Below are 71,401 nucleotides of genomic sequence, written 5' to 3' on the forward strand. Positions count from 1 at the left end.
AGATCAAAGAATTTAAGAATTTTTTTTTTGCTGCCGCGGGGGGCGGGGTGGGGGTTAAAAACGTTGTGTTGTATTGTTTAGGGCTAGGCGTGGTCTTAGACTAAGAAGATTTTTGTAAGTGGTTTTGAGTTATTGAGGGAAGGTTTATTGGGATGAATTGAGCTGCAAATATTTTGGTAATGCGAAGTTTGCAACAGGAGAAATGTTTGTTGAGTGGTTACTTTAATGTTTATTACCTTTGCATAGATAGATGAATGATCTGAATTTTATGAATGGACTTCAAACAATTGCTCAAATATGTGCTAGTTCGCATCCATTGGTCTCAAAAGCAAAGGAATAGATGTTTTATTATTAGACATCCATCTTTCACATCTAAATGCTAATGCATGCTTATTAAATTATTTATTTATAAAATAAAATAAAATATAACATATATGTTTATCCAGCATATCTATAAGGTTGAATTTGATAAATAATTGAAGACTGTTGGGGAGATGTCACCTTGAGGAGCCTCTTTGAGTAGTTAATGTAACATATAGGGACACCACCTAATTCCCAACAAAGACAATTGTTAGAGAAGGAAAAGAGAAACTACTTTGAAATCTGGTGATGGTTATGTGCTTTATGAGCTTTTTGATCCTTGATCCTTCTATTAAAATATGCCATCCTAGAACCCAGTGGCTATCATCCAGTTTCTTGTTGAAAACACTATAAAGCTACTCTGAATATTATAATAATTTCTCTTTTCACTTGACCATAAAAATTATACAGTTTACGGAACTAATTTGGCTTTAATCATTACTATATGAGGGTTCTTTATGACTTGTACCAAACTCTATGTAATTAGATAGAACTCACCACTTTTTCACTTTGAGGCTTAAAAAAGGATGAAGAACTTAGTAATAAATTATCAACCTTAGAAACTAACAACATTTAAGGGCTAGAAAATATCCACCTGCAGATGAGAATTAGATGTCTTTGTGGTAATGTCATTCTTGCATCTAAAATGCTGCCTTACATATCAGAGCTTGCTTTAAGTTCCTTGAGTTCTATTTCAGGCTTTATCCCTCCACCGAGTACCCATTCTACTGCCCTGAAGAAAAAAAAGAAAAGGATCATTGGGTTAATTTCCTGATGTTAAAAAATCTGTAGAACTTGACTAAGTAAACAGCATGGTCATCAAGCCCTACCAATCCCTTCAATTGTGAACTCTAGTCAAAGATGTCCTTGTTGTTCTTAAGGAACCGTTATACATACTATTTTATTCATCTATGGTGTGTGTTAGCACCTGCGTGTGTGCTTGGAGGAAGGAAGGTAACTGCGTGCTGTCATGGGAGTTTTTTTTTTTTTGGGGGGGGGGGGGGCGGGGGTAGGGGTTGTGCTACAGAATTTTGGAGGCTATTCCGTTGTCTCATGTGGGCCATTAGAAGAGAGCGAGATCATCACGTTTTTTAGAAGAAGGAACCTTCCATACTGGACTTGAAATGTTTTATCTTGTGTTCTTTCTTTGTATGATTGGATGTCTATGATGAATACTTTTTTATTTTCCTCGTTAGTAGAATTTTGGATTTGTGTTCTGTTGATTTATAGGCCTATAGCAGTAGACTACTTGTGTAGTCAAAGGTAGCTTGTATTTTTTTTTAATAATAAAGTTCATCTTTACACATAAAAATAAAACTAATGGTGCGTGATTATGGCATATGACCTGACTAATAAGAATTTGAAGGTGGCATTACTAGCCTAAACTCATAATATCAGTCCCTTGATTTTATCACCTTATTACTGCATCACTCCCTCTCTCTATGTATCATTTCTTCCATGAGTTATTGTAGGACGAAAATGTTTGAATCACCCAAAAAACATTACTACAATAATTAAAGGGGCAAGATAATTAAGAAACCCACGGATAGAGATAGAAATAGAGAAAGATCTGTGAAAATCTTGAACAGATTAGTGTTTTGTGACAAAGAAGATGAATGCTGTGAAAATAAATTGCCATAAAGTGTTTTAGAATTTTTATTTAGAACAATTACCATTTGTTGTCTTAAAGATTTCAACTCATTGTATGAGTGATTTGTTTCTCTTCTTTTTTCCTTGAAATTGCAGGTGGAGGTGGAACAATAGAAAGATAATAAATATAGGATTAATGTCATAGCTACCAGTGATTTTAACTATGACTTCTGAACATCATACAACAAATACATCTCCACAGTCTTCTCCAGATGTTGGGCTACCTTCTCTATATGATGCCTTAACTCTGCAGCAGTATTATTTTGAACAGTCACTAGCAAGTGAGAAGCTGAGGTTCAAGAAGCTGGTTGACGAACAAGAAGCAAGCATAAAAGCAGCTGTCAAAGAAACCGCAGCTCGTGCAACAAAAGTTGGCAAAATTTTGATTGGGGAAAAAGATGCTGCACCAAAAGAGAAAGTTGAAGAATTTGATTCTCAGTGGTAAAATCCATAAACTTAGATCCTATCATTCACTTCAACTCTATTTAATGTCAGTTCTATTGCATCTATTTTTTGTTGTTGGATTTTTCTATGGTGGAGCATATTATTCCATTCTCCCAAGAAGAAAAAAAAAAAATATATATATATATATATATAGGTTATAGAAAATTCTCAAAATTCATTTAGTAGTTTTAACTTGAATATTTGCATCATTGTTGAATGGATTTCCACCAAAGAGCAACAATGTAAGTAATAAAATCATAAACTAAGACTTCATACCTGCATGCTTATTATGATAAAGAAGCCACAAGTAGTTCAACATACGTAATACTAAGATCTGATGAAAAGTTTGTTAATACATCATTTATATACACTTGTCAGCCTTGTCATAAGAGGGATCTAGAAATTTGTTAAATGCAAGCTGCCAATACTTGAATGTATTGAGTGATGACATTGAACTTACAGAAATTTGAAGAAAGTGTACCTCCCCAAGATAAAAATCATATAATATCTCATTAGTACTCTTTACCAACTTTGTGTCAAGACTTGAGAGATAGAACTATTGGGAAACTAGTTCCATTTGATTTTGGTGTAGAAGCGTACTCTGACTGAGCTATTCATGAGAATTGAAATGATGTCATATATTATATAGTGTGCTCTGTAAATTATTATGTTAAGAAATCATTTATGAAGCTCTAAGTATGTGTACCTTCAGTTGGTTGTATTTGTAACCAATACAAATATATTAAGAAACAAACAAAATTGCCTATTTTGTCACAACTTTTTAGCTCAAATTCCATGAAAACGTACCTGGCTCCATGTTATAGTTGTGACATTCTTTTTTATCTAATTAAATTTTTTGTTAATCACTAACATATTTTGTGCTAATTATGATCTTTAATACATGATTTGTCTTGTCCTTTGAATACTCAGCATGTCTAGGGGTGTTAAAGAGTTGCAATCTTGTTCACAGTCTCCATCTTCGCAATTTCTAAGGTCGAAATCCAGATCTCCTACTAGATACAAGAAAGAATATAAGGAGCACAAGGACCATTCATCAAAAGATACCACCAGTCATGGCCATCATAGACGTTCCAGTGACCATGACTGTTGGGATGATCACAAGCACCATTACAAGTCTAGTCACAGACGTAATAGATACTTTTCTGGTGGCAAATATGATTCAAACTCCCACCAGAATAAAAGCAGGCACACGACAAGGAGAAGATCTCGATCTAGATCACCTACTTGGAGACATCGTCCTGTTGACTCTAGTTCCCCAGGTTCTGGGTATTTTAGATCCGAGTTGCATGATTCTAGATGCTACAAACCTTCAAGAGTTACAGGTAGTCACAGCATGTCAAGAAGTCCTATCAGTGATTATAGCATTAGGAATAGAACTCAGCAGAGCGAGGACATCAACACGAGTATACCTAAAGTTCCAAGAAGGTCGCCCTCTATAGGGAACTTTTTGAGTAACAGAAGTGCAGGTCTTCAGGTGGATGACAGTGGTTACTATGCGAATCAAAATGTTAATGCAAGTAAGCAGCTGGAGAGAAAGGGAACCCCTATGAGAGAGCTGTTACTTAATTCTGAATCTTCATCAAGATCAATATGTTCTCTTGATTATTTTGGTGAAAGGACCACTGAAGCAATAAATGTTAGAAAAGATCTCTGGTCTGCACCTGGTGGTGGAAAACATCCAGCTGACGTGAATGCTGATGGAAGATTATTACCTGTAACCTCAGGTTGCAATTTTATGGATTCACCAGTATCTTCTCTTCCAAAATTTACTGGCTCCATGGACTATTCGACGCAGACAGACCGCCTGTCACGTATAGAGGATGTTGGCAATGGACATGATAGGATAGTGAAGAGTGAACATGAACTGTTGAATGTGACTGTGAAGGAGGTTGATGTAGATGACAGTAACCTTCCTACTCAGCAAGAGGTCTTTAATCATGAGGTGGATGTTATGCATGTAAGTGATCCTGCTAATTTAGCTTCCATCTCTTCTTTACTAGCAGATCCAAGTCCAAACAAATATAAATATTCAAAAGAGATTTGAAGCATCAGATGAGGTCAAAGAAGAGAGCAAAACATGAGAAACATCACCATGGTAGGCATCTAGAAGCACCTGAAGATGTTGACAAAGAACTGTAAGGCATAAGATGAAGGAACAAGAAGTTTGACATGACAAATACAAGGAAGAAACACTCTTGCTTAACTTTTGGTTGATATCCCTTCCTCTTAATCCTCTATTAGTTTGTTTGATGATGAGCTTCTGTGAATAGATCAAGTGGTTCCAGGAAGAAGAGAAGACTCTAGCTAGCTAGCTAGCTATCACTGTAGTACAGGCTAGTAGCAGAAACATTTATAGTTTTGCTGATGACGTTTCTTTTGTTTTGTTGATCATATATGTATATACCCCCTGTTCTGTTAAGCAATTGACCTTCTCTCTCATCTCTTTTACTATAATCTCCGGTGGCTTCACCTTATTAGGAAGGTAAAATGCCCATATTCCCACCGGGTTCTTGTTCTATGCAGATGTTCCCCACCTCGAAGAAAAGATGAGGTGAGAATTGAGCACTCATAATTCAGTCCTACCCCAATATTAGTCTGTTACCATGCCTGATAAGAACTGTCTTTACTCAACAATTGTACCTGTTTTTGGAGCACTAGATTGTTACTGTTGTTAAATGCCTAGGTGCATAGAGTGATGACTTACAAAACACATTAAGATAATTAGCCCCTAAAAGCCCAACCAAACGGGCACTTATACGCTTTTGCCCCTTTAGTCATTCCCTTGCATAATTATTATTCTTATTATTTGCTGAGTAAGAAAAATTCATTAAAACAATCACAGAAATTACAAGTTGGGGATTAACCCATCTCCATCCTGTTCCAAAAGGCAAAAATTAAGAATGGATGGGATGGGGATGTTTTCATCTTGCACAATCGTAGAGACCACCTAAAACTCTTCTCCGATTTAAGTTGACAGAAGACTATTTCAAAAATCCAATGCACTTGGAAATTTTGTGTCCAAATTTCTAGTTTAACTTCCATAGAAGATGTGATTTCACAAGCTCAAGCCCCTATAAAACTCACTATTACTCTTCACATTAATATCATAAGCATTGTTGTCATCGTCACACTACCATCGCAGTACCATAGACAACATCACTACCATGCAACATAGCTACCTTCCCCTTCAGGTACACTACTACTATTACAAATTTACAATATCCAAAAATCTTACCACCATCGTCACTGATGCCGCCACCCTCACAATAGTTTATAGCTACCAACACCATATTACTAACATTATCGCCAAATACATTATCAAGAACCTTGTAGCTCAACTGACACTTTATAATGTTTTTAGTAGGGTTATTCAAAGTTCAAATTATCACCCTCCCGTTATAACTATCGAACTTATAATTTTTTTTTTTTTTTTTAAAAGCCAAGTGCAATGTTAAGATTAAAAAAAAAAAAAAAAAGTGAAAGGATTTGAAACTTACAACATTTATTCATTCTATAATAATAATTTTTTTTTTAATCATCAAGATAGTTTCTTTTTTCAGTAAATCAGATTTAATTAATTCTTTTGGGGTAAAAAGGAAAGATTAGATTAACTAAAATGTAAATAGTAGAAAGTCTAAAGTATCCAACACCCCAAGCATCATCTAAAAGCTGGTACAAAATAGAGGAAAGAGGATTAAAATACAACGCAATATAATCACTAATTGAGTTTCCTTCACGGTGAACGTTACTAATGTGAGCTTCATCAAAAAAGCTAGAGGAGGGACTTGGAGCCAGAAATTAGAGCACTACAAGGGTGAAAGTCATCAATCAAGGTACAGTGAGATATGAGCTCTATATGTAGCTTGGGAATTTAAATGTTGTTTGCAAGGGTAAGTCCATCTCGGAGTCCCCATAATTCTACTGCCAAGGAGTGTGTGAAACCAATGCTTCTGGAGAAGCGCCCAATCCATGCCCTTTTCTATTACTCACTATTACTCTTCACATTAATATCATCAGCATTGTTGTCATCGTCACAATACCATCGCAGTACCATAGACAACATCACTAACATGCAACATAGCTACCTTCCCCTTCAGGTACACTACTACTATTACAAATATATAACATCCAAAAACCTTGCCACCATCGTCACTGTTGCCGCCACCCTCACAATAGTTTATAGCTATCAACACCATATTACTAACATTATCGCCAAATACGTTATCAAGAATCTTGTAGCTCAACTGACACTTCATAATATTTTTAGCAGGGTTATTCAAAGTTCAAATTATCACTCTTTCATTGTAACTATCGAACTTATAATTTTTTTATTTTATATATATTAAAAGCCAAGTGCAATGTTAATATTTAAATATATATTTTTATAGAAAAATAGAAGTGATAGGATTTGAAACTTACAACATTTATTCATTCTATAATAATTTAAAAAAAAAAATACAAATCATCAAGATAGTTTCTTTTTTAAGTAAATTAGATTTAATTGATTAACTAAAATGTAAATAGAACAAAGTCTAAAGTGTCCAACACCCCAAGCATCATCTAAAAGCTGGTACAAAATACAGGAAAGAGGATTAAAATACATCTCAATATAATCACTAATTAAGTTTCCTTCGCGGTGATCGTTACTAATGTGAGCTTCATCAAAAAAGCTGAAGGAGGAACTTGTAGCCAGAAATTAGAGCACTACAAGGGTGAGAGTCATCAATCAAGGTACAGTGAGATATGAGCTCTATATTTAGCTTGTGAATTTGATGTTGTTTGCAAGGGTAAGTCCATCTCGGAGTCTCCATAATTCTGCTGCCAAGGAGCGTGTGAAACCAATGCTTCTAGAGAAGCGCCCAATCCATGCCCTTGTCTATATGGTCTCTAATATATAAGTCCGCCAGTAGCGGCTTTGCTAAGGTTACTACAAGCGAATCCATTAGTGTTAAGTTTGAAGAAATCTAGAGGAGGTGGTTTCCATCTAATGAGGTTGCTATTTTTTGTTTGGTCACCTTTGTTTTATATGGCAGGGAGAAGAAAATTTTAGTTGCGGGGGATCTGATTCTTTTGAGAATTGAATGGCGTTCAAAAGGTTGGCATTCTATGGCAGTTTTGTTCGAGTTGTCCAGATGGTCCAAGTGCGATGGGAAATGTGATGTTCCCCGAGATATCAGGGGCTTGAAGGGTAGAACTGCACTTTCCTATTAAATATTCTTCCTGGGGATGACAATGGAATTCCTAGGAGAGTTGGGGGTGACTCAAATGGTTGACCCAGAGGGGTAGTTTCTTAGGATTTGGAGGGTTGATTATAGGTAGGGGTGACAATTCGTGTTCTTAGGTCAGGATGGTGTTGTGTCGAGTTATAAGTATTCGGCTATATGGGTCAACCCGAACCCGACCTGTTTAGTAAATGTGTCAAAACTCCTCAACTCAAACACGACCTGTTTATTAAACAGGTCGACCCAACCCGACACGTTTAACTCGTTTAATTAACAAGTCATGTAAAGGTCAATACAAATGACCCATTTAATAATCTATTTAATTAATAGGTCATACAAAACCTATATAATTTTTATCAATTCTCATATATCTAAAATTAAAATACAATTACAACTATAAATATAATAATAAACATATAAAAACAACTATTAATTAAGCAATAATATCAAAATAATTAATAATTTTATAAGTTAAGCTGGTCAAATGGGTTAAACAGGTTTACATGTTGAATACGAACACGATTCATTTATTAAATGGGTTAACCATGTCAACCCAAATATGACTCGAACTCGTTTAGCCTTAACACATGACCTGTTTATAAATAAGTTAGTTGTATTAGATTCGCGGGTCGTGTCAGATTTTGCCACCCTAATTATAGGTAATTATAGAGAGGACAGACATTAAGGAATCTTTCATCCATATTGGTTTCACAGAGGAGTCTCCACTCGGTCCAATTATCATGCCAGGAGTTAATGGAGACTTTGTTTCTAATAAGCAAACCAGTCCCTCTTATCACAAATGTCCTGGGCTTTGCAAAGATTGAACCAAGTGGAGGATTTTCTCTTTGAGGATCTAAGATTATGGGGATTCTTTTTCGTAAGCATCTGCATATCCACCCAGTGTTCAGAAGAATTCGTATAGATAGCCCACACTCCCTTGGCAGGGAGCCTGGGAGGGCTTTGTTACGACATAGGCTTCTCTTGTTACCAAGACCACCTAGGTATTTGGACTTTGTGATTGTTTCCTAGTTTAGAAGATAGTTTTCTTTTTGGTCGCAGTCTCCCCAAAGGAAGCTACGATTTCGTTTGTCCATTGCTTTGCAGATTCTTGTGGAGAGTAAGGTACACTGCAAAGTTTAAACCGGATTTAATCTCACGTCCTTTATTCAAGGATAAAAATTTTACCATGGAACCATACTTATAATAACATTCCTTATAAATTAAATCTTCATTTTTTGAAGGAATACATTAATCAGAAAATTAAAAAGATTTAGCATTATAAGAGGTTTTACTAAAAGAAGATTGGAATTACTAGAACTCTGGGCCCTACAGGATGTCTTGAGTTGGACTCTTCAAACCAGCTGTCAGGTGGATGATGATCAGCTTGCACGGGGCTGAAATTGATATTCATTCTAATTGCAAAATAAGTGTCGGTTTGGAAAAAAACTTATTTTTGCCAAATTATTTTATTAGTTTATTTTTGGTACTATTTATAGGTCTCATTATACTTTTTAGTACTATTCATGAGTCTGACTATACTATTTTAGCTAATTTTTAACTACTATTTATGGGTCTCACTACATTTTTTAGTACTATTCATGAGTTTCATGTACTATTTCAACCAATTTTTAACTTTATCTACAGTACTTTCAACAAAAAAAATCTTAATTTCAGCAAAACAAGTGAATTTCAAATTTTTACTACTATTTATGAGTTTCACTACAATTTTTGGTACTATTCATGAATGTCACTGTACTATTTCAGCTAACTTTTAACTACTATTTATGAGTCACACTACACTTTTTGGTACTATCACGAGTTTCATGTACTATTTTAACTAACTTTTAACTTTATCAACAATACTTTCAACAAAAAAAATCTTAATTTCAGCAAAACAAGCGAAATTTCAAATGAACCCTTATAGTTAAATCTCATTTATAATCCTTTTTACTCGGATGTATTGTAAATAAGCTTGGATGATATCAATTTCAATGGTCAGAGACCAAATGACTTTTGGACAAATGCTTATACCATTTGGAAATAGTTCCACAAATCAATTTGAAACAATTTATAAAACTCTCCTTTAATTTATTAGATGATGCCTCATTTAAAAATCGTGACTATACTAAAATTAAATATAAATAGCCTCTTCATTTACCACATAATACCAAATTGTAAAGAAAGATGGTTCTAAATTAATTTAGAGCTACACTTTTTCCTGGTATCCTTTCCATTCGTGACAAAAACATTCCGAAACGATTCTGTGCATACAGTCCGAAACGATTCTATGCATACAAAACGATCCATATCTGTTAACTTTGGATCATGCATCCAAATCGAGGAGAACTTCTATTTTTTTTTTCTAAAAAAAAACAACTAAAAATAGGATAAATCTAAATTTTCTTACTTGTAATTATTATTATTTTTCCCGGGTAGTTCTCATTATTTCAGTGAATTCAGATTCTCTGGTTGCCAAAGTGCCAACAGGCGAATGAACATGGAGGAAATTACAGCCCTCAACAAACAAAAACTACTAATATCCTTATAAAAGAGGGCAAGTTCAAGGCAGACATGAATTCTAGACGTCTATTCTACGTTAGAATCAAGGTCTGCAGAGACATTGGTAAAAGAGAACACAGAGTTCAGGTCAGAAATGAATCCGACTAAGTTTGAATCAAAGACTGCAGGCAGACTAGGTAAAAGAGAACACATGAATACAACGGCGTGTATACAAGGTTAGGCTAATATGGTCATAATCATAATTTAAATTTTAAACCATCAATTTACAAGGCCACAAGTAGAGAGCATCCATTGATAGAAAGCTGACACCAACGTCTTGATCTCAAACGAAATTCCGAACACATAACAGCAGCCAAAAAACACATACTAACACAACTACCCGGTAAGTACATATTCCGAAGTATTAACAGTAATTTGGTTCAGTTAAGAAAAGAAGCATATTTATGGACAAGATTTCACATGAGTAAGCCAAGGTTTCAAGAAGCATCACTCGTCCGGCTGCTGCTCCTTAGATACACTCTTAATCCCTCCTTTTCTTCTTCTTCTCACCCTTCTCAATGGAATTCTTCAACTGCACAACAAATAGAGCCATGTAAGTTCCACATAAATATATATAGGCAGCAAACAAGAGTGGTTACTAATACTGCCAAGGTTCACAATAGGAAGAGACTGTTTCATCACATTGTAGCTTGACTCACCATGATAACAAGAATTCGGACAAAAACAGCAACAAAATCAGTGAAAAGAAGCATCGCGTGATTCACATAGTCCATATCACCCAAATGAGCTTTCTCAATAATATCCTGGGTGTCCACAACGATGAAGCCGATAAACAACAGTAGCCCAAAGTACAACTGCAAATGCGATCAAGAAAAATTGAGTTAGATAACTGCCACCATCTATTTCAATAAGCAAAAATGGAAAATCTAATCACTACAATAAAAATAAAAAAAAAGTAAAAAGATTTGTAGTTATTAATCTCCTCACCTCAAACTTGAAGATGGCTGTAGAGCCCCCAAAGATTGCAGAAGCAAAATGTAGCCACAGGAGGACGCTAAGGCCAGAAGATAGCAAGCCACCAAGGTAGAGGTATTCTCTGCGCCTTGCTAACATAGCTGCTGCTGAGAAACAGCCAAATGCTAGTGCAGTCCCAACAAAAGCAGTAACCAAAATACTGGAAGAGACAAAAGAATTTCATGCTTTAGCATGTTCTAATTCTATTCCAACATCACTTTAAGGAGTAAAAGTAGAGATAGATGAAATTTCAATCAACATATCAAGAGGCAAATAAAACAAAAACATAAATATTACTGATGAAAACATTTTATCAACTTCAGTCCACAAAAAAAATCCCTCAATTTATTCGCTACATTGTTGGTCCTAGAGTTTATCCCATGAGCGATTTTATTACCTGAAGTTTAAAGTCATTGCTTTCACGTCAAGGAACTAAAAGCGAGCACTAAAATCGCTCTTGGGCTAAACTTAAGGGACCAACAATATATTTAAGCTTACAAAATATTTATGGAATGTTGTTAGCATAGGTAAATAGAACAGGTAACAATGGCAACACTTTGATTAATGGGCCCTACATACCTTGGGTCAACCGTGTTGGCTAAATCAAACAGAGGACCAAGTGAAGCCCCCTCAAATGTGGCAGCTGCCATCAACAGAGAAAACTTCTTTTTCTGCTTACCAAGAAAACGCCACACAAAAAAACTAGAGTAAAAACCAGAAACACGAGACATAAACAGATAAGAAAGCAACAAAAATCAACAGTGAATACCTCTTGATAAGCAGGGGTGGAGAATAGCCACAGAATGCTTCCAAAGCAAGCAATCGTGGTCAACATGCCACCTATGTTCCAGAGGGAATGCAGGTAAGCCCCGGCAGCGGAAGCGACCAAAGTAAAGCATAGTGTCACGTACACCTGCAACATTTCATTTTATGAAATTAGATAGGTAACCAAAACGGTCAACAAAATTTTCATGGCACATTCTCTTTATGCCTCAAAGTTCAAATGTCTCCTAAATATCATAACACAATTCACTGAAACTCACTTTCAAAACCCAACATGAACCATGACTAGTTAAAACCTAAAATCATTTATAGAAATTCAACCAGATTGTTAAGTCTTGAAAATTCAATAGTCACAACAATACAATTATATTTTCATATACTTCCTTTACTTACCTGAGTTCTCTCAGCAACTCTAAAGAATAAAATACGATCAGAAATTTTTTAAGAAAACTAGGGTTTTTCAATTTTCTAGGCAATCCAACGAAGAAAATTGCCCCGTTATTATGGAAACCGTACAATTAAGATCCAAAGCCTTTTCTCCTTGACTGTTCTTTTCTTTTCTGCCAGTTTTCTCAGAAACCAAACAAAGTAAAATTCGGTCTAAAAATATGAAAACATTTATTTTATTTTAAAAAAAAAAATCAATCATCAAGCATCCAAATCATACTCTCATTTCTTTTCCAAATCCTCTACTGCGACTAGGAAATTTGTCCTAAAAATTAATTTTCTTTGATTTCTTCCACATTTTCGGTCAAACTTTCACGGTAAACAAACAAAACCTAAATTCTCCGAGAAAATGTCAAATAAATAGAAAAATTACAAAAATTAAACATCTCCACAACATAAGATCGGGCTTCTCCTATCTCTTTCATTCATTTTTTTCCAAGAATTTTCAGCGAAGCGAAACAAATACTAAAAGATAGAGAGAATTTTAGCGAGAAAAATCAGTACCTTCTTAAGATGAGCCTGGACTTGGGGAGAGATCTGGCGGAAATTCTTGAGGGAATCGTAGCTCCAGCGGTTCTGTGTAGAACCGTAGGTATTGTAGAACGACGAGAATGCGTCCATTGATTCTTGATTGGAGCGAGAGAAAATGAGCGAGAAAGTACGCTATGATAGAGAAATCTCAGAAGTGGTTGAAGTTTTGGTATTCTTTATCCTTATATAGGGGTTTAGGTGGGTTATTTCGGCGAAACTTCCAGGCTTCGTCGAAGTACCGTAATGCCCCTTTTCTTTGTACTTATTTACGGATATACCTTATGGTGTTTCAGATCCGTGAACGATGGGATAGTTTCATTTTTAGGGAAGCCATTAGGTCCGTTGGTTGTCATAGTATACTGTTTAAGTATTATGGGAATATGTGTGAGTAAAAAAGTGTTGTTAAACATGCTATTAATTTGTTTGGCAAGGGTATTTAAACATAATTTTTTGTTTTTGTTTTGTATTGTAATTTATAAAATAGTAGGTCCTACATTTAAAATTATTGTTTGGTTAATATTTTCTAAATATATATATTTTTTCTTTTAAAAAACTGTATCATTTTTTCTTCTTAACAAGATTTTGAAAACGGTGGATATTTTCAAGATACAAAAAATATTTTTAATGATATAATAGTAAACAAATTGAAAACAGTGAATCACACATATTTGTCTAAACTCTTTTATCTCTAAAATTAAAAAAAAAAATACATGATGAGCTATATTTCCTTATCATTATCCACATAAAAAAATGGATTTTATCATTTGAGGTTTGGTGCTGTTTGGTATTTTGGATCATGATGAGCTTTTTTTTTAAAAAAATTTTTGAAAGCTTCTTATTCTTTTTTTAAAATTTATTTTTTAAAGAAAATAAATCAATAGAAATAAATGTATCCAGGGCCAAACTTAATTTACACGTAAAAGGAAAGAACAAGAACTTACTTTTCTTTTTTGTAGACTTTCTTTTGGCTTTATAAAAAAGTCACCTCAATTTACTTTAATACTAAGATGATGATAAATAGACCTTTAATAATAGTTTAAGAGACTCTAGAATATTTAAGGTAATTCCAGCATAAAATTATTAAAATTTTATTAATCCATTTAAAAAAAATTTATTGATGTTTGAAGTTAGTTAGAAAAAAAAATTTAAGGGAAAAGTTAGGTAGGAAATTAATTAAGAAATTTAATCCAATTTTATAAGGACCACAAAGGAGCATAGTGAGGTTGTGTTTACCGGGCATTGGGACAGAAATTGGAAGGAAGTTGGAGTGGGACACGGTTTATAACTGCAGGGGTAAAAAGGTAAATCAAGAGGTCGTTCAGGAAAAGTCCAGGCTTTAAAAAGACCAGTAGTTGTTGACTAGACTCATCGATGACGATGATTTCGAAGAGGTTATTTTGAAACGTAAAGACAGCAGCAACCCCTGTGCCAAGCAAAATAGGAAAAGTCTAGTGCCACAAAAACATCTGGACATGTAAGCAAAAATTAAAAAATCTAATAAAATAAAAAGTCTACAAAGTTCGTTTTATAATTATGTCTTTAAATATTTAATTTTTTTTTCTCCTAAACTATTTGAAAAAGCTTTTTGCAAAATTTGTTTGGGGGGGGGGGGGAGGGGGAATTATTATTAAAAAAAGTTAGACTTCAGTTCACGTCTATATTTTATTGATTAATTTTTTGATTTGATGATTAAAAAAAAATTAAAATTTGGGGCCAAGGAAAAAAATTTATATTATATAATAAATCAGAGGCGGAATTAAGAATAGATCAAGGGTGGCTCCTCTTGAATTTTAAATCATTTCTTCTTCTTTTTTTTGAGAAAGGAATTTTAAAACATTTCTAATAGTGTATATTAATAGATAGGTTTAAAATTTTTAATTCAAAACTTCATAGACGGCCCTCACAATTGAATATCATTCCCAAAAGTTATAATGGCTATCTAGCCCATATTTATGGCCGGTGGCTCCCTTCCAAAACAAAAGCAATTTTTTTACTAACAAAATAACAACAAATCCAATACCCAAAAAGAATCTGCTCATAGAAAAAATATATATATATATATATATATATATATATATATATATATATATATATATATATATATATATATATATATATATATATATGTTTTTTGGCCATGTATTTTAGTATGATACTTTGATTGTCTGCTTTTTTGAGACCCAAATTAATAATTTGAGACTTAAGATTTGGGTAAAGAATTGTTTGGGTGTTTTGTTTTTTTGTCATCAACAAGATGACTTTACTTTTAAGCATTATTATAGAGTGTATGTAATGAAGTTGTTTATTCTTAGCTTAGCTCTAGATCCTCAAGGGACACGTGAATCTTTTTAAAACTAATAATATTTATTTTTCGGTAAATAAATTTTATTAGCAAGATCAATAACCTATCAATTTGTTTATAAAATAGTTCTTATACTTATTCTTCCTTTTTTATTAATTACAATTATGAGACAAACATTTTTAACTATGAACATTATCGAAATGAGGTTCCACAATAAAAATGGTAGCTAATACTCTAACGGGTTCTTTGATTTTTTTTTAATAAAAAATTGCTGTGAAATTTAGTAAGAAATCACTAATTAATTTATTTTGAGATTTATAAGATCATCATGATAAATTTTGATAGAGTACAGATGATTGAGATGAAATCAAACTTTGTATGGTATAAATTGATAACAAATATTTTCTCTACTTCAGTAGAAGATTCTATACTTCCATTATGAGTTCAAATCAAACTTTGTATTGTACAAATTGTTAACAAAAATTTTCTCTACTTCAGTAGAAGATTCTAGATAGGGCATTTATTTCCTCCGTATGTACATTGATACATGCAACTATACATTTTTTTGAGGTAGGCCCCACCCTCCCCCCTCCCCCCAAAAAAAAACTCCTCTTTCTCTACCAATTATTTATGGAAACAAGCTAGTAGGCAAATACTTAACAAGTATCGTGCTATATTTGTTAAGGTTAAAATAATGTAAGTTTTATTTAATAAAAAAAATTGAATAAATGTGAAAAATTATATAAAATTGACCTTAAAACTTATAAAACTGGCAAAATACTGACATAAAGACAATAATTTTGATACAAAATACAAAAATTCTGACACAAAGTTTGGTGTTAGTGGTTAATTGTGATGCCGTCAAGGTCTTCGTTAACACAGCCTCCCATATATATATATATATATATATATATATGAATGAGAACATTTCATTAACACGCAACAACAAAGTATATAGAAAGAAAGAATATTTCATTAAAACACTAGAACGAAGTAGCAAGTGGCCGCACAAGTCAAATCAAAATAAGCTCAACAAAGGATGTGTTAAAAAATCAGTACGATTTGGCCCCGTAAATTAAAACCAACAAAACAAAAACAAAACCGTGTGCCTCTACCTGTTTCCAGGTTCATACTTACAGAGATCTGTATGGGTGACAAGAAATATGAACTTCAAACACATCCAAGAGAGGAATCAAAATACAAATGCAATCAACATACATATAATGAATTTATTTAGAGATCGAGAGAGCAATTAAAGGTTTAAGAATCAGCTTAAGTAATTAACCTATTTTTTGAAAGCTTCATTTAGATTGTTTAATATAGGATTAGGATCTATCGGTAAAGTCAATGTTTTGGGTATAATAATAGCAAAAGAAAATAAGTTATAGCTTTTTTATATTTCCCAAGTTTTGACGTCCGACTCAGGAATAATATTTAATAATCCTATGCCGAATTCTCTATTTGGCACCTTGTCTGCAACTGGCCTCTTTTTATTTTGAACTTTGGATGCATGGCACTATCTTACTTTTTTCATTACTCACTTAGTCCTGCTATTAAACTAGAAGATCCTATGATGATCAATATCATAAATTGCATGAACTTCTGCACAATCTGAAGCTGACCAGAGAATTAATGATTATCTGCTTTAGTTTTCCTTCATTCTGATGGTCACTGCTTCCAGATCCAAAAGGTAACACAGAATGCACAAAAATTATCAGATGAAAATGTTGCAATAGTTCAAGGCTTTCAAAATTTGAGACTTTCAAGTTTCCTCTAGATAACGCTACCTTGGGCTGAATTGGCTGATTATGCTCTTTTGGTAGCATTGCCTGGCAGATCAACTGTTCAAACATTACAATTGTTCCAAAATCATCTCTTCAATAATCTATCATCAAAGTGGAAGTCAGCCAGTAGCTTCGAAAATAATTTGATTTGCAAAGGAGACCTACCATTATTTGGATCACTTTCAAAGATAGAGGTCGGTCAAAAGCATTTATGAATATAATAAGTCTAGAGGATAATTCAGTGATATAACAATAGGGGGAAGTGGCAGCATACATAACATCTAAATGCATCTTACAGGGAGTAACAATTTGCATAGCTGCTCCTTTTGGAATTTGGATCAAACATATCTTTGCAGCTCTCCATACCATTTTAAATCATAATCATATCATTGAAAAAGTTACAACACTATAAGAAGAAACTATACAAGGTATAAAAAGAATTGAAATGGAACAGACAGCTGATATTGTACAAAATTACAATAAAAATTGCTATGACAAGCCTAAAGACTGAAAGCTAACCTACATTTTTTTATCGGTAAGTTACACATACATCGGCTGGATCTTGAACCCAAGACCTTGTCATGCACCTTGCTCTTACAAGGAGAGGATGTGATTTGCTAGAGCTCATTGGTGCACTAAGAACTAACATACAAGCAGGTTTAGAACACAAAGAGCCTCCACAAAGCTGATCAAGCTTGCTCTCCAGAATTCTTCACAGGTTTGATACTCTGATTTGTCCATGTCAAGAATGGCTAGTTCTAGAGTCCAGGCTGAAACCCTGCCTGCAAAGCCTCTCCTTTCTCAGAGCTTCATGGCATGGAGCAAAGAACTCATGCTTGAGAGCTTCCTCAGCATTAATCCTCAATCTAGGGTTTACTGTTAAACACTTGTCCACAAGATCAAAGAGAGATCTTGGGATTACCTCAAGAAATTCTGGTCTCTTTGTGTTTGTTTCACACCAATCCCTCAGCTTTGTAGATGGCAACGATTGCGTATCATAGAGTTCCTGTGACAACAAAAATGACATTCTTCAATACAAGGTGTCTTCTAATTTATATATCATTGAACAGATTGTAATATGAATGATAAATACCACTGGGAATGAGGATTCACGGTCATGTAGCTTGGCAACTTCCCATAAATCTTCACTGCCCCTAAACTTTGATATTTCCTTTATGTTCCTGACAACAGCAGTAGTATGGTTGGCCAAATGGAGTACGGAGATGAAAAACCAAGAGTGCATAAAACCAATAAAAAAGAAGAAGAAAACAATGATTCTTACTGTTCGGGATCTCCGAAAAAAGGCATTCTTCCAATCATCAGGTATAGTAAGGTGACCCCAGCAGACCAGATGTCAACCTTCGGGCCTTGATGTGGAGATTTGAACAGGACCTGCACTAATCACTCAAAACATGAGCTTCTCTAATCCTATTTGAAAACAAAAATCAAGCACAATTCTATTGATAAATGAGCTTGCAGTTCTCTCTGCTAGAATCTTAATTTTAAGACCAGGCAGCATGATTCTGCAACAGTTCCAGAGTGTCAGGGTAGGAAAAATTTGAAAAAAATTCAGATCAAAAGTTGATTATATTTTTCACCTCAGGAGCCCGAAAGCCTTTGGTTCCAACACAAGGACCTTCCCTCTTGTGCTTTCCATCCCCTAACAACAAATTAAACGGGATCAATAGGAAAAATACCGTTTACTTCCGTCCAAAATTGTGTCAATGCTATAAGAAACACACCTCTTTTCTTTATTAAGCCAGCACCAGCAACACCAATGACAGATGAATGCAGGGGCATGGGAGTAATATAGCCAAGCTTGCTATCCACTTTTCCAGGAGTGGCAGCAACTCTCTTTCTCATGGGGGCCGGAACACTTGATGCTTCATGATTTGGACTCTGCATTGTTTCCTGTAACAGGCTGATGAGCTCCTTCCTACCTTGGCATGGCATAGGTTCCCTCCGCCTTTCTGCTGAAGGAGTCCTAGTGCTTGTCACATCCTTCACAGAGGTTATGCCTGAGCCATCTGCACCTTGACTTTTGATTACATTCCAACTACCCAAGTCATTGTGGCCCTTTCCTTGCCCTGAAGCCTTTTTTTTAAGGTTCTTAGGATCTAAAGTTGACTTGGAGACTTTTGTTGTCTCCTGATTAACTGCTTGCAAAGTTTTAGCAGCCGGGAACTTCCCACCTTTGGTTGGAGGTGTAGATTTGGCATTCTGAACCATAACACGATTTATGCTTGAATCGTAGCCCATCCTTGATTTGCCTGTAAATGTATACAAATGAGCAGCAACAGCTTTAGTTTGATTCTGTGAAAGTAGAGCAGAACACATTAGACAACAAAGACACCCCCTTTTTCTCACATTAAGAAGGGGGGCGGGGGGGTGTTGGTTTAGAAAGCGACACCTTAGTTTCATTCTTTGTTTTTTTTCCCCCTCATTAAGTCTTACCAAATAAGGATTAATACAATGAAAATTGGAGGTGTACACAGTCGAATGTTACTTAGACTAAAACCAGTCCATCAGTAGATTAAAACACAAAACTTAAGAGGAACCAAGACTTACAAGTGTTTCCATACTTTTGATGCAAATCCTGTCAAACATATAAAGAAACACAATAGTAACCCAACAGGTTATAATCTGTGAGGGAAAAATTCAGCGGAAATAAACTAGATACAAGCATTAGAATAACAAGAGAAGTGTAACTAACCATGGCAAGGTTAAAATCGATGAGATAACCTTTATGGGCCTTACGAGAGAAAAGGAAATTGCCAGGTTTAACGTCTCTATGAACTATTCCCTGCTAATGCAAAACAGAAATTCTAAGAATCCCTAGCCATGCAAAAAGTACATGAATTCAAATAAAACATATAGGGAAACTATATTTACCTGCTTATGGAGACTCAAAAGTGCTCTGAACATGCAATAGCCATACCATCGGAGCTGAAGCACATCAATTTCTTTCTTTAGTACCTGAGAGTTATTGCAAAGTCAACATCCATGTTCAGACAAGAAAAAAAAGAAATGAGTATTGATTAATTACCTCAGGCCTGTCATGCTCAACATGCTCTAGAACAAAGCAATCGGAATTTCCATTCGTGAAACATCCTTCATATTTAATAATAAAGTTTTTACCCCTGAATTAAAACAATAACTTGCATATTAAATCACAACTTGTTGACTGCAAAACGCAATGCAGTTCATATAAATGAACTTCCATGAAATCCTTACCCAAACCGTTCCAACATCTTCTGTTCATTGCTAACATGGCGCCTATGAGCATTAGGGTGTGGGCCTGCAGAGCCATTAAAATACCTGAGATCAGGGAGTAATCTCGTACTCTAATAATTTTCTTGTTCTTTTGACAAGTTTCTCATACTTCTAGTATGTCACTATTCCTACAGAAGACAAACAGTGGTGGCATTCTTTATGATAATATTGGCTACACTAAGTTGTGAGCATCAATGTCAGGAATGACAAGTTGGCGAGTTTGATAAATCTCAGATTCTCCCATACCTAAATCCAGGTCATACCATGTCCAACACAAGTGTTTCACATTTTTAGACTCATGAAAATTGAAAAAAATCTACTTTAAAAGTGATTCCGTCATGAAAGATTATCTATGAGGGGGTGCAATAAGCAGAAACTCCAAATGGTTGTTGTAAGAACACAAAGAATATGCTAATATGCTTAGTATGCAATCAATACCCTTAGTATGAAACCATACAGCCCCTATAATATAAATTAGTCTAGGTTGACTACATAGGATTACTAGATCAAATGAACATAGCCTTCCTTCTCAGACAACCAGAAGAGAAAACTACAAGAAAGAGCAAGATGTAGAGAACAAAATCAAATAAATCCTAATAACGTTTCTAGATAGGAACATCATCTTTGATTAAAATAAATAAAATAAAATAAAATAAAAAGACGGCTTGGTTTACAATGTTACAGAATCACAAATGGGAAATATACAAATCCTAGACAATTTTTCTATTGATGAGACAACCTAACCCCCTCCCCCCCCCCCTCAATTGTAATGGCAGTTTAAGCCCCACTGCACTCCAGTTTTAGATTTAATCGTAGTTCACATTGAAGTAAGAAATGTCAAAAGAAGTCAAATTAAGTCCAAGATTGCAGGCACTTTAGTGATAATGTGCAGCTAAACAGATTCCAGGACTAAAACAGTCAATGGCATGACATATAATGTTGCCTCACTTACATTTAATTGCAACAGTGACTCCATCACTTCTTCTCTTTGCCCTGTAAACAGTGCCATAACCACCTGCAAGTTTGGGATTAGACAAATCAATCAATGACCTGCATAACAATCAATGGATTGCCAGAGATGTGGGTAAGATACCAGGAGGTAATCAAAGCTTTTGATACCTGAACCTTCTTCTTCTACTACTATATAAGATTCAAAGTCTGGAAGTACTTTTGGCTCCTGTTGATCCTACAAAGTAAGCATCTATAGTCAGTAACAACTAAAACTCAGCAGATAAGTTCATTTATTCCCTTTTCAGCCAGAAAATTAGCTCAAATTAAGACCAGGCAGCTGGACATAGATGTTGACCACTAAGTACAATATAAGATATGGATATTTCAGATTGGAGCTACCTTGGGATAAACAGAAGTTGAGCTTCCCCTTCTTTCCTTAATATGCATGTCATCATAATTACGCTTTAATTTTTGCGCCATGTTGACTGATGTTTGATCCCTTCTATGCTGCTGCTTCTTTTTGGGTGAACCAACAGCTTTACTATGCCCTAAAGACTTTGAGAGAGCATGCAGTCTTAGAGCCATCCCATCCTTGTGAATTGCCTTTGTTTTGGCAGAGGGTTTTGACAACTGCTTCTGAGCAACAGAGAGATCAGCTTCTGGAGAGACAGCTCGGGTTTCCAAATGTGTAGGCTTTTGCTCTTTGTTTAAAGAAGACGGCATATCAATAGAATTCACATTCTTCATCGTTCTAAAATCATTTTCAGGCGAAAGGTCCAGAAGAAAAGTATTAAACGGGCGTAAAGGATTTTCTGTTTCCCCTTTAAGACTTACAGAATCCACAAATTCTTCTTCCTCCTCCTGACCTTCCATAATGCTTTCATTTTCAAACGCTATAACTTGTGTAGCTTTAGAAGCATCATTAACATTCCTAGCCTCTAGTGGGCAACGTCTGGCATCAAGATTTGCTATACTTCCGAGATCTAAATCATTTATTTTAGCATCTTCACACAGAACTGGATGGTCCAAAATGGTATCTGGAAGAATGGCTCCCGGATCAGGCTCACATGCCGTTATTGATTTAGTCACCGTCCTTTGCAGAAATATGCTTGAATTAATGTCACCCTCTACATATTCCAGGTTCTTCAGTTTACAAGTTAGTTGACCAGCACTGGATTTGGCAAACATGGAGGGTGTGAGCATCAACTTATTCACCATTACTGACATGTTACTTGGCTGCATGTTTATGCTCCTACAAATATTGTCAGCCATTTGAAGCTGCACCTGAATGAATGATATGATTCATAAGCTATCTGGAAGAGTAATTTGCTAGCTTGCACCTCATTAAATAGAACATGTATTTTCTTGAAATAACATAAACAATAAGGCCCAACAAAATTTTGCTTCAAACAAAATAGAAAATAATAGGGGAAAAAAAGAAGAAAACACACAATTTCATGAAAACCACACTTGTTATTCTAGAGAGAGAGAGAGCGAGGTGTCACCCAAACAAAGTCAGTATTGAAGGCCATTTTAATATATAGTAGAAGACTAGTGTCATGCACTGACAATAAAATGTGCAAATCACCTGCATTTGGACATTTCACACTGATTAGGATTAGCCAACACGGTCTCATAAGATAATTCTAGCAACTGTACGTCTGTTACACTAATGAGGCAGGTATCTTATTTTTATTTATTTTATTTTATGAATAAGTTAAGGCCAAAATACACCATTTGTCTCTAAAAGTTAACCCGTGAACAATTTTAGTTCCTGAAGTTTAAAGTGATCGCTTTTAGCCCTTAACAAACTTATAGTGGCCGATTTTAGTGCCTATGGAGTGATGATGTGTCATCTAAGGGAAGAAGTAGAGAACATACATGCAAATACAATCAGTCCTCAACACAAGCAACATGAAGCCGCGGAGTCCTTCGTCAAAACTCACACAAACAAGAATTACAAAAGGAGCTCTAAACCAATTGCACAGCATCTTATTAGAAACATCAACACAAAACTATCCTCTTGAATTTCACATAACCACAACAGATGTAATAAATGCAAATCTAGCATAGTCTCATATTGGAAAAGCAAATTACTTCAACAATTTGAATTGCAATTCAAGTTAAATTCAACCAAAACCAAAAATAATAAAATCAAAGAGATACCTTTGGATAAACATACTGAATTGATTTCCGCGAACACGACGACGCGTTTTCCTCTACTTCTGCTGTAATTAATCATGAAAATTCAGTGTGTTTTCACAAAATTTGAATTTTTTTTTTTGAAAAGAACAAAAAAATTTCTCCTTACCAACTGTGTAATTCAAAATCGCTCTTCTTTTCGGCACTGGCGAAAGTTCACAATCCGAAAACGAAATCAGTTTGCGCTTCCGAGAGCACGTTGTGACAAAATCGATCTGATTCAACAGCCAATAGGCTTGGGGAACTCCGATTCGGATCCGCGACGGCGAGAAGAGGTGAATCAAGCTGGAATTTGCGGCGAACTGAGCGAGAGAAGTTAGGACGAGCGGGGAGAGAGTGACGTGGAGATCGGCGGTTAAGAAGAGCGGCGAGTTAGGGATGGAGCAGAGCGACTCGACGAGGTCTGAAGTGGCGCGGAACAAGGCGCATCGGGAAGCGAGCTCGGCTGGGCGAGCCGGCCGGCCTAGAGATAGGAGGATCGCGAGGAAGTGCCACGCTTTCTCCGACTCTGTGGCGGCGGTGGTGGTGGCGAGGCTGAGTTCGGAAGCCGAGTCGGCGAGACGAGTTTCCATAGAGCTTCAGATCTGAGAGAGAAATTGGGGGGGTTTAAACTTAAGAGTTAAGACAGTGAATAATGGAAGATTTTGCAGAAATGTTAAGAGAGAGAATGACAGGCGGGAAATTGGCACGAGTAGGGTTTGAGAATTGGCACGTGCACATTTCCCGCCATTTCTCTCTCTTTTTTTTTTTGGTATGGACAAAATGACGGGAGTACCCTTTTGATTTTTGGATAGTTTGCTGTTTTTGGCAAATTTTGAAATGGCATTGCTGGGGGTGGGGGCCACGTGTTTGAGCTTGTCTGAAAGAAAGCAACGCAATCCAATTTTAAAAAATTTGTTCCACGCTCCCATGATATGAGATTAGCAGAGAATTAGTTAGACCAGAAGAATTCACCCATTCCAATTGAGCAAGATTTTGATCAAATTTTATCAAACTAGCACGTCTTCTCTCTTGTAATTGTAAATAAAGGCCCCATCAAAAAAAAAAAAATTGTAAATAAAGGCACTCTTTGTTATTTTACTTTTATAGCTTTTATTTCCCAAAAATGTGTCTAGTTTTTATCTTAAAAAAAAATCTCATATCTCATGTCAAATAATTCATCCAAAATCCAAAGGTAAAAAATAAAGAAGTGCATTTTTCTTGTTTTATATAACTTTGAAAGTGATTCAAAAAGTCAATAATGGTTCTCATAAACGATAGAAAATCAAAGACCAAATAATAGCAACAAAGACCAAAGAAATCAATAAGACAATTAATGACAATGGAGACCAAAGGGAAAGCTAAAAGAAATAAACTTCTATAAGAAGAGTATTTCTCCAAGAAATAAGAAACCATTGTTTTTCTTACTTACAGCTCTTTTGGTATTCTTTTTTCCTTATCTCATTTCTCCTTGTATCCATAAATTCCCAATCCTCCAATTCCCACTTACATCTAGGATCTAGCTTTATCCTAAGTGTTCTGAATTTCAATATCAATATCTACAATTCTTCAATTCCCACTTACATCTAGCTTTATCCTAAGTGTTCTGAATTTCAATATCAATACCTACAATTCAAGATTCATTATCGTAGTCTATTCTAGTATATTTTAAGCTTCGCTTGTTTTAGATGTTTTTATTTCTATTGTTATTATTCTCTAGTGCATATGTATGAATGTATTGCAACTTAAGTTTCTTATGTGCGTTTACTAAATTCAATAACACTGTTTATAGTTTATTGATCAATGTAACCATGTGTTTGATTTAATTTAAAAAACCTCATGTGTTAGATTTAATTAAAAAACCTAATATACTGGGTATTGCTAACTGAATTTGAGCAATATCTAAATTAAAATTCTTTTGGGATGACACATTATCCTCCATCTGATCATACTGGGCTCCCTCGGAATGTTAATTCTCAAAGGTTAAAGGGGCAGTGCTTTCAAGGTGGCACTCAGCCTTCATCAGCTGGCAAGCAGCCCCATAAGAATGCCAGAAATGTCAAATGAAGTTGGCAATATTAACATTTGGGATTAAACGAATAATATTCACTGCCACATTGGGAGTGATGGAATGGAAACATGTTCTCTAAAACAGCCGATCACAACAGATTTACCATGATCAATATACAAAAGAAAAGAAAATAAGTGAACTTTCCATCAAACTGAGTGTGAGAATTATACATTGAAATTAACAAGTGAAAATAATATCTCCTGATGTTCTGCTGAGAGTTATCAATTCATTCTGTAGACGGTGAGGACAATGAGAGATTCAAGAGGAAGCCAACCATGATGCCAATAAGTGCCACGAAGATAGCAAAGGTGAATGAGAAGCCACGATCACTTTTTCGAAGTCTGCGTCTCTTCAGCATCTCCTATTGGAGAGAAAACAGATAGATTAGCTAGTAGTCACAAATGTCAGCAGCTTTATATTTCATAAAGAGTAAATTATAGAGAGAAACTCTATTATCTTGTGCAGCATATCTACACATAAAAATGAAGATGATATTAACTTTAACTGATCATTCTGAGCTCCCATCAACAGGTGAAAGAGACAATTAAACAACCAAACTGATCCAGAGGATTTCAATATGATACTAATATGCTGATCAGAATATCATGGAATGGGCTATACAAATGTGGTGTTGTTTTTTAATTTTATTGTTTATGATGGGAAACCTCCTCAAGATAGGGCCATTTGGACCCACCCCTGTAGAGTAAGCCTCGGATGCATGACCCTGCCCACAAGAACCGTGCATCGGGTAATCCTGGACTTGATCCCAGTACCTTGAGGGAGCACACCCTAAGGCCTACCAATCGAGCTAAACCGGGGCAGGCTATACGACTGTGTTGTTTTCAAACCATTTTACTCTACAGAGAATTGTCAATAATTCCAACAGTCAAGCTGGTAAGTCCAAGGTAACTGACTCAATAACAAGTTTTCAGTTGACTTTTAAAAGTGATTTATGTCATCAAAGTTTCAGGGGGGTATCGTTTAATGCACTCATGTACATTTAAAAATATACCATCTTCACTTGCAGAACCTGAGAGATTAACATTATCATCATCAAACTAATAAATAAGACTGAAAACAGATAGATCAGGGAAAAACATAATACATACCAGTTCCTGTTGCAGTTGCTTTGTTTGTCGAGCAGCTGCATCTCTTTCATCCTTCAGTCGCTGCAAAGCCTGGTTCTGCATGCAAAAGAAAATTTTGGACGAAAAGAGGGGGAAAAAGGAATTAGAAGTAGATTGAAAAATGTACAGCACACTGTAAACATCTCAATGAGCATGTTAAGAAGTTGGACTTAAGTAGTGGCTTCAATGTATACTTTGTTGTAGATAACAAGAAATCAATAACTGGACAGAAGTATGACAGAATTTTCCTCCAAACCAGGAAAAATCCTCACACCTATCACATGGCAATTTAAATGACTATGACGTTTACTTTTAATTGCATGACCTATTTTAATAATTATGCAATCTGCTTAAATGACTTCATGAGCATAATGCCTCATGCACAGTTCATGAGGCTGTTTTCAACACATAACTCATCTAACTTGCAAAAAGGAATATTCTCAGATTTTCTACGAATAGTATGGCACACATTTAAAGCCCTGATTTCATTCTTAGGCTTGTCTGTGATAAGATATCTAGGTGCTAATTTCATACAAGGCAATGAAGTAGTGCTTCTACGTACTTCCTTGAAAGTCATTTTAAAATGATGAAACATGTAAGTGCAGTTAACTGTGCCCCTAACAAACTAAAATAATATATCAAATGCATGCACAAACATGCATACATATCCCACATATTCTACCAAGCCAGACTTATTAATAAAAAAACTGAACCACAAAAACATAAAAACTTCTAGAAAACTTACAAGGTGAGTACTATCAGAACTTAGTTGGGAGTCTTCTGTTGAGTTTGCTTGAGCTGAGGAAGGGGAAATATACATAACCCTAAGCTTGCACTCCTCTATAGCCTTTCCACTGTCCTTATTAAACTGGATTCAATAGTAAACATCAACTGTACAACATCAGCATTATTTCAACAGAATATGATCAAGCTAGTCAAACAAAGGCACGACTCTCAAAATCAACGTTCTTACACAATCTTGTGGAAGATCATCAACATCAATATTTGGAGGCACTATTGTACTCTGCAAAAGAAATTTATCTTTGCATTGCATATCTGGAGGATATTCTCGCTGGGCTTGGAGGGTGACTGCAAATCAAGAAGTTTGTTAAAGGCAGCAATAAAAATAAGAAAATCTTCAGGGATTATTGGAGAATAATTTAAGAACAAATATTGTGATGGTTCACAGTGTGCGACCAAGTGGCATATGCTCAGTTAGTGCCAGCTAATAAACTTCTCAAATCAAAAGCGAACCATCACCCAACAGGTATTCATTGATTGACCAATCACTACTTTGCTCATGTCTATATGTTGGGCAGTTTCTCCTAAAGATATGTTCAATAGATTATCAAAAGGTCATTACTTGCAGGGGGAAAAAAAGATCTACCAAAAGATTTTTGCAGGGTATTAAAAAGCACCTCTTATGATGCATGAGTCCCAAGGATCTACAACTCCAGTATTGGGCCGCACGAAGTACTTTTTAGGTGAAGTGGTTTTAACCTAGCAAAAAAAGAAGGGGGGACATTCAAGTAATACGTAACTGATATGAAATTAGAATGGCTTGCTAAGTACATATCCAGAAACAAATAAAAATGTTTATATCTGTATAGTAATAGAGATAGTACCTTAAAAGCAACATGATTTTCTGTGTTGTTCACAACTTTAAGATCACAGTAGCTTTGCTTTTCCAGCTCAACTGATTACATGAACCCCAAGATATCCATAAGAAATTTCTTGAATAAAATTCTTAAAAAACAAACATAACCAAAAAGTACAAACTCATAGGCATACGAAGGAACCAAATAGATGTATGGAAGCAGGCATATATCTAAGTCAAGTTGTACTTAATTTTTTCAAATTCAATTTCATGCTTTTGGTCAGGTTTTTTTCCCCATATATTTAATGAACCAACCGAGGTGAACCTATCATTATCTCTCTTTCTTCTTTTCTATTTGTATTCCCCACATCCAACATGATTTTTGACTCATTTATTTAAATTGCGGAACTCTTCCAAAATAAACATACCCTATTTTAGTACATTTCAACCACTTTCCCCTCTCCTCTCATCTCCATTTGTTCCAACTGTAACCTTATTCTTATTCTAAAATCCCCCTTCCCCCAGGTTGCTCTGTTTTTTCCCCATTTCCTTTCATATGTTTCCTTTCAAAGCAAGGAATCTGCAAACATTAGTTAGGAAACTCAGATTTTGATAGCATCTCACACAAAGACAATCTCCTTGATCTTCTGAATAATCATAGGTTGTCATAAATCCTGTTTAAATTTCCAGTAACTATAGAGTGAAAAGCACATAATTTTCTCCATAACTTTGGATATATCCACAAGGTTAAACAAATTTCTAGCTGATTTTCCTTAGCTTAGAGAACATCGACATTCAATCAAATCTGGAAAAACCAAATGTTTCTGAATCAAGAGCATACGTAGTTCCGAACAAGAGAAGTGGACAAGAACAGATGAAGAAATGACCCACTTCTTCAATCCATTTTTCCCAATTGCCTTTTAATTTTCTTGTATGTAATTATCTCTTATCATATCATTCCTTCTTTTGGAACCTATCCACCATCCCAACATCCCCATATAAGCCTTACTCTTTTTTTTTTTGATAAGTCCATATATCCATGCCACCATCTTTTACATGAAATCCTCAAGGTACAAAAAAAAGTGTATTGGCACACATCCACAACCCAAAATCTTCATCTCTGCCACAACCAATCCCAATCCTTGATGTTTTCACTTGAAGATCATCACTTTTCCATGCTCCTTTGAAAATCCATGTAGCCATACAATCAAACCTGTGCATCCAATATTTTTAGCACATATATATTTCTTGACTGGTATCATCATCATCATCGTTCATAAATAACAAAAATCAGCAACACTGTATCATTTTTTTCTTCCTCCAAGAGCTTGTAGCTCAATTGGCACCTCAAAGATGTCCAAAATTCAAATCCCCTCTTCCCCAACTATCAAAAATATACATATTGATTGGTATCAATATCATCCTTCGTAAATAAAATCAGCAACACTGTATGGTTTCTCTCTTCATGCAACTCCCCCAATACCATTGAGAAACGATTGCTCTAGCATGGCCATGTGCATAGATGTTGTATGTTCCAAATTTTATGATTTTATGTAGCAGAAAACTTAGATTAGTTTCTTATTATAGAATATCAAATGAACCATTATCCCATAGCTCTCAAATAATTTTTACATTCACCTAAAAAAAATTAATTATATAAATAACATTTGAGAAGCTTTACCTTAGTCCTGCCTAATGAATAGAAACAAATAAATCACAGCTAAGAAATTGACACTTTCAATAAAAATGGGTAATTCCAATTGAGACACATGCAATGCAAAAACAACGTAACTGATTATAGATAAACAAAAGATGCCTAGAAAAATTAAGAGTAAAAGGAGAGAGAAGAGAGGGAAAATACATGTAAACTTGAGCTCATCAGGTTTAATAGAGACCAATTGATTGGTGGCAGCACCAGCAGCACCAACGGCACTCATGATGGTCGGTCAGGTCAGTGGCACAACAAAAATATCAAAGAATCAGTGAATCAAAACCTGTATGAGACTCGCCCATTCATTCACAGAATCCTTACATTCAACCCCACACACACACACACACAAACACAGATAGAAGCAAAAGAAAAGAATATGTTTGCGTGTGTGTGTGTTTGTGTGTGTGCGTTAGAGAGAGAATTATGTGTTGCTTGTGTCCGTTAGAGAGAGAATAATGTTTGTTAGAGAGAGAGAGAGAGAGAGAGATTGGTGTTGGTCTGTGATGGATGGGTGTAATGATCACAGAACAGAGCAGCAATCTGAGAGAAAGGGAAGGGAGGGAGGGTGGGTTGGAGATATCACACGTGTCAACCAGTGACGACAGCGACGCCCGCTTCAAATGTAAGAGAAAGAGAGAGGGAGAGAGTTGGTTTGGTTTTTTTTTGTTTCTTGTTTTGTTCTGTTTGTTTGAGGATTACCAGTCTGGATTTGGGTCCCACCACTAACGTATATCTACTTTCATTTTCATATCTACTGACTACTGCGTCTACGTATCTTCTCTCTCTGTTTTTTTTATTGGGTTTTATTAAGTGTGCGTATACGGACCAATTTTAAGAAATTTTTTATAGAAAAATAAAAAAATGATAAATTTAGCTTATTTTTAATACTTTTTTTTGCTGAAATGACAAGTAATAATGAGTTTTAATTTTCACATTTTATTTAGTTAATGTGTATTTTGTAAAAATTAAAAAGTCAGCTTATTTTACTATTCAACTTATTTTTGCTACTATTTATGGGTCTCACTGCACTTTTTGGTACTATTCATAAATCTCATTGTACTATTTCAGTTAACTTTTACCTTTATCTACCATACTTTTAGTAAAAAAAATTTCAGTTTCAACCACTGGCGGAGCCAGAGGGGGCGAGGGGGGCACTTGCCCCCCTGCTCCTAATTTTTTTTTTTTTTTTTGTATTAGTAGTCACATGGAGGGGGAAAAAAAACTTCTACCTGTTGAAACTTGAAAGTAACCAAACCACCTATTTCACTATTTTTTTATTTTTATTTATATCATTATTTACACCATTTTTACTATTTATGATACTTTTCATATCATTTTATCTTTGAATGATGCTAGAGATATTACAAATTTTACTACTTATGTCTTACAAATTGGCATGTCACTAATCACAAAAAATAATTTTAAACATTTATTCATTATATTTTTTAAGCAACACTAATCATATTTTTACTCCATCAGTTTGTAAATTTTTTAGTAGCTATGAATTGGTTGTTTTTGTTTATTTATTTTAATAATATAAAATATATTCATATTTGCTTACAATTGTTTATTTATTTTGTTATTATTGTTGATTAATGTTTTTTAGATAAGTTTCACTTTTAATATCGTCTTTTAATTTTGCCCTCTCTAGACTAAAATTCTAACTCCGTCACTAGTTTCAACAAAATAAGCGAATCCTAAACTGACCCTTAGTGGGTGATGTGGCAGTTTCTCTTTAAAACAAAGAGAGATTCCAATTAAAAAAAGTACTGAATGTAAAACAAATCTAAAAGGAGTTGACTGTTTTGACAGCTTTTTCAATTTTTCATAAAAATTTTCTCAAAATAGATGGTTAATGTATGAGGCATATATTAAGCCGACTCTTTTTAAATCTGTGGATAAAAAAATTATTTTGGTTAAAATGTCTCTGTGACTTGAAGCTTTAGGTAATCCATCACTTAAATATATGAATAAAAAAATGGGTAGTCAGCCATTTTCATTTTAATTATTCGAAAACTTGTCCCCGTTGCTTTAAGCATGAGTCCTTTTTTCATAAAAAAAAAAAAGCATGAGTTCTTTTTTTAGTGCAAAATCTACCACTTTGGAAAAAAAAAATTTGGAAACCAAAAATATTTTCAATTGATCAAGAAAACACAGTTGTGATCTTTGTAAAATAGTTCTGCGCCAAATAAAAAATTTATAAACCATTTTTCAAAACATCTTTGTCTCCCACTTTCCCTTTGCTTTTTCTTCAAAGTTGAGCCCTCCTCCCCCTTTATGAAAAGGGAGCCCCTCCCCTAACTAATCCCATTGGAGATTTGCCTCCATCACCGTCGAAGATGCATCTTTTGACACTGATATTGATATATCATCCGCTTACGTGTTGCTCCACCCAAATCAAAAAAAGAAAAAAGAGAGTCATTTAGGCATATAAAATTTTATAAGATATGTTTACAACTTGTTAAATTAAGTTGTGATTAGAGTAACATTATTTCACATGATTACATTATTGACATTTTTTTTTTCCTTGACATTACTTTCACAGTAACATTTTTTATAAAAATAATTATGAAAAATTTATGCCTATAAATTTATTGGGGGGGGGGGGAATAGAAGCCATAGAGCTGGAAAAACCAAATGAGTACTTTTAAATTTTTATTTGTGTTATCCTCATACATTGTATATAAACCCATAAATAATTCAACGGAGGCCAATAAGTGTGTAGATAACTTAGCCAGACGAGGTGCTCTCTTGGATCAAGATGTTGTTGTGTTTATCCATCCTCCTCCTGAGTCCAAATCTTCTGTCCCACTTTTCATACTCCACTCTATATTCCACCAATAAAAACTTGCCACGTGTTCACCTAATTAATTAAATACTATTATTAATTAATAACGGTAGAATTAATAAGTCAATAATGATAGTATTTAATTAATTAAGTGAACACGTGGCAATTTTTTATTGGTGGAGTATAGAGTGGAGCAGAAAAAGTGAGGCAGAAGATTTGGACTCCTCCTCCAGAGGTAGAGCTGCTTATTAGATTAGATGCCGTGGGCACCATGTATGACCGTTTTGTATCCTCTTCTCTAGAGGCTTTTTAGTTTGTTAATGAAGTTTCATTTTTACCAATAAATAAATAATTCAACGACTTAAATTTCCCATTTTTCCTTCTAACTTTGGGGTAATCCTAACGTGGGATGCATGATTACACATGTTTAAAAATTAACTAGGTTTAAAAAAAAATTAGACATGTTATTTAAAAAAAAAAAAAAAAAATTTACTAGTTAAAATCCTTATATACCCACCCACATGCACCATAAATATCACCACTCACCCAAATTAGGTAGGTTTGAAAGTATCTTGCAGGTTGCATCTTAGTTTTCATTAGAACTAGAAAGGGAGTAAATTGGATTGATTTTCACTTTTCAATTTGGTTACAATATTGAACTGGTAATTTTCTTTTTTCTTTTTTATTAAGAAACTTGTCAATACCTCATACATCATAATTTCTTGTCGTCATTGTGATTGGTAGCTGGAATTTCAGATTTAAATTACAAAAGGTAAATAACAAATATTATTTGATATTTTTTTGGAATATTACAATGATTCAAGTGATAACCCAATTATCAAACTGGCTGTTCCAAAGATCAACATTTTATCCGAGATGATGCTTCATATATTGTTCCCATAATTGTTGTTGTACTACTTTTATGAAGGCATATCTTAAGAACTTGAACTAATTTTTATGGAAAATAGTGCCACAAATTTTTTTACAAACGACTCATATTGTGAGTTATTGTATTAGTAAATATAGAAATAATGTCAAGTCTAGATAAGACCAGTAAAAATTTTCAACAATAATAGTTTGTAAAAAAAATTTGTGTCGGTATGTCATAAAGTATGTCAAGAAAAAGTGAATCCAATAAATTCCTAAATTTTTGGTGCCTAATTTTAAGGGAAATATTTGATTTTTTACCATTGATTTCAATCAAATATGTTACAGATATCCACTTAACAGTCCGTTTGTATGCTATTCTTCTCCCAAACAAAAAAACAAAACAAAAAAGTTCCTTGTTTGCTATCTAAATGTGAATAAAATTCAAAGATAGTTAATCCGGTTAATTGGAAGATGAATTTAATCTAGCTGAAATCATTGCAAAAATCTTCAATGATACTTTAAATTTCGAAATTTGTTGTAACATTTCGTCAATGTATTTGTTTTAAATAAGAAAATTTTGTAAACTCTCTTTAATCTCTTTGTTGAGTGATTTTCAATGGAGTTGAGATCGCTTTTGGTTTAAAAAAATAACGGTTTTGCAATTCTCTTTTTCCACAAATTATAAAATTGAAACTCAGACATTTTTTTTTTTTTTTTTGAGAAAGAACTTGAAGGGACTTTATTAAACTCAAAATGCCAAATTGGGTACATCATGTTGTGCTATAGAGAGTAAAGGATGAGGAACTTCCTCCATCCATACTGTGTAATCAGAAACATGAATCAAAAATCTAGCTAGACTGTGTGCTAGATTATTGCCATCTCTTCTACAATGAGAGTATAGCAATTTTGTGAATAAACCTGAGAAAATAATGGCATCTTGTATGAGGGGCTCCACTAAGGCTACGGTTGCATCTCCTGCCTTTAAAGAGTTTATAATCAACTCTGAATCTCCTTCAAGAACAGCTTCCGTTAGGCCTAATTCATGTCCAAATTCAAGAGCTCGTGCTGCTGCAATTGCCTCAATCTCTGCTGGTTGAAGTGTTGTGGATATACTTTGAGTTAGGGACGCTAGAATGGCACCTGTGTGGGTTCGAACTACCACGCCAATACCTTGAAGATTGCGCCATCAAAATTAATTTTGACTAAGCTCGCATCCGGTGGTTTCCAACGTACTTTTGGTTTCGGTGCTACTGGAAGGATAGGTGGAAGCGCAACACAAAATTCAGCCAGCTTCTCTTTTGCCTGCGACATGAGCTGATCCGAGGTGCAACATGGTCTGTGGTTTCGGACTTAATTTCGCTGGTGCCAAATTCCCCATGTAATCATCGCAAAGAGCTCCTTGTTTCCGTGATTCTTGAGTATCCATGACAGCAGCTCCTTAAAATTTGTCACACCTGAGTTTTGTCGAGAACTCCACTCTGTTTGAGTTCATACCAAGTTGAGCTCGCTGCAAGACCATAGCACATGTAATGTTGTTTCCTCCTCATTCCAACACCGTTCACACAGATGATTTTCCGTAATGTGCATTCGCTTCAAGTTGGCTTTTATGGGAATAGCCTCAGGACAAGCACGCCACAAGAAATTCTTGATTTTGTTTGGAACTCACAGACCCCAGATGCTTTTCTAGAAAACTTTATCTCCATTCTGTGCAACCTTAGACCCTTCCTCTTCTTCCTCCATCTTCAAAAACCGATAGCCCGATTTACATGAATATTTTCCACTCTGTGTCCACGGCCAGAACAGCTTGTCATCTAATGAATGTCTCAACAGAGTGATTTTCTTAATAAGTTCAGCTTCTTCAGGTACAAATAACCCATCTATTAGCTGCTAATTCCACGTCGTGCTGTCCTCATTTATCAAAACATCCACCGTGGTCTTCTCCCAACCCTCTAGCATTGGTGATTGGACACGGGTAGGGTGTTCAAGTGGCAACCATGTGGGTTGCCAAATCTGGACTTTCTTCCCGTTGCCTATTCTCCAACAAGCTCCTTGTTTAATCAAATCACAACCATGTAAAATGCTCTTCCAAGCATATGAACCACGACTAGATTCTGCTGCTTCCATTATTGTGCAATTTGGAAAAAATTGGGGTTTGAAGATCTTGTAAAATAAAGAGCCTTGATCCTGCAATAAGCGCCATGCTTGCCTGGCCAAGAGAGAGTCATTGTACAAAACTAAGTCACGGAACCCATACCACCCACACTTTTGGACTTTGTTACTTCACTCCATTTTAACGAATGAATTTTTCTTTTTTCTCCCCTCTATCCCCACCAAAACTTTCTTATCATCACCTCAATTTCATTGCACAAACCCATTGGTAATTTGAAGCAACCCATTGTATAAGTTGGGATAGCTGGGATAACCGCCTTGATGAGAGCCTCTCTTCCAGGTTGGGAAAGGAGTTTTCCTTCACACCCCTATAATTTCCTCCAAACTCTCTCTTTGATATAGTTGAAACTTGCTATTTTTCCTCTTCCCATCAAAGAGGGCAGCTCCAAGTATTTTTCATAGTGTTGGATTTCACGAACTCCAAGAATCCCTTTAATGATTTGTCTGTTAGCTTCAATTACAGATTTGGTGAAGAACAAAGCTGTTTTGTCTCTATTTATTTTCTGGCCTGAGACATCTTCATACAATGATAGCAAGTCCATCACCTTACTACATTCTGCAGAATTGGCCCTACAAAACAGAAGGCTATCATCTACAAAAAACAAATGGGTTAGTTTAGGTCCTTGTTTGCACAACCTGAAGCCATTGATGTCCCCATTGCTAGCTACCTTTTTAATAAGGCAATGTAGGCCCTTAGTACACAAGAGGAACAAGAAGGGTGAGAGGGGATCTCCTTGTCTAAGACCCCTGAAGGGATGAATCAAGCCCTTTCGGTTCACCATTCACTAATATAAAGTAGGTGACTGTTTTTACACACACCATGATAAGGCCTATCAATTGTTCACAAAACCCCATTTTTCTCATCACATTTTCCAAAAACACTCATTCGACCCCGTCGTATGCTTTACTCATGTCAAGCTTCAAAGCCATAAACCCATTTAAGCCAAAATTATAGTGTTTCATGCAATGCAAAGTTTCAAAGGCAATAAGAATATTATTGGTAATGAGGAATCCTTTGGAAAAAGCTGATTGGTGTTTAGTAATGATATTATTGAGGAATTTTTTTAGCCTATTAGCAAGGACTTTAGAAAAAAAATTTGTAAAGAACATTGCATAAACTTATGGGGCAATAATTTGACACACAACTTGGGTTTTTCTTTTTTGGGACAAGGGTGATAAAGGTATGATTTACTAGGTGTGGAAGAGTACCTGAATTTAACCATGATAACACCGAGTATGTCACATCCCCTTCAATCATGGGCTAGAAGTGTTGAAAAATAAAGGGGGCATTCCGTCAGGACCAGGAACCTTCATAGAAGCCATCTGCTTCAACGCTTGTACTACTTCCCATTCCTCAAACTTGCACATCAATTCTTGATTCATATCATCCGAGATGGTTTGTGGGATTTGATCCCGAACCTCTTACTGTAGGGATGGATTTGAGGTTGTAAAGAGTTCCTGGTAGGAGTTGATGAGAATCCCTCCTATATCATTCAGCTCTACCGTCCAAATCCCATGTGAATCATCAATTCCCAAGATTACATTTTTCCTAAACCGATGGGAAGCTTGGGTATGGAAAAATTTTGTGTTACCATCACCATTTTTCAACCAAAGGATACGGGAGCGTTGATTCCACATCCTAGTTTCCCGGTCCATCAATACATTATTCTCCTCTTTCAATGCTTTAATCCGTAAGTTGCTGCCTGTTCTTACAACCATGGCTTCTTCTTCAATAAGCAATTCCCTCTTCTTTATTAATCCCCTTCGAACATTGCCAAACACATTATAATTCCACCATGATAGATCCCTGCCACACTTGTCAATTTTTCCAAGGATTTCTCTATTTGAATTCCTTGCCACACATGACCTCCAAGCTGCCTCAACAACCTCTCCACACCTACTATCAGATAACCACATTTCCTCGAACCGTAAGGGCTTCTTGTATGATGGAATTTCAATACTTGTCGGGTTGATTAACAAAGGGCAGTGATCTAATGAAAGACAAGGTAGATGGTATACTCGAGTGCTAGGAAACTTCATGAACCACTCATTGGTAGCTAGTCCACAATCAAGTCTCTCCCATATTGAGTGTCAATTTGTGTAATGTTTGCTCCATGTGAAATTTGGTCCAATGTACCCCAAATCCATAAATCCACATTTGTCAATGACATCCCTAAATGCTTGCATTTGACTATGTGCATGAGTAGCTCCGCCCACCTTTTCCTCCAGTCTGGTGATTTCGTTGAAATTCCCGGCACACAGCCAAGGAATGTGTGGTTTATCATTAAGGGTTCAAAGTTTTGACCATGCCTCATGTCATCTTAATGTCACCGGTTCACCATAAAAGCCTGTGAATCGCCATTCCTGTGGAGTATTTTTTTTTCTAACAAGTACATCAATACAATATTTCGACGAATCTTCCACTGTGATTCTAATATATTCCTTCCACAATAGAATCTTCCACTGTGATTCTAATCTATTTCCACTTGCAACTGACCACTTATTTCTGAAATCAAAATTACACTACACTTGATCTAGCCTTGCATCATCTGTCCATGTCTCGGCTAAAAACACGATAGTAGGATCTTTTGCCCGGATGTAATCTTCAAGCTCCCTTAATGTACGTGAGTTCCCAAGCCCACGACAGTTCCAAATTAAAAGACTCATTGTGATGGGCGGGGCTGATCATCAGCCTCCGCCATATTAGAAGAATTAATCTCAAAGGAAACCATTCGTTTTTTGCTCAGTAAACCATTGGGATGGGATAGTTGCTCATGAGTTCTTTTTGTTTGTAGCACCGATACTTCCTTGACTGTGTTTGTGCTTTTCAGTACAGCCTAGGTAGGTACACGTTTCCAAGTCCCTTGTTGCTGCGTGATTTTTTTTTCCTGCTTCCCACTTGAGTCTGATTGGAATGTTGCATTATTTTCAGACCCCTGCACATGGCAAACCCTAGCCGCCTTGAATTCCTCATTAATTACGTGGCTTGATTGCCCTTTCCTTGTAACCTCTGAATTAGGAGCTAACCTGGCATTTAATTTAGATAAACCTTCATCAATCTCGGCAAGCTTAGATAGGAAAGGATCATAATTCACCGATTCAATTGGAGAATTACTCAGGATGGTTTCCTCATTAGTGTGCAATAAATTCGAGTTGAATAAGGAAGGAAATTCATTCCGTGCCTCATTTATTGGTAGGTTATTCTCCAAATTATTCTCTCCATTACCCAACGGCTTTGCATGAATGTGTTGCTGTTCAAAAACATGAGAGCAATAAATTTGTCCCTCTGTAACTGATCCCATTGAATGAGTCATTGAAGCCTCAGATTGGGTTTTTTCCACGTCAAACAATCCTCCCTGTGGTGGCTGAGCCATCGTGGAGTGTGCCTGAGTTTTCCTTGGAATGGCCAGACTCTTTGGAGTAAAAGCAACTCCTTTCGTCTTCTTGAACAATCCTGGTACAATGACCTTGTCCGACTAGTAAGTGCAGATCGTAGCCAAGAACTGAAATGCTGATCTTCAACTTTAAGTGACCCTTCACTCTCCAACCAAGTTTCACAGTCCCTCTCATCATGGTTGAGTTAACCACACCAATAGCAAATATTTGGTAGGCGCTCATACTTGAACGATACCCAAATTTCCTTCCCTTGCCCCAGTGACACCATTCTACCTTCGCTCAATGGAATAATAATGTCCACCCTAACCTGGACCCTCATAAAACTGCCACCCTCTCCCTCTATTTCAGACTTCTTAATGACCGTACCAACCTGGCTACAAATCCCCACTGCCACCTTTTGATTCATGAATTTGACCAGAATGTCGTGTACTTATACCCAAAAGGAAGTGTGGTTGAACTGTAACTCTTCAACTAGCGTGTCCTTATCATAGTGTTGCAACACCATGAGGTGTTTGTCAAAGCTCCAAGGCTCATTTTCGAGAATATTGTCAACTTCAAGCTTGTTGTCAAAGATAAAGAGGACTATGTGATTGCCCATATTCTTGACTTTAAAACCATTTTTTGATCTCCACAAAGGCTGAAATGTCGAGGCAATAGCTTCCATATTCAATGCTGGTCTTGTGAATCATTAATATTATTTGAAGGGAATCCCCCATAGGAATTAACCAATTAGGAAGTGCATTTAGTGAGTGTTTTGGCAAAATAAAATTGAAAAATAAATCTTTTAGCAAGAATTCCAATTTTATTGGTAAGACTTAAGAGCATGTAGAGTTCTGTTTAGGTTTTTGTCTGGTAGGGCTTTCCTTGCCAAAGTATTTCATTTTGATAAATTTAACTTTAGGATCCGTTTGGTTGGAGGGGTAGAAAAGTAGGAAGATAGAAAATAGTGAAATGATGGAAAAGTGAGAGGATATAAAAAAATTTTATTTTCTCTCCTTTTTGTTTGGTTGAGGGTGGAAAAGTGGAAAGATGGAAAAAATGAGTTTGAATAAATTTACTCGTATACCCTTGCTAAAGAATGATGCTTAATTAAAACAAAAAAGTAACAAATAACCACCAAAAAAGATAGCAATCATCCAAATTTATTAAAAAATAAAAATAATATTCCAAAATCAGAAGAGGCAATTTTACTGCCTGGAAAAAAAAAAGAAACAAAAGAATAGAAAAAAAAAAAAAAAAAGAGGCAACAACCCAAAAAAAAAAGAAAAAGAAAAGGGCAACAGTACTAAAAATCAAAAGAAACAAAAAGAATAGAAAAAAAAAAGGGGCAACAGTCCAAACAAAAAACAAAAAAAGGGCAACAGTACTGCCCAGTGAAAAAAAAAAAAATAAAACAAGAAAAGATAAAAATAAAAAATTAAAGGCAACTTGAAGAATATGCATATGGGCATTTTTTTCAATTAAGAAAAAATTCATCCCTACTCAGATATCTCTCTATTTTGGGGAGAATCGGAAAACTTTTTGGTGAGCCTTGAGAGAAAACACATAGGTCCCACCATTTATTTTCTTTCCTCCGCACCTAACCAAACGCACTAAAAAAAAATTTATTTTCTATTTTCTCTCCAAAATTTTTCATCCACCATATTTCATCTTCAAACAAACACACCTTTATGGTAATGAATATTGGTTGATAACCTTCACATTTGAGTGTGGTTATTGTTTGGTGAATCAAACAATGATATTAGGAAGAAGTCAATTTTTGTTACACACTCATTTGAAATCGTGTTTTCACAATTTTAATTTATGATTTTAAATGACGTGATCTTATGTATCTCGTACACACAGTGTGTAATTATTATCGCTCTTTAAAAAAAATATATTGTTTGAACTTTGAAATATCTCAACCAACTAGTTGGGGCGGTCCCTATTCAATAACAAGGTGCTTTATTGTAATCTGCCAATAAAACCGGCTGAAAATGGTATATGCTTTATTGTAACCATGTGCGTGCTTCCTGCAAAACCAAAAACATCTTCTTCTTTTTTTGGTTCATAACCAAAAGGCATGAATTGATAAGATTTGAATCTACTACCATCAAGATAGTATGTTTTCAAAATCTTAACATGAAAAGAAAGTTTGCTAAAGATGAGGAAATAAAAAACAGATGACTTATACGCAAAAACAATTCCTGCTATGATGAAAGCACGTATCATATAGTGACATATTTGCAAAAGCATGAATCATTAATTTATTCAGTTCATTGTGATAAGATGGATATAGGGAGCACATTGCAACTTTAAAATATATATAGGACTTTCTTAAATATGAAACAAAGAAGAGCCTAATAAACTTGTTGAGCTGGTTGCTATCTGGCTCAGTCATCAATGGGTTTATCTTATCTGTCATGTTTTCTTTTTATATGCAAGAGCAATAGATAGTCAAAAGGTATTCATTTTTTTTTTTTTTCATTCTCGAATTATTATGATTGTTGTATTCTATAGTTCACCCAATAGGATCTCTAAAATCAATAGCAGGATATAGTATTGGGTTACCAGGCTAATCGCGTCAAACTATGCTATAAGCATTGGAAGATAGGCATAACCACAGTTGTTTTTCTAATCAAACTTAGTCAATGCCAAGACCAGCATATTCTTCTATTTGTGCTTTTTACTTAAGCGACTTCCAACTTCGTATTGGCCATTGGAAGTGCTTATATACAAAAGGGGGAAGATTTGATGGGATGACTAAGTGGTTCTTAAGATTTCATTATATTAATGAAATTTTGGATTCGAAATCTCTTACCAATATCTTGGGCCACTCCTAAGGAATTATTCCGTGTAATAACCTGATGTGTATGAGACGGGAGACTGCATACAGCCAAAAATAATCGGATACTCGAAGAGGTTTGGATACCTTTATTTATAATAATAATAATAAAAAAAGCATGACTTGGGATTAAAAACTATATAGTAATACTATAAATACAACAATTGAATTGATACATTTTTATTGGTTTTTATTTGAGTCTATCACTAACATCATTTTATCATCTTACCAACATCTTGGGCCACCCCTTAGGAATTATTCCATGTAATAACCTAATGTGTATGGGAAGGGGGGCTGCATACACCCAAGAAAATAGTCAGATATTCGAAGAGGTCTGAATACCTTTATTTATAATAATAAAAAAGCACGGCTTGGGATTAAAAACTATATAGTAATACGATAAATACAACAATTAAATTGACATGTTATTATTGGTTTTTATTTGAGTCTATCACTAACATCATTTTATCATCTTACCAACATCTTGGGCTACCTTCAAATAATTATTTCATGTAATAACTTGATGTGTATGGGACAAAAGACTGCATACACCTAATAAAATAGTTAGATACTCGAAGAGGTCTGAATACCTTTTATTTATAATAATTAAAAAAGACATGTCTTGGGATTAAAAATTTGACATGTTTTTATTAGTTTTTATTTGAATCTATTACTAACATCATTTTATCATCTACCATTCATAACTTACTAACTTGATTCACATTATAAAATATTTTGTGAAAAATATTCTTACTCTAGACTTAAAAATGAAACAAACAAATAAATAAATAAACCAGCCAAGCAATTTAAGAAGAAGGATATATGAGATATGAAGAATTTTGTAGTCACTTTGTAAAATAATTCTCAGTGAAAGCTTGGCTATTGCCTACTGGTCAAGGAAAAAAAAGAAAAGGCTATAATTTTTTTTAATAATAATTTAATGGTTACAATGAAAGAAGGAATTTGAATCTGAATATCTTTACTCTTTATTAGAAATATCATGAGGTGTCAATTAATTTACAAGACCCTTAGCAAAATTATTTGAAAGTTAAGCTTTAGTTTAGTCATGGATTACATTCAAAGGCTCTGAAACTTTGTAAAGAAATTAAGCATGGTTCATTAATTTTGATAATGAGCTTGAGTTGAATTCAAGTTTGATGGGGTTAGAAAATTATCAATTCATTTCTAACACTTGGATTGGATGGTCTAATATGTTCGAACTTCGAAGAAGATCTTCCAGAGTCGCACGCCTATGTACGACCTTAAGACAAAGATGACCACAACGTTGGCACAAGAATCACATAGTTAACACCAATAAGTAATAATTCAAACATGATGGTGATGTTAAGATTGTCGAGAAAGCGCCTGGATCCTCACCCTCAAGAGGCATGAGCTTCATAAATGACACAAGTAAACCCCAGTTACCAATGATGCCCATAACGTCCATGCTGATGAAACATGGCAAGAATTAAAGTGGAGGAATTATGAGTGTTTATTGTAACCTCTTCTTCTTCTTCTTCTTTTTTCTTTTTTTTTTTAGCAAACAAAAATTGTAACATCTTCTTTTTCTTTTATTTTTATACAAGATAGAATTTCTAATCTAACATAATCTAAGTGCATATGTGTGCGATACTCCTTCCTAGAAACTTAAACTCCGGTCCTTACCCCCCACACCCCATAAGCATTTATACTTGTAAAGTGACCACCGCACCAATGGTGCGCGGTGGCTATTGTAACTTTATATTAACAACATTCCTTTTTGTATCACAAGTATGAGAAAAATACTTAATACTGCTCCATTATACAAAGAGATGAGATTAACTGACTTAAGTATTAGAGAAACTTAAACCACTGTCACATTGGTGCCATCTTAGTTATTTGTAACTTTATATTAACTGGCTATTGTAACTTTATATTAACAACATTCCTCTTTGTATCACAAGTATGAGAAAAATACTTAATACTGCTCCATTATACAAAGAGGCGAGATGAACTGACTTAAGTATTAGAGAAACTTAAACTATTGTCACATTGGTGCCATCTTAGTTATTTGATCCATTTCAATTCCGTCTTTAATCTTTGTTGTTTAAACTGGATTAACAATTTAATAAAATGACTTTTATTTGTTCACCAGCTCTATGAAATTTATTAAATAAAATGTCTTACACAGTTTTTTACTTGATTTTTTTTAGTGCATATAGATGAAGAGTAATATTAAGGACACATTTTTTTTCATAACTACTGACAATCTTCTATGATTGAAACGTCATTTTCACCTACGTCCACTGCTAACACCAATAACACCAATTTAATATGCACCAATCACAGATGACCATGTTAGTAGCTGTGAAAATAAAAACGTTCTTGTTCCTAGACTTAACCAATCACAATTCATAACAAAAGACATCTACTCTTAAATATCATAAGCCTAATGTCTAGGACTCAACACAATATCTGGTAAAATGCAAAAGCAAGAGGGAAGAGAAAGGATTTATTTTTTACTTCTTTAATAATAAAAGATTTCTGAGTTTGGTAAGTTTGGAAGGAGGAAGAAGAATAAGAGAAAATAACCTATTTATAGTCCCATCCTCAAAAGAATTTTGTTCATTCCCTTTCTTCTCAAACTAAGAAGAAAAACTAAGAGTCTTATAGCTTAGTGACAATGACTAGTTCCTCTTATAAGAAGAACCAATGTTCGAATCCCCTTTCCCCCAATTATTATAACAAAAAATAAAAAGAGAAAGAAAATGATGGGACAAGGAAGAAAATGAATCCCTTTTTTTCTTTCTACGATCCCTATTCTCCTTCACCAAACAATGGATTTTCTCTATTTTCCTTCCCTCTTCCTCAAAATCAAAGCTTCATGTGAATAGGCAACTAGCCTGCTAGACCGCATGCCTAATGATTATCAACCCCAGAAAAAGGCAAAATTTTGAAAAATAAAAACGTAAAGAAAAGGAAAAAGCAAAAGAAAGGTGGCAAGTTATATAATAGAAAAGAAAAAGAAAAAGAAAAAAAAAAAAAGACAAGAATGCAATATTATATATCACAACAGATTGATTACAAGGGTATTTAGTTCCTAAAAGTTACAACATCTCAAGTTTGAAGTAATTACTCTGAAAGTGAAAACAAACAAAAAGCAGCTGCACCGGAGTTGTTCTTATTTAAAAGTGGAGAGCCTGGGAAGCTTGTCTCTCAGGTAGTACAACCTTGCCCTCCTGACCTTCCTGTGTTTTACTACTTTAATTTCTTTGATGTTCGGTGAGTAACTGCAATAACAACGATAAAACACAATTATGCTGCTTCCAGTTCATGCAAGAGAAAAAAAGGATAGCATAAAAAAAAAAAAAAGATGAATTAAGAGTCGAGTAAAGCTTCAAAAGATAGCTCCTATGGGGATGATCATTGGAGCATCAGCTTCATCATCAGGAATCCAAAATGGCTTATAAAGCTGAAATCCAGACTCCAGACATCCCCTGGCCAAAGTTATCTATTATGTCCCTAGTGTAAAGATTCAACTGCCAGCTTTTTGCTAATTGCTACTAATGTGTTAAGACCTTTATTGTCATGACACTAGGAAAGCACTCATCACATCTGCTCTACACCCCAAAAAAACTAATCAAGTTAGAATTAGAGCTCCTTGATTTAGAGGTATCACATTTCGGTAAGTTATATGCGCATCCAATGGGTGTTGAGCCCACAACTTCATGCTCCACCCACACTTGTGAGAGGAGGGAGTACCAATTGAAGCAGGGTTCATTGGCTTACTACATATCCTTAAACCCTTCTGCACATTGTTATCCATTTTTTAAATGTTTTGCACTATGATGTCCCCATATAGAGTTCCCACGAAAAGAACAAGATATTAAATCTTTAAAAAAAAAAAAAAAAAACCCATGAACAGTCATGCAAAACTTATAATTTGCACTTGCATTTAATCTGTAGAGAATGTTATAAATCCCAAACCTATCCTAAATTTCCCATCATGTTTTCATAATCACATCCAAATTTTGAAAATATACTATAGTTTTAATTCTTCAATCAAATCCTATAATCATGGATACTCTTGAGTAAGTGAGGGATACACCTTTAACACTAGAATATGGCCTTTCATGTACAATAGGCATACTTGCATATAAAAACATAGGAAGGGACCATGATGGATGTTTTGACTAGCGTTTGAATAAAGAATGCTTGTGCAATTATACTATTACACAGTATAAGCAATTAGGTATCAAAACAACAAATAAATATATTTACTTTCAACCAATCCCTGTCTTTTCAACAATTCCTTTTTTCCCCTTTTAATTTTATTCATATCATATGATTCCCATATCCCATATCCTTACTCATGCTTTCCTAGCCCAACAGACTGTCCTACACCATGTGACCGACATTAGTATCCATACCACCCTAATAAAGCTAGGAAATGGGTGCCTAAATTCTTTCCTACTAATTACACAAACCTGTATAGCTTCCTTAATGTTTCTTTGGAATAAGAGCATCTTAGGATTTCATTTTATGGCTTCCATTTATATAAACTGCCAGCTGCTGTTATCCATATGCTACATAAAATACAATTAATGATTCCAACGCTACCAGCACTTGTAAAATTTTGGGTGGACATACTAATTTGAAAGCCACCTTAGTTTAAAATTCAATGACTACTATAAATCATTGTTTTTAATCTATTATGGTGTGTTTGAGTAGTAATTCACTGATTCTTATTTTCTCCTCTTTTCAAGAAGCAATAATCATTCATGGCTATTACCATCCTTGAATGAATTTCTCCATGTTCAGTTGCTTATTTTTATTTTTATTTTTAATTATTATTGTTTAAATAAGTAGCTTTCTCCAGGTTAGGTGGTTCAGATTCAAGTCACAACAAATCGAGATAACAAGTATAAATCCAGCTAGTTAATTACACACAGTTATATGACTGAAGACATACGATATATATATGATCCTCTAGCCAACTTAAGCAAAAAATTCACACCAAACTTTAAGAAGCAATGAAACAGGTACACTTACAGAGGGAAAACAATCTCAACCCCTACGCCAGCAATAATTCTGCGAATCCGGATAGTTGTGTGAATACCAGCATTTTGTCTTGACATAACAATCCCTTTGTAGACGGACAACCTACGCTTATTTTCAGGAACTTCCTGGAAGAGAAAGAATTTAACCAAAATCAGAAAAAATAAAAAGTAAAAAATCTTCGGTCAATAAACAGTACAGAAATATACATTAAAAAATAGAGTATCAGAAACACATTTACCAATTTAATTTCCAAAATATCTCCTGTTCTAATATCTGGGACTGGCCTCTCCTTCTCTGCCGCCTCAATTGCCCTCTTATTCAATATCTACACAAACAACAGCAAAATTTCTATCACATTATACCACAAAAATCACTACCTTGGTTTGTCTAGCGAGACCAAAAAAAAAAAAAGTTGGAATAAAAGGGAGATCCTACTCTTTTTCTTTTTCTTTTTTGGCTATGAAGACAATTAAAATAGTAATTTATAAGTTTCTAAGCGATGTCAATCATAATGGTGATAAAATTACATCCCTCATTGTTTAGGTTGATAAATCACACTAATTAGTAATCTCCCAAGTGATATTTAAGGGAGTATTTGAGGAACTTTTATTTATTTTATAGAAGATAGAATTTTAACCTATTTGTCTGCTCCATGATGATAGTTCTTTATCATTTGGACAATACACCAATTGGTTTTACACATGGTTCGAACCACAAACCTCCCCTTCAACAATAAGAGACTTTAACCAGTTGAGTTAACTGAAACCCTTAGAGGAACTCTGTAGTCTACAATCCATACACATATCTCAATTGAGTTGAACCTTTTCCGTTATATAGGTAATAAATCTAGCTGGATCCCCTCATGAAAATTCACTTGTCTAAAATCTTGGGACCTATTTTGTTTCTGTTCTCCGAAGATAGTTTTCCATTAGCAGAGCCACCAACAAAAAATGTCCAAAGAGAAATCTGTTTCTGGAAACTGTTTTTCTCAACTATTCAGTTTTCTTTTCAAACAACACATGTATTGAGAACATTTAGTTGATATTCTCAGTTTTTCTTTCCTCTTCATGAAAAAGAAATAGAATAAAAACATCATATTTTCAATGTCTTCCTATAACCAAAAAAAGAAATGTTTGATGCTTTTTAGTTGGTCATTATCTAAATAAGCAAATAAAATATATGGTAAAATTACAATTTCCCATGCTAAAACCCCAAACTATAAGGTAATTTGCAATGTCTCCTGAACTGTAAATTCCCAGTAATCAAAACTCCGAAATCATATACTAATCAATTGCAATGCCCCCCCACATTTAACATTTCCCCAATTTTCACGACATTGTAAGCTTAACTTCTACATGCTCAATGAATTTTCTTTTCCTGAACTTTCTCAAGAACCAAACAGACATTTAAAAAAAGAAGAACAAAACAAAACAGTTAAGAGTGAATCATTAGTTATTACCCCCATCACATCTCCGAGTTTAACCCGAGGCTTCCTCGGCGGCTTGGATTCCTCAGCCTCTGGTTCCTCAGATTCTTCAACAGCCTCATTGTCTTCAACATTATCGTCAACCACTACCCCTGCTTCGGAGTTGGACTCTGCTCTCACAACGAAAGACGGTTTCGGCAGTGCAGCGACAACGGAGCTCAAATTCCACGGGATTGAGGGGGACGAAAACCTAGAGGCGGAAGTGGGAGCACCGGAAACGAAGGAAGAAGAGGGACGGCGAGAGAGAAAAGAAGAAAACCCTAGCTTTCTGGAAGGACATTGAGTAGGAGTGATTATGAGAGCCTGAGGAAGAAGCTTGGAGGCCATGAGAAGAAGAAAAGAGAGAAATGGGAGAGAGAGAGAGAGAGAGAAAGAGAGATGAGTTACAGAGTTGAGTTCATGGGAGTATTAGGTTGGGTGTCACTGTGGTGTGGACTATCTTCTTGGGAGGAGGAGGACAACTGCAACGCCTTATCCGTTTTTTTTCTTTTTTTTTTTTTTTTAGTAAATTGCAAATTTCAATCGGTTTATTTGAATTTTAAAATTTAGATTTTATTCCTTAAAGTTTAAGGGTATTTAAATTTAATACCCAATATTTCAAAATTTGGACTTTACCCTCTAAATTTTAGGGGAGTTTGGATTTTATTTCCTAAAGTTTTGGAGTATTTGAAATTTACACCTTAAAATTTCAAAATTTGTGGGTATATACTCCAAACATTTCCAAATTTTAGAAGTTAAAGTCCAAATTCTAAAATGATAAGGTGTAAAATCCAAATATTCCAAACTTCAAGGGGTAAAATCTAAATTTTAAAATTTCAGGGTATACAATCCAAACATTCCCAAACTTTAGGAACGTGATTTGCAATTTACCTTTTTATTTTCTTTTTTTTTGCAAAAACTTTTGACCAAAATTCATTTGGGTATCCATCTTTGTTTTCATTCAATTAAAGGTTTGTTTGGAAACAGTTTATTTAGCTGAAATTGAAATTTTTTTGCTGAAAGTATAGGATAAAAAAAGTTAAAAAGTTAGCTGTATAGTACAATGAGACCCATGAATAATAGTACTAAAAGGTGTAATAAAACTCATAGATAATACCAAAAATATGTTAAAAAATTCAAATAAGCACACCCCAAACAGGTTTTAAATCTTCTAAATTTAAAATTTAAGCGTAAATGCACTTTTGGTTCCTATATTTTGGGGTAATTTCTATTTTAGTCCCTACATTTTCATTTCACCACTTTTAGTCCCTAAATCAATTAACGCGTTCCATTTTGGTCATTACCGTTACTCACTTAACAGAAATTGATGATGTGGCAAACGACGTCCACTGTTGGCACATTAAATGCTGACGTAACCAATAACATAATATTAAAAATGTCACGTCAGCTTATAAATAAAAAAATTTATTTATTTATTTTAACTAAATAAAAAAATTAAAAACAGATTGTTTAAAAAAGAAATTAAATTAATCAAATTAAAAAAAAATTCTTTACATTATGTTCTTCCCTACAAATCCTGTATATGAAAAATCAAACCCTCCATACAAACATCAAACCCATTTCCCTTTTCAGTTTCTCTTCACTATCACTCGCTCATTCACCAAACTATTTTATCTCCGTACCCATTTCCCTTTTCAATTTCTCTTCACTATCACTCGCTCATTCACCAAACAATTTTATCTCCGTTCTGTTTCATTTTTCTGATCTGTGATCACCTAAATCGAATCTCGATTGGTTGATCATTCCCTGACTTGAAAACAAGAAATCTATGTGCGATGGTGATAATTGGATTTTTTGGAGTTCTCGCAGTCGCTGGATGTGTATAATCGAACGGTGGAGAACACAAATGCACAGTATCGGATATATATTAAGGGTTGAGAGCCTATTTTTGGTTTTCATCACGGCAATTGGGTTTTTTATCCGGCGAAAATGGCGGCTCTCGGTGGCCAGAAAAGCCGAGATCAAGCGGTTTTTGGTGCTCACAGCTGAAGAAGCCGATAGAGCCGAGCTCGAAGCCTCGGCTGGCTACGGCCACAGCCACAGCCACAGCCCCAACCCCAACCCCAACCCCAACCCCGCCGACTCAGTCTCTGCGGCAGCGCCGACAGCTCCGATTTCCATGAATTATCAAAAGGCATCGGATTCTAACTCAAAGGAAAATGGGTTTGATATTTGTATGGAGGGTTTGATTTTTCATGTGTTCTGAGTTTGCTAGAGATTAAGGGTTAGGTTTGGGTTTGTGTTCTTTGTGTTTTGAATCTTTGAAGTTCTTTGTATTTTGTAGATCTTGTAGATCTGTGCCTTTTGATTTTGGGCGTTTCATGTTGGCATGTTCTTGATTTTGAGGAAGAACTCATGATGACTAGAAGAACACAATGTAAATAATTTTTTTTTAATGTAATTAATTTAATTTCTTTTTTAAACAATCTGTTTTTTATTTTTTTATTTAGTTAAAATAAAGAAATAATTTTTTATTTATTATAAGCTGACGTGATATTTTTAATATTATTTTATTGGCCACGTTAACATTTAATATGCTAACAGTGGATGCCGTTTGCCACATCAGCAATTTATGTTAAGTAAGTAACGGTAAAGACCAAAACGGAATGCATTAATTGATTTAGGGACTAAAAGTGATGAAATGAAAATGTAGAGATCAAAATAGAAATGACCCCAAAATGTAGGGCTAAAAGTGCATTTACGCCTAAAATTTAGTCAATTCAAGTCTCTACATTAACTTATCTAAAATGTTGTGGTGAAATGTCCTTTTTTTTTTCTTCAAAATTTTTAAAATTTAAAATTATAATTAATTATTGAAAACTATTTTCCAATTTTTTCAATTTAACTGAAGTTGAGGAAGATATATTTATTGAATAAACTTAAAACTTAGATCTAAATGAACGCAAACTAGAAACTTTACATGAATTTTGGTTAAACTTAGAAGATGAATAAAGGTCTTGAACTTTTTGAAACAATTAATAATACCCTAAGACCATTAGTTTAAAAAATATGTTAAAAAATTTTTATGAGAAAAAAAAAACTAGTTTTTTACAACTTTTATATATATATATATATATATATATATATATTTTTTTTTTTTTTTCAAAAACGTGATATCAAAACTTTTCTAAAATAATTCACTAACAAATGCCTTAAGGGCACTCGTTAATCAAACCCACCTCTAATGGTAATTTAAGATTTAAAAAAAAAAGGTAATAAATCAAATTTTAAAGTTCAAATTGGTGTAACATCATTTACCCATCCACTTAAAGGTAACTAGCAATTCTAAATATTACTATAAAAAAAAGATTAAAATTTTTTTTTAAAAAATAAACGTTTTTGGATTATACATGAGAGAGATAGAGAGGCATGTTGCATGCGGGTCACTGCTTGCCGCAAGCCTCCCTCAGTTGAACTTCGACAACCACCTTAAACCGTAGGCCACCATCACTAATAAACTTTTTTTTTTTTTTAAATCAAATTTTGATTTGGTTATATTTGTTTTTGGTATACTAATTTTGCCTAAAATTCAATTAATTCTTGTGACCTTTGATTTATTCATTTTAGTCATATAAATTTTTACTTTTATACAATGTGGTCCTTAGGTTAATTCTATGATATTGTGCCGTTAGATGTCCTAAAAACAATGTGGTTTTGAAAATTCAAAAACACTAAAATTTATCCTGTGTTTGGGGCATGTAACAACAACTCCTCCAATGAAAATGGACAGAAGTATTACATTGGAAACAAATGAAGGTTATAGTAATGAAATTAATAAATCAAAATTACATGATGAAATAAAATTTTGGAAAAAATTAGAAAATGCAATTGTAATTTAGTTAATAATTATTTTTTTCGAGTAGATTGTTATACATTCTATTTTAAGATGAGAATACAATCAACCAAACAAACATAATATTAGTTTTGTCTATTTGAGGTGATTGTTTTAAAAATCGAGAGGTGCTACGTCCACAATATTTTTACAACAAATCATAGGTGGTTAGTTGTTATTGGTTCAAATTTGAACCTAACACTAAGATTACTTTTTTGCCCCAACAATAACAACCAGTAACATCCTGCCACTTAGGATTTGTTGTAAAAATGTTGTGGACATATCATTTCTCTTTAAAAATTTGTTATGTAACAAAATGAGAAAAGAGGGAGATGAAAAGAGAGGAAACGGACACAAATAGAAAGGTGACCGTAATATATATATATATATATATATATATATATATATATATATATATATTTTGATGCGATGACCGTAATATATTTGAACTTTAGAATCCTTTACTCTTCCCTCGTTGCCTTCCATCGAGACATATTACCTACCCAAAGACACTTATAATTTACTAATTAATGCACTTTTTTTGTTTGTATATATGAACTATGAATATTAGTTTTTAGAAATATGGTTTTCCAAAATAAGCAAATCAATGATGATTTAAAAATAAAGTTTGATTCTAAACATGTTTGAAACTATTTTTTTAACATATTATATAAAGATTTATAAGACTGTATATTTGTTATTTAAAGAATGTTAACTTATTAAAAAAATATAAATAGTTTATTTAATAAACATGTCGGATCAGGCCAAAATAACTCCCAAATATATCCAAAAACAAACTTTTTCATGAATTAATACTTTCATCTGATAATACCCACACTAATAAAGAAAGGAAAATCTTGTTATATGATCGGGTCAGAGCAAAATAACTCCCAAAGATGTGCAGAGACAAACTTTTCTCATGAATAAATACTTTCATCCAATAGTATTTCACTAATTGCCACAACACTAAAGAAAGAAAAATCTTGTTATACATTCTTTGTTACACACTCTATACATATTTTATTTGAAATCATGTTTTTAGCCCACCTGAAATTAAAATGTGTAGTCGTAAAAAAAAAAAATTAAAAAAAAAAGTGTAATATTAACGTCATGATAATCAATACTTACCCACTTTATTTGAAACCGTGTTTTTAGCCCATGTGAAATTAAAATGTATAGTCATCAAAAAGGAAAAAAAAAAAATGTAATAAGAAGGCTGTGATAATCAATACTTACACAGAAAGCGGTGGAACTTCTAAGGAGGCGTTTTGTACGGGGTAATGTTTTAGGATTTTTAGGAATGTTTAAAGATTCCTATATTTGTTTGCAAATTACGCTAAAGAATCAGATGGCAGGGGAATCCTTAAACCCCTCTCAGTAGGAATGTGGATTCCCTTTAAAACAGGTGGGAATCCAGATTCCCAAGCTTAAAAGAAATTATATTTTTTATAAATTGACAATTTTAACCATTTTTCCTTATCATTTAAGCAATTAAGATAAATTATAAAACAAATTATCAATATCTTCTATCTTGTCTTTATCTTTTTCCACCAAAACAACATAAACAGGATAAATAACTCTGCTAATAGTTATTTTTGTATTATTCTTGTCATTTTGAAATGTTAGATCACAATTTTAATGAATGTGTTGCTAATTAATAGTTTATATAATGTTTTTTATCTATCTATTTAGAGTAAGATATTTTTTTAAAGGACTAATTAATAGTTTATATATATTTTTTCAGTATTTATTTAAAGGAAGCTTTTTTTTTTTTTAAAGGACTTGGTACTTCACATTCAAATCTAAAGACAAAATGGAAAAAACAAATAATTCATTTAAGATTCCTGAGAATACACCAAACATTATTATCTCACATTCTTAAAAATCTCTTAATGAAACCAAACATAAGAATAATTACATTCCTAAAAATATGATTCTTAAAAATCTAGACGTCAAGAATAACGTGAATTCTCCGAACCAAACTCCACGTAATGTTTTTGTTCCAACTCGCGACTCATTGCATTGTACTTATCATATATAGAATAGAACCCGACCAACTATGACACCACGTGTTAATACCCTGCACTTGCAGGCTTTTTTGTTTTTGTCTTTGTTGTTGTTTGGAGGTATGTGTTTGTGTTTGGAAGTGTAAGTTGTCACCAGTTCAGTTCCTAAAAAAACAAAAAAATTAAAATCACCAAAATTCGCCACGTCACCACCACCCCCCCGCCTTCTTTGCTTTCCCTTTCATATCTCTCTGGCTCTCACCTTGGTCGCGCTTTTTTCTCCATTTCGATCCATCAAAAGTCAGTAAGGTTTACGTTCTTGTTTCTTTACTGACACCTTTCTTTCTGGGGTTAGTTACCTTTTTTTTTTTTTTGCCTTTTTTGTTCTTGCATTAAATTCATCTTTTTCCAGATCAGTTTGTGGGTATATTCTAACTGCTACGGAATCAAGCCGTTTTTTGCTGTTATTTTAGCTTGTTTTACGTTGTTGGGTTATGTTACTTTACCTTAAATCATGAATGTGCTATGAGAGTTGTGGAGAATAATTGGTGAGGAATTTGAGTCTTTTTTTTTTTTTTTGGGGTGTAAGATCATAAACATGTCTCGGAGTTCTGACACAACAAGGCGAACCCCACCTGGGATTTTGCTTTTGAGAAGCATTAGAGGCAAGGATTGGAGCTTTTCTACTTACAGATATGTGGTTTTGTTTGTTACATTCATTGCATATGCTTGTTATCATGCTTCTCGAAAACCCACTAGCATAGTTAAGAGTGTATTGTATCCTGATCCCAATAGGCCCCTTGGCAATGGGCAGTACCCTTGGCCAATTGCCAACGTGTTTATCAAGGAGAGATTTTCAGATACTGGCATAAATAGGATGAGGAACAAGGGTTGGGCTCCGTTTAATGGACCGGACGGGACATCAAAATTAGGGGAGATTGATGTTGCATTTCTAGCGTGTTACTCTTTGGGAATGTATGTCGCAGGCCACCTGGGCGATACGTTGGACCTTCGGTTGTTTTTGACGACTGGGATGATTGGGAGTGGAATTTTTGTTGGGATATTTGGGATGGGATATTTTTGGAATGTGCATGTGTTTTGGTTTTATCTTGTAATGCAAATGGTTGCTGGATTGTTTCAAGCAACTGGTTGGCCTTCGGTTGTTGCTGTTATTGGCAATTGGTTTGGGAAGAGGAAGAGGGGTTTGATAATGGGTATTTGGAATGCACATACTTCGGTTGGGAATATTACTGGATCTCTTCTTGCTGCTAGTGTCTTGAACTACGGGTGGGGCTGGTCTTTCATAGTTCCTGGTGCAGTAATAGTCATGGGAGGCATACTGGTTTACTCTTTCTTGCCTGCTTACCCTGAGGATATTGGATTTACTTGCCCACAAGGTTCAGCTACTACTATGAATGTAGCGGCAGAGCCTAATGATGAAGAAGCTCAGATAAGTAAAAGAAATGTTGTTAGAGGGGAAATAAATACTGCTTCCCAACATGGGTCAGTGGGAAGAAAAAGTGTCGGGCTCCTTGAAGCTTGTTCAATTCCAGGAGTGATACCATTTGCATTGTGCCTTTTCTTTGCGAAGCTTGTGGCCTACACGTTTCTGTACTGGTTACCATTCTATTTAAGTCAGACAGGTATTTTTCTGTCTCCCTAGTTTATGTATTACCTTAATCGTTATAAAGGAGCAAACTAATGTTACTTATAAACTTGTAAGATTTTACATTGCTATCTACTTTGTCAGTTTGCTTCTGATTTTTTTTAATGGTATTTATTGTCTTGTTTATTGACTCTGAGAAGCTTTCAAGTAATTGTGTGTGGTTAGAAATAGTCAAGATTGATGATGTAAAGGAGGCGAAAGTAGAGCAGGTGCTAGTTTACTGTGGGACTTGCATAATAAATTTTTTTTGTTTTTTTGCATTCTCAACTTAAACTTCCCTAATAGAGGTGAAACTTTAGGTGTCATTTTCAAAACAATGATTAATGGTTGTATGTTTCCAATTAATAACTAAAAGGAGGAGTAGATATAAGTGTTATATAATCAGAAAAAAAAAAAGAGAGTAAAACTAAAAGGACTGGATATAGCTCCTGTATCTTGTGTTTCCGTCATTCTGCTCCCTATTGTTGCATGTAGTTATAGCTAATTCTGTAATTTTTTGATTAATGATTCTTCATTTCATCAAAACATTCTAGAATAAGAGTGATCAATTCATCTGCTGTTGTACACTTATGTTGGTGTCATTGTCTTCATCCATGCATTGATCCAACTGTTTTTCAAAGTGAAAGGTGTTCACGAAAATTTTTTATTTTATTTTTGATAAGTAATAAAATGTTAAGATATTTTATTATTTTTTAATAGTAACAATAGAGTTGAAGTACCTTTCTAGGTGGTTCATTTTTCTGATAAAGATTATTACCATGAGGTAATTCATGCTAATTTCTTATGCATTCTATATGTGGATGGTAACAGCCATCAAAATTTATAAAATCGATTTTATTACTGCTTAAAATTTATGATTTCCTTATAAAGATTGCTTTCAGTAGTTAAACACTTTTTATGCACAACGCTGTTAAGTTTGCAATCATATATGAATTCTCCTGGGTAGATTCTTGTACCTGTTACTTGTCTTTGCACACTTTAATGATTCCATGGAGCCATATCCTGTTTAGGGTCTCTTTATTGCTTATAAATCATCTTATTCATCTGCTATAATGTTTCTATCTTTATTCTTTTTTATGATTTGGCAGAAATTGGTGGAGAGTATGTTTCTGTAAAATCCGCTGGAAATCTGTCTACTTTGTTTGATGTAGGGGGCGTTGTGGGGGGAATCCTAGCTGGCTACATGTCTGATAAACTTAATGCTCGCGCTACTACAGCTGCCAGCTTCATGTATGCTGCAATTCCTTCAATGCTATTATATCGAACATATGGGAGTGTTTCGAAGACTGTCAACATTGTACTTATGATGACTGCTGGCTTGTTTATAAATGGACCCTATGCACTCATCACCACTGCAGTTTCTGCTGACCTTGGCACACATAGTTCTCTTCGAGGGGATTCTCGAGCACTGGCAACAGTGACTGCTATAATTGATGGTACAGGATCAATGGGTGCAGCTCTTGGCCCTCTTCTTACTGGGTTCATATCTACAAAGGGATGGGATGCAGTTTTTGTGATGCTAATGATCGGTGCTCTTATTGCGGGGCTTCTTTTATCACGTTTGGTCATTGCTGAACTTTCTGAGAAAACTTGTAAACCAATGTCTCAATCCAGTGGCCAGCAAAGTGTTGGAGGTAATATTGTCATTCCCCTTCCCCACTCCCACTCCCACCCCACCCCTCTTCTCCCCTTCTCTCTTTCCTCCTTTCTTTAACACGTTCATCAACATTGCTGTTTCTTATTGTTTACTTGGAGAAGTGCGTGCAAACACAAACACCCCCCCCCCCCCCCCCCCCTTTCACACCCAAAAAAAGAAAAAAGAAAAAAAAAGAGTGAGATAGAAAGGAGCAAGTTTACCAATCAACAGAATGTATAAATGTAGCATAAACATTTACTCGATAAACAATTGAGACCCGTGTTTTAACCTCAGTCAGAAACTTTAAGGTATTCATTGTATTTAGGAAGATTTTTGTTATATAGGTGGATAGTGAAATAATTATATACTGTGCTAGTTTAAATACAGGGTAATTAGTAATTACTACAAGGGTAACTCATAATATTATTTGTAAAGTTCATATTGGCCCTAATATAAAAATGAAAAGATAGATTGATAAATATCTTAGACGGAAGAAAGAATGAAACATAAATATTCCAGATAGAAAGCTGATGTTCATCTTCTCGTTATCTATAGACTATATATAAAAATATTCTTGCAATGGGTTGTAGGTGTCCTTTAGTGTTTGAATAATAGCGATTCTCAATAGTATAAACACATTTAATGTTTCAGTTTCTATAGTTGCTTCTAACTTTCATGGATCACATGATTGATTCATTTAGATATCCCATCTTAGTTATTTCAAAGTTGGAAATTAAAGGGCATATTACATCAACCTCCCTTGAGGTTTCAAGAATTGACACTCACCCCCAAACTCTAGTCAAAACGACAACCTACCCTTGTGGTTTGTGATAAATGTACAGATAAGTCCTCCTCTGACATCGTTACTAACTCTAATAAAAATTCTATTTTTTTACTAATTTTTGTATTCACCATGGTTAAATGTAACCATTAAACCCATCACCTCTTAACTTTACCATCCTCTTGTCCCCTTAGCCTAGGAAGCAAATGCGAGGAGTTCTGGATTGCCTTCTAATCTTGCCATGTCTTGCTCATCTAAGTCACCTGAGCTTCTATCCGATCCCCCAACCTTGCGTCAGCCAAAATTACTTGATTCTTGAACACACAGCCACTCGAACCATTGTTACTGATAGTCAGCTTCATTGAATCCACAACTACACTAACTGCCAATCACTAAGTAGTCTACTTCATCTTTGGAGCCTAGCCCCCAATTTCTTAGAGAGACTCTCACATCTCAGAATTCCTCGCTTCACCTTGCAGTTTTCTTAACAAAAACACCAATTCACCATCGATTTTTGATATTGCACCCCTTAGCCTTGGAGTCCCACCTCATCCTTTCCATGCACTGAGCAGAAATTAATAGTTTGCCCTCTCCAACATCCAAGATCATGAAAAACATGCTCTGGACCCCAAAATCTCGGGCTCTTCTTCTGGAAGGAACTCCTTTAGAGCTCAGATTGCCAAACCTAACAAGATCCAGTTCATGCCAGTTTGTCAATCTGGTGGCAGTACTTCTAACTGATGACAGAATTTCTGTGTTTATTGATGCAACAGATTTTTCAACTTTGAATTGGATATTTGGATTGCTCTAACATGAAATTGGGATTTTTGGTGTATATTAGTTTTTTGGTTTTTTAGGCTGATGAAGTTCTTTGAGGTGAAAATTGGGTCAATCTAGAATGATAATTTTCTTCTTTGATGCAATAATTTTCTTTATTTGTAGCTCAATGTCAGCTTTCTATGGATGTTTGGTCTTTCAGAGTTTTTTAGGTTAAAAGTGATATTCACATGATTTGGATTGCTTTTTAAGAGGTTTTTGGCTGATTTGACTTTTGGGATATGAAAATTTGAAACTTTGGTGAATTGGTGAAGAATGGTCTACTTTTGGCAATTACATCGGTACTTAGATCTCATCTTTTGCTATTCACTGCTGTATTTGCTGTTTGTCCAATAATGTTCCTGAAATGGAGTTGGCTCATGATGAATTTGGGAGTGATTTATGATCCTTTGCCTACGTGAAAATGTGAGTGTTTATAATTTGATTAAATGTTTTGGGTGGAAGTTTGGGGACTTTACTGATCTGCAAAGGGAGAAACCATAGGAAAAGAGAGAAACCAAGTGAAACTGGATTGGCTGCTAAGAGAGAAACCAAGGTAAAGAAGAAGAAGCAGAGAACACAAAAAGAAAGAGAAAAGAAGAAAGGGGCAATTTGGAGATTCATTGATAACCCTTGGGCAATATGGTAGCTTTGATGTCATTGGGGCGAAATGGTGATTTTGTAGCATGGGGGTGGGGAACAAAACTTATGTTAAGGTTAAAATAGGAACATCAATAATTCACTACTTGACCAAGGGCAGGTTAATTTACATAAAAACCTAACTTCTTAAATCTAAGTTGGTCTTTGGGGGTTGACTATCATTTTGGCTAAAGTTTGGAGAGTGTGGATTCCTAAACCTCAAGGGAGGTTGGTATAATTTACCCAACATTTACTCAGTTTGATTATTGTGCAATCTTGAGTGACTTGGGGTAGTCTGGACTGTTTATGGGAGTTGAATTGTTACCCAGTGCAAGTATTGTGTACTAAGATGACAATATTACTCACAAGTCACAAATGTGCTACTCTTGAGAAATCTTTGATTTAATGGTCTTTGGCTTTGCCAAAGAAAGTTAAATGGTGTCTGATACAGCCCATGTCTACAGATTCTTAAAACTCCATTCTTCTAATCCTAGTAACTGCCAAAGAAAGATAAATCCAGATTGTATTCATGATAAAACCCAATATCAATCAATGACATCTCATCTATTTTTTTTGGATCAAGGCCCCAGATTTCTCATGTTGAATTCCTCCTACTCCTGGGTAGGTCCAGATGTAGAATATCTAAGGCATGGTATAGCAATTCTTCTATTTCCATGGATCTCGGGTTCCAATTTCTGATGTAGAATTTATTCAGTCTACAGCCAGATCAGAATATTTTGACACAAGGAAGCTATACCTATTGCTAATATTATTGATAGTAAAATGTTCAGTACACATCCTTCAACACACTCCCTCCTCCCTAGGTGCCAAGAGTGGGAGCAACAGTGGACTTTTTAAATTTATCTCTAGACAATAGGCAGCCTCTTGTGGCAATCTTGGAAGATCAGTGAGATTTGTTGTAATCACGATGATGCGAATTTAATGTTTTTTTTATCTCACGGGAGGAGCCATAGGTAGGTTATTTTTTCAGTATCTATTGTTCTGGAAGGGGTGGACCTCTTGAATAATTAACAAACTTATTGCTTCTTCTTGTTTTATTGGGGAAAACATTATGCTTTTCTTCTGCCTTTTATTTCAAAATCACCAATTAAGAGGACAAGTGCATTGTTTTGTGCCTTACTGGATTTCAGTTTTCTCATTTCATATGTGAGTGGCATAATCTTTATTTTACTTCAAGAAGTTTTTTAAATATTAGCTAAAATAAGAAGATTGAAAGAGGTAAACTTGGTTATTTTGAAGCTTAAAAAGGCCTTTTTCTCTTAAGATGGCCTAGATCAGAGTTTATTGGGGAAGAAAATTAGATGAGGTAATGAGAGCACAAAAATAGGCAATTTCAAGGGCTCAGGCCCAGTGCCCTTGAAATGTCTTAAATTACAAATTGAAGCTTCTACTTGAGTGAAGGTAGCCTGAAAGAGTAATAATAAGGCATTTATGAAGGAAAATATGTGAGAAGTAATGAAGAAGTTGGGTTAACCGCCATGTCGGTTCAACAGATTAATGTACTGTTCAGAAGAGGTACTTTATCCTAGAAGTGTGCTAGCTTATTGTTTATTTTGATGTTGTGCCTTTGGATAGGATCATAATTTGCTAGCATCTTCAACCCTACCAACATCACTCTTCTTCGTTTTCCTCTTTTTTGTCGAAGTATCCATTTTGCATCACTGCTGTAATACCTATTCTCCCAGTAATCTGTAACCATTACATTAGTTTTGAACTTACAAGTGATCTCTTCTTTTGCAGCTCATGTGACTCAACCACTTCTAAGTGATCGTAGGTGATAATGAGGTATTTAATAGTACGGCATGGTTCCATGAACCTTGATGTTGTTGAGGAAAGTATAGAAAAAGGCTAAACATGCAAGTGGTAAATTGTATTTTTAAATATTTCTGAGATTTAATGAATTTATTTGTAACTTCTAGCATGTGTACATTGTCTTTTTTTTGATAAGTGTGTACATTGTCTTTATTGTACACAAACTGATAAGAAATGTTTAGATTTTGTCTAGTTTGGTTCACTGGGCTTTCCAAGCCAGTTGACTTTTGAGGAACCAAGTTGAGCTGTAGTTACAGACTTACAGCTACTGTTGCAGATGGAACCCGAGTTTTTTTGTCAAACCGTATTTCTTATTGCTTGTTCAGTTTTGTGCTATTCTAATAGTCCAAAATGATTGAACTTGGCAATAATGTTGTATTTAGCTTTTTGTCAAGCTCAATTCAAAATCCTTTTTCCATAGTGAACAGGAAACAAGTAACATATGAGGCTGAGAAAAGGAATCTCCTATCATTGTCATTATCATTATCCTTAATGCTTAGGATCATGGTTATTTGCCACTCAACACTAATTGGGTCTAAACTTGACTTGCAACTTCTGCTCTATTGTTTGCCTAATGTTTTACGAGACTTAACTATATCATGTTCCTTATCTGCATAATGTGAGGTTTTAGTAGCTGCCTTCTTGGAGTAATCTCATACGAGTAGTCTTTGAATAAAAGATGATTTTTTAATTTTTATTAATAAAGTGGGGTTTGAATATTACAAATTTAAATGCACTAGAAACCCTAACCCTAGCAAACGTGTAGTAGTGTATTCTAAAGTAAAGGAAAATCAGTTAGAACTCCTCCAAATATTAAGAAATAAAGAAAATGAAAAAAGACAATTGACAAGGGCTGGACTAGAAAAGCATAAAAATTATGTTGGACTAGAAAAAGATCATGACTAAAAAAGAATAAAACAATGTTGGGTTAGAAAATGGTCTTGAGACTAAGCTCTGTTATGGTCTGATTATTTGGGCTATCACCCAACTAAGCTATGTTGTGGTCTTATTATTTGGGCTATCACCCATCTGTTTGTTCAGGGAGATCTATAGAAACTTGTTCTACATTAGTCTCCTCCACTTGTAAAGAATTTGACATCAAATTAAGTTCTAGTTTTAGGTAGAAGGCTCGTAGAAGTCTTCGAAATTGCCGTTAAATCTGGTAGATCAAATACATTGTCAATTCTGTTTTGATAACTTTTCTAGTTTATTCATTGGAACAGAATATATTGGTACAGTCTATTTTGACATATCATTTTTGGATTACCACTAAATATATGCAAGTCTTCATCACATAAAACTATACCATATCATCATTACATAGCATAACATGTCATATATGAGTAAATAATATATACATATACATATACATATACATATATATAGGGCTGTCCAAACAACTTGTAGATCCGATCCACCCAGCCAAACCGACCGGACCCGAATCGTCTGCCACTCAATCCGACTACTCCAGCGGCCGACGGTAGGTCCTTACTTTCCAAAACCAATATCAGTGGATCGAGTGCAGGTCTCTTCCTCCAATACGCGAGCCACCTGACCCGACCGCCATATAAATGGGTTTAAAGGTCTGAAGTTTGTTAACTAGTCTCATTCCAGTCCTTACGTTTCAAAATCATACTCTCACTCTCAGTTCTTACTCTCACTCTCTCCTCTCAGTCTCACGATCTCTGCTTTTCACTAATGTTTACTCTTCGCTGATCCTGCTCATCGTTGATCTCTGCCTCTGCATTGTCGATCTCTACCTCTTTGTTGTTGATCTGTGCTCTTCATCGTCGACCTTCGTTCTTCGTTTGCAACATCCTAGCTCGTCTTCACCTCCATCTCTTAGATTTGATCTTTCTATTTCATCTCTTAGGTGTGGTTATCTATGTAATTGTTGTTTATTGTTGTTTTTGTTCTTTGGATTGGTGGATCTAGTCTTTGGGTTTGTAGATCTTCTCTTTTGGTTTGTAGATCTGTTGATTTTGTTCTTCAGGAATCAAACTTTAGTGTTTGATCTTTGTATTTCGATCGAAATCAAAGTCGACTGACGCCCACTCGAGCTAGATCCGACTCGACTGGTGGCTTTTCGCGGTCGGCGGCGGGCCTGGAACTTCTCCACCCAATCTGATCGGGTCAGTTGCGGGTTGGGCACAAACCCGACTTGTGGACAGCCCTATATATATAGGTCATATGCTAATAAAGTAAATAAGAAAAACACATTCTTAATGAAAAATAATGAAAAAATTCGTATGTAAGTTAGTAATAAAAGAAATGGGTTTGAGATAAAAAAAACAATGATTTGTTTACATACCAGCCGAAATCACCATACCTAATGGGCGGAAATGAATAGAAAGAATTGATTTGGGCCGGAATTTAGAACGAGATGGAATAAAAGGGTGATTTGTATCAGTTAACTAATAGGAATAGAATTTTCTGATAACATTGCCTTTTTTTTTTGTTTTTGTTTTTGTTGGGGTTTAAGCATATTATACATTCCCACTAGAGATCTCTCTTTCCCCTAATAGACCATAATCATGTCACCCTCTTTGAAGATCTCTGAAGACCTTGCTACGTCCATGTTTGTCAGTTGCTACTTTGTATTTCACATTGAATCTTCCAATTTTTGCTTGATCTCTGCATGGATTGCTTGAACTTGCCTGTGCCATATTTTTAGTTGCCACACTTGTTCTAGGAATTTTAGGAAGGCGAACTAAATCTAATGCACGTTTAGGAGACCTTTCATATACAATTAAAAAAGGTGGTCAAGCAAATTCTACTTGTGTGTAGTCTCCCATTGCTTAGGCTTGTCTGTATGGGAATGTGTAGTGCTGCTGAAGTTAAAAGAAATATCAAACATCTGCCATATGGTCTTCCAAAAATGACATAGGAACTTGGGATCCCGATTTGATGTAATAGATCTAGGAACTCTGTTGTGTCGAACAATTTCTTTGAAAGATAACCTTGCGACATGTGATGCATTTGATATTTTCTTGCAAGGAATGAAGAGAGCCATCTTCAAGTACCTGTGAACTGTAACAAAACCAAATGCTAATTTACATCGTTGTCTAAGGCTTGAACTACGTACTAGTAAAAAAACCCACACATTTTTGGAGAGATTTGCCCCAAAATTTGCTAATAGAGATTACTCCAAGCTGATCCATCCTCCTCACTGGGCCGCAAAACCCCCCAAACCAATCACATTGTTGCCCGTGGTGAAGAGAATGAGCAAGAGCTGAGATGGGAGAGAGGTAGTACAACGAAGAGGGAGAAGAGGAGTCTAAGTTCAGGAATGAAACAGAAAGAAGTGGCGTTTGATTTTAGGTTAGAGGAGAGAGAGAGAAAAAAGAGAGAGCCAAATGGGTTGTAATAACTTAATATAATATATAGGATAATATTAAAATAATATAATAGAAAGCTATAGTAATCGTGTATATACACGGTTATTAATTCACTGTTATCGTAGCAAGTTTGGATATTTACAAAGTTATACAAGGTTTGATGCGTGTGTTTTTTATGCTATATTGTGTAATTTTTTGCACTTTTTATATTTTAGATCCACTGATGCAATTGCTCTAACATTTGTGTCCAAAGTAGGCCAGTCATAAAATCCATAGACAAATTTTCCCAAACTATTTCAGGAATGTACAAATCGTTATTCTGAGACTAGCCTTCAGTTGTCCGGCAAGTAGAGGACTTCCTTACCAAATTTCCTTCATCTCTCTTCAAATGGGGGTGAACATTACAATTCTTCTACACCAGCTATCATCTTATCAGTTAGGTGTCTAGCAAGACCACCTCCATGCAAGTCATGAATTATCTTCTCTTGTAATAAAGTCCTAAAAATGCACAAACTGGTTCCCACGGATCAAGTAACTCTCATAAATGTGGAATTAATTCTTCAATAGGTTGCTTTTGTACCCATTTGGCTCCAATTTCACTAAAATCTTCACTCTAGACTAGTAGTTGACAGCACCCATCACACAAGTAGAGGAAATCACTCTCTGTGATCCTAGCACCATTGAAAAAGAGGAGCATATCAAGGAACTCACTCGCCATGATCCAAGCACCCTTAACACAGAAAGATATCACTCGTTAAGATTTTCAAAACCAATCGAAAATGGTTGTGTTATTGTTGGAAAGTTTTAGTTGTGTGTGCATAATTATCTCTTATGTTTCTTCTATGTCTTTATAATACCTTTTGTAACCTTATGTATATAAGAAATACAATTTTTTTTCTCTCTCTCTCTCAACCTGTGAGATAGAAGATAGTTGGGTCCGTTTGGTAACGTTGTTTATATTTTTTAGAAATATGTAGGTGAAAAAGTGTGTAAAAATACGTATAATGTTGTTTAAAAACTGAAAAGTGTTGCTCAAACAACCATACCAAATGGCCCTCGAATTTCTCAAAAATCTTTAGTATTTTGTTGCAGATGGGTTTCAAAGTGGTTCTCAAACATTCCAAAATCAAGTGGCGACTTCTTTCCGCCTTGACCTACGAGGCTTGCAGTGTACTCCTATCTTATGTGTAGGTCGGTTCACACTAGTTAACCGGTTTATTTCATTGTGATCCATCATCGTAAACCTTGATTGAAAACAATGGGGTCTCGACTAGGGGTGTTCGCGTTGTGGTGCGGTGCGGTGCGGTTTTGGGCCATTTTTAGCACCACACATTGCGGTGCGGTTTAGCTAAAATTATAACTGCATCACACCTTATTTTTGCGGTCACATGTGTGGTGCGATGCGGTGTGGTGTAGGTTAAAGTTTAGCCAAAACTATAACCACACCGCACCTTATTTTTGCGGTCACATATGCGGTGCGGTGTATAAGATGCGGTTTGAATGATTTGAAGTTAGTATATTTTTCAAATTTTTGGCTTTTTCTACCCAGCCCAAAACTAATTTTTTCCTTTCTTTTGGTCCAAGTTTTAAACTATTGAGCTAGTTTTTCTTTATTTTGGGCTGGTTTTCCTAATCAACACTTGTTAGAGTTATTAAATTATTATTATTTTTTTGAAAACTAGGATTATTAAACTATTAATTATATATTTAATATTAAAAATAATTAAATATATTAATATATAGAGAGAGGGTGCGGTGCGGTTTGTGCGGTTTTCTTATTGTAAAACCACAAACCGCACTGCACTATGCAGTGTGGTGCGGTGCGGTGCACTATTACTTGCGGTGCGGTGTGGTTATGCCATTTTGTTGGAGGTTTTGGTGTGATTTTTGTGATTTGTGCGGTTTATGCGGTTTGGTGAACACCCCTAGTCTCGACTAAGATGCTCATAAGTCATAAGTATCCCCACTCAAACTTTAAAAGGCTAGACTGATTATTTCTATTTACTACGTTACATTACTCTTGAATCTCATTCAAAAGAGAAAAAAAAAAAAAAAAGTCGTGTTATAAGAAGTTTTTTTTTTTTTTTTTTGGTTGAGAAAGATGTTATTTGAAGTCATTGTAGATCCCAATTGAAACCAATGGGGTCCCGACTATTAAATAAATTCATGTGCCATTCACATGGATTTGCCAACGTGATTTTATTTTTATGCATGCGTAAATAGACATTTGATTGAAAGATGTAAAAACTATTTTTTGTTGGTAATAAGTGATGGAAAAACTTTTATTATTCAGAGAGATGTATATTGGTACCTTTTATTTTTATCCAATTATAGACAACTTAAAAAAAAAAAGTGGCTATGAAATATATTTTATTTTAGATTGGCATATAGTATAATATTATACTATAGTACTATAATGGTAGGGTATTTAGGGTTTGAGTGATAGTCCATGGTATTGAGACTTGAGAGTTAACACCCTCTATAATGCCTAGTGTGGTTCCAATCCCACCTCACTTCTCCCTCATTATTTACCAAGCAAAACATTAAAAAATAAAATTGTATGTATGGTCTATTTATTTTCCATGTGGGAATCTTAAACAATTACTTACGTCCAAAAAGAAGACCCAGCTAGCACTCGGTTCTTCAACACATCTAGTTTCATGTCAAGTCAAGCTCTTTGGAAGCTGAATTATTCATTTTATATAATTATATTGTAATGTGAAAAATGGAGTTGAATGATTTGAGGGTATGTCTATGTCATGTCACAATATTTACGGGCAACTCTTAATAGTACCTCTGCAAATTTTTTTGCTTAGAATCTAATGATCGTCATGCAATGAAGCTGACAAAGGTTGAGCCACCATAATCATATCGTTTTCCCCAGAAATTTTATGTTCCACATCTCCTTGTTCCATATCTCCTTTCATATCATGCAAAAATTCAGAAGCTTCATAATGACTGGTGATGTAATTTTGGAACAACTGCCTCGAAATTAGGTAACAGTAAATTATTTTACTAATTGGCATGAGATTTATGAGGTTTTATTTCGGGCAGCCAATAAATTTGGAGGTGTAAGGCGATTCAATGGGACTTTTTTATTATCATTTAAATAATATTAAATTTTATAATTTTTTAAAATTCATTTTTTTATTTCCTTTTTTTTTTGGTTTAGAAAAAAAGTTAAAGTTATAATAAATTTTACTACAAAAAACTTATAAATGATGTAGTAACGAATGTGATCAGTGACACTTCAAGACGATGTAATAAACAAGTATTTTAATAAATAATAAAGATATTATAAAATTTACAACCTAGGCTTACAAAGATGTATCACCAATCAACAAAAGCAATTCAAAAATGTATTTAATAGGTTGTTGAAGCTTACAAATTTTTATTAATTGTCACATTAATTTGTAAAGGTTATGAAGTAAAATTTATAGTATTTTTAGCATTTTTCTACTTGAATTACTTTTTGTTATTAGTGACACATATATTTGTAACACTTATATATTTAAAGTTGTCTTTTCTCTAGTATTATTCAATTCTAATTTTTTTTTTCTATATCTCCAAAAAAAATTAAAAAAAAAAATCAATTTTTGCATTTTGGGGCCTTTCTCTTGTAGGAGAAAATACACTATGCATGATATACTTCCACCTCTTATAGAGGGCTCTAGGCAATGGGTTAAGTGGCCTAGGCATAGGGCGGTCCTGATTTTATTGTTCATTGAGGGGACCACTGATGTACATTAAACACTAAAAACAAGATGCTGATGTACAAAGATTTGTACAAATAGGATATTTCTTTTTTTGGTAAACTGAAGATTATATTAAGACAAAGGAATTAAAGGTTCAATACAGCGCCTACTTAAATACATTCCTGCAAAATCAAAATCAACAAAAGACTGTATTTCCACAAGCGGACAGTCATAAACAGTAAATTCCATAATACGAATAGGATATTTCTTGAAGTAAATCGAGTGCTTTAGCCATGTACAGCCTATCATACTACAGAAAACCTTCCAAAATTCTTTAAACCCAAAGCATTTGCTCTAGGTGTTCACGTATTAAAAGTTCTGGTAATTCATAAAGTATTGATGACGATTTTATATGGTGTATGTGTATCCAGTGTCTTATTTAAAATTTTAAATAATAAATTCATGAAATAAAATCTTAAAAGTGTAAAATAGATAGACTCTCATCAATGAGGGTGGTATGTGCTTGTTTTTCTCGCCATAATGAAGCACTTGTGTGTCTGGCTTATGTGTAGAGACTTCCACACTGTAGAAGATGTTATTCTCTCTCCTCCAACCTTTTTTTTTTTTAATTACTAAAAAAAGAAAAAGAAAAAGGGAATAGAATCTCTTAACTTTACTTGAATAATCAGTATCTTGAGAAGCCAAATTATTGAGGTGGCTGAGTTTAAAGTTTAAACCAAGTCTACCGTCATTACTTGGCAACAAAAATGTGGTTTTTCCAGCTATGTGGTGGGGCAGTACTCGCAGTAGGAGCCTTCTTGCAAAGCAACAATAGGTTGTTTTCTGCGAAGCTGTTAGAAGATATCAGAAATTGTTTGTATGTAAACCAGCCCCACACCCGTGCTGGTTAACATTTGCCATAATTTAATTACAAGCGGTATATGTGATGTGATTATGTGAATACGACAGCTTCCAGAACCTGCCTCGAATTGCTGCTGTTGAGATCAAAACATTAAAAACTTGTTATGTCCTGTTTGAAAGCTCCAAAATGGACGTATGATATTAGTGATAGAGAATTGATACAAAGAAAATAATTTGGAAATATAAACTGTAAAATTTATGCAAAAACCTAGAAAGCAATCAATACATGGACACAGACATGAGTATGAGTATAACACAATGACATAAGAAATTTTTGAAAAATTATAATATATAACGGCTAGTATGATAAATGACACATATACGACATTCTAAATAAAATTTCTGTACTTCTTAAATAAAAACATAATCTTGACTTTCCACAAGATATCTTCATTGACTCTCTCTCTCTTTGGTTTATCTTTGACATGAAAAGTTAGAGTGTTTATTTGACGAATTGTTAAAACTCTTAGCAAAAGATGCATATTTAATAATATAAGCTATTTGGGCCTATTTGGTAAAAGATTTCAAATAATAGTGTTCAATATTTAAACACTGAAATTGTGAGAAAAAAATGGTGTGTTTGGTAAAGTTGTTTAACTGAGAGTGTTCGAGTTATAGTTCTCAATTTACAAACATACAGGTGTGGGGTTTTCTTTTTATTACACTTTTTTGACTGACATGTTTACCCGTCATTCTAGATCAAAATCCGGTTTCCTCTAGGAATAGTTGCCTTCTTTTAAGGAAAAAGTTAATGGATGTTTTAAGGGTATTTGTGAATTATTTTAAGAAAGATTTTATAGGAAAAGAAAAAAATAATAATTAGAGGTTGTTTGGTACATGTATTTAAACATATGTTTTTAGTTTTTAAATAATTTTACACGTATTTTTACATATTTTTTTCACCCACATATATTTTCAAAAAATACAAACAACGTTACTAGAACAACGTTACCAAATGACCCCTTAATGTTTTGAAATTTTTTTCTTCATAAAAGTGATATCAAATTTTTTTTAAAATAGTTTATTAACAATTAACTAAAGACATCCATTAATATAACTATTCTTCTCATTTTTAACAAAAAGGACCCATTATTTTGAAGCTCCAGTGAGTCAGGTAGAGTACATTATCCATACGCCCTTTTCTAAATTCGATAATTTCTCTACAAGGGGACAGAGTTCATAATTGAACCACTTGGTGAGCTGTATGGAACATTATAACATGTAATTAATGGTATTTGTCCCAATTCTATAACATGGAAATGACATACTCTGGTAAAATTAAATCAATCTAATTAACCCGGTCCCCACATCTTCATAGACTTTTCCCTGAGTCTTCAAGTTCGACCTCTTTGTAATTTTGTATAATATCTATAATGGATTCATGGCCAATTGGGATTGATTTCGATCTTACAATTATTGACCCTTTAAAAAAGAATTTTAATTTTAGTTTAAATCATTGGATAATAATATATATGTTGGTTCATACTTGGGCAAACGCAAACGCCGCAAACCTGTGGATAATGAACGTTCTAAATTAATTCTTTATTTGTTGCTTAAGGAATATACTTTAAACTTTTTTTTTTTTTACAGGAAAATATACTTTACACTAAATAAATACATTTAATAAAGATGCTCATGCGTAGGCACGAATAGCACGTAATATTCTTTCTAAATTA

At 34.6% G+C, this 71,401-nt stretch overlaps 7 protein-coding genes across 7 annotated transcripts in view; 2 read left to right on the forward strand and 5 right to left on the reverse strand.

Moving 5' to 3' along the window:
* Window positions 1-5,062, forward strand: part of LOC142613033 (uncharacterized) — a 5,614-nt gene extending 552 nt beyond the window's left edge. Inside the window, exons 2-3 of the mRNA XM_075785210.1 lie at window positions 2,107-2,451; window positions 3,385-5,062. Of these exons, the coding sequence (XP_075641325.1) occupies window positions 2,174-2,451; window positions 3,385-4,519 (1,413 nt within the window). The 5' untranslated portion in view covers window positions 2,107-2,173 and the 3' untranslated portion in view covers window positions 4,520-5,062. The remainder of the gene's footprint in view (window positions 1-2,106; window positions 2,452-3,384) is intronic.
* Window positions 5,063-10,433: 5,371 nt separating this feature from the next.
* On the reverse strand, window positions 10,434-13,224 carry LOC142613576 (bax inhibitor 1). The gene is made up of 6 exons (XM_075785970.1): window positions 12,966-13,224; window positions 12,001-12,144; window positions 11,811-11,902; window positions 11,205-11,391; window positions 10,916-11,071; window positions 10,434-10,788 (listed from the first exon to the last, which is right to left on the reverse strand). The coding sequence occupies exons 1-6, from the start codon at window positions 13,080-13,082 to the stop codon at window positions 10,738-10,740; spliced, it is 747 nt and encodes a 248-aa protein (XP_075642085.1). The 5' UTR covers window positions 13,083-13,224; the 3' UTR covers window positions 10,434-10,737.
* A 4,186-nt stretch (window positions 13,225-17,410) lies between these two features.
* Window positions 17,411-24,110, reverse strand: LOC142612577 (uncharacterized). Its single transcript, XM_075784676.1, has 15 exons — window positions 23,614-24,110; window positions 23,469-23,530; window positions 21,702-22,586; window positions 21,471-21,537; window positions 21,304-21,366; window positions 20,313-20,376; window positions 20,125-20,218; window positions 19,971-20,054; window positions 19,792-19,881; window positions 19,647-19,674; window positions 18,821-19,348; window positions 18,677-18,738; window positions 18,361-18,470; window positions 18,172-18,259; window positions 17,411-18,084 (listed from the first exon to the last, which is right to left on the reverse strand). Exons 1-15 carry the CDS (start codon window positions 24,074-24,076, stop codon window positions 17,821-17,823), a joined length of 2,952 nt encoding a protein of 983 aa, XP_075640791.1. The 5' UTR covers window positions 24,077-24,110; the 3' UTR covers window positions 17,411-17,820.
* Window positions 24,111-25,547: 1,437 nt separating this feature from the next.
* LOC142612841 (vesicle-associated protein 2-1) lies at window positions 25,548-30,636 on the reverse strand. Its single transcript, XM_075785007.1, has 7 exons — window positions 30,140-30,636; window positions 28,307-28,377; window positions 28,100-28,181; window positions 27,655-27,770; window positions 27,427-27,549; window positions 26,664-26,738; window positions 25,548-25,915 (listed from the first exon to the last, which is right to left on the reverse strand). Exons 1-7 carry the CDS (start codon window positions 30,213-30,215, stop codon window positions 25,781-25,783), a joined length of 678 nt encoding a protein of 225 aa, XP_075641122.1. The 5' UTR covers window positions 30,216-30,636; the 3' UTR covers window positions 25,548-25,780.
* Window positions 30,637-37,238: 6,602 nt separating this feature from the next.
* LOC142611979 (uncharacterized) lies at window positions 37,239-37,733 on the reverse strand. The gene has a single exon (XM_075784120.1). The coding sequence runs from the start codon at window positions 37,731-37,733 to the stop codon at window positions 37,239-37,241; it is 495 nt and encodes a 164-aa protein (XP_075640235.1).
* Window positions 37,734-45,057: 7,324 nt separating this feature from the next.
* LOC142613860 (large ribosomal subunit protein bL19c) lies at window positions 45,058-49,081 on the reverse strand. The gene is made up of 4 exons (XM_075786374.1): window positions 48,536-49,081; window positions 47,315-47,401; window positions 47,068-47,201; window positions 45,058-45,305 (listed from the first exon to the last, which is right to left on the reverse strand). The coding sequence occupies exons 1-4, from the start codon at window positions 48,887-48,889 to the stop codon at window positions 45,197-45,199; spliced, it is 684 nt and encodes a 227-aa protein (XP_075642489.1). The 5' UTR covers window positions 48,890-49,081; the 3' UTR covers window positions 45,058-45,196.
* Window positions 49,082-54,660: 5,579 nt separating this feature from the next.
* LOC142614134 (putative glycerol-3-phosphate transporter 4) lies at window positions 54,661-62,049 on the forward strand. Its single transcript, XM_075786677.1, has 3 exons — window positions 54,661-56,043; window positions 57,155-57,700; window positions 61,700-62,049. Exons 1-3 carry the CDS (start codon window positions 54,999-55,001, stop codon window positions 61,735-61,737), a joined length of 1,629 nt encoding a protein of 542 aa, XP_075642792.1. The 5' UTR covers window positions 54,661-54,998; the 3' UTR covers window positions 61,738-62,049.
* Window positions 62,050-71,401: the final 9,352 nt, after the last annotated feature.

This window comes from Castanea sativa, chromosome 10 (genome assembly GCF_040712315.1).
Source record: "Castanea sativa cultivar Marrone di Chiusa Pesio chromosome 10, ASM4071231v1".
Classification (NCBI taxonomy): Eukaryota; Viridiplantae; Streptophyta; class Magnoliopsida; order Fagales; family Fagaceae; genus Castanea; species Castanea sativa.

Excerpts from the sequence above, each read along its gene's own strand:
- LOC142613576 (XM_075785970.1), bottom strand. The coding sequence starts at position 13,082 with ATGGACGCATTCTCGTCGTTCTACAATACCTACGGTTCTACACAGAAC. Across the intron at positions 12,145-12,965 it reads TCCAGGCTCATCTTAAGAAG|GTGTACGTGACACTATGCTT; the intron begins GTACTGATTTTT and ends GAAATGTTGCAG. Across the intron at positions 11,072-11,204 it reads CAGCCATCTTCAAGTTTGAG|TTGTACTTTGGGCTACTGTT; the intron begins GTGAGGAGATTA and ends TCGCATTTGCAG.
- LOC142612577 (XM_075784676.1), bottom strand. The coding sequence starts at position 24,076 with ATGGAAACTCGTCTCGCCGACTCGGCTTCCGAACTCAGCCTCGCCACC. Across the intron at positions 23,531-23,613 it reads GATTTTGAATTACACAGTTG|CAGAAGTAGAGGAAAACGCG; the intron begins GTAAGGAGAAAT and ends GATTAATTACAG. Across the intron at positions 18,260-18,360 it reads TTTTTCGGAGATCCCGAACA|GAACATAAAGGAAATATCAA; the intron begins GTAAGAATCATT and ends TGCTGTTGTCAG.
- LOC142612841 (XM_075785007.1), bottom strand. The coding sequence starts at position 30,215 with ATGAGTGCCGTTGGTGCTGCTGGTGCTGCCACCAATCAATTGGTCTCT. Across the intron at positions 28,182-28,306 it reads AAAATCATGTTGCTTTTAAG|GTTAAAACCACTTCACCTAA; the intron begins GTACTATCTCTA and ends TTTTTTTGCTAG. Across the intron at positions 26,739-27,426 it reads GTTCTGATAGTACTCACCTT|AACCAGGCTTTGCAGCGACT; the intron begins GTAAGTTTTCTA and ends TTTTGCATGCAG.
- LOC142611979 (XM_075784120.1), bottom strand. The coding sequence starts at position 37,733 with ATGTGGTTATCTGATAGTAGGTGTGGAGAGGTTGTTGAGGCAGCTTGG.
- LOC142613860 (XM_075786374.1), bottom strand. The coding sequence starts at position 48,889 with ATGGCCTCCAAGCTTCTTCCTCAGGCTCTCATAATCACTCCTACTCAA. Across the intron at positions 47,402-48,535 it reads AACTCGGAGATGTGATGGGG|ATATTGAATAAGAGGGCAAT; the intron begins GTAATAACTAAT and ends TTGTTTGTGTAG. Across the intron at positions 47,202-47,314 it reads ATATTTTGGAAATTAAATTG|GAAGTTCCTGAAAATAAGCG; the intron begins GTAAATGTGTTT and ends TTTCTCTTCCAG.
- LOC142614134 (XM_075786677.1), top strand. The coding sequence starts at position 54,999 with ATGTCTCGGAGTTCTGACACAACAAGGCGAACCCCACCTGGGATTTTG. Across the intron at positions 56,044-57,154 it reads ATTCTATTTAAGTCAGACAG|AAATTGGTGGAGAGTATGTT; the intron begins GTATTTTTCTGT and ends ATGATTTGGCAG. Across the intron at positions 57,701-61,699 it reads TGGCCAGCAAAGTGTTGGAG|CTCATGTGACTCAACCACTT; the intron begins GTAATATTGTCA and ends CTTCTTTTGCAG.